Source organism: Triturus cristatus, chromosome 2_1, assembly GCF_964204655.1.
Source record: "Triturus cristatus chromosome 2_1, aTriCri1.1, whole genome shotgun sequence".
Lineage (NCBI taxonomy): Eukaryota > Metazoa > Chordata > Amphibia > Caudata > Salamandridae > Triturus > Triturus cristatus.
This window is the reverse complement of record NC_140581.1, coordinates 373,701,655-373,773,743: the sequence shown is the minus strand read 5'-3', so window position 1 is coordinate 373,773,743 and position 72,089 is coordinate 373,701,655.

Below are 72,089 nucleotides of genomic sequence, written 5' to 3'. Positions count from 1 at the left end.
CAAATATCCTTTTAAATACCATATTGAATCTGTTTGGATATTTAGTTTCTCTTAAATGCATTAATGAAATCACCAATAAACATTATAATTTTCGATTCTACATTTGGTGTGCTCTCTCTTAAATGGTTCAGCCTGAGTGACTTTGAGGGTCATATATCAGAAAGATTTAATCTTTTTATTATTATCTAGACAGGTAGAGCAAATCTTTTTTCTTGTTATAGGCTTGCTAAGGAAGCCATCAATGTCTTCATATTGGTCTACTAGTCCCTTGATGGCAATGGCTATATTTCCGGCAGTCATGAGTCATGATAGGTATTTGCTTCTGCTTCGTATGCTGCATTTTGTCGATAATGGTTCAGCGTTGACACAAGATCACCCTGATTTTGACCGTCTTTTTAAGATTCGGCCTGTCATTGATCACTTTGTTGATCGTTTTTCTGAGATCTATGCTCCAGGGAAAAAAATAGCAGTGGATGTGTCTTTGGTCTTGTTCAAGGGCCGCTTGGATATTAGGCAATACATTCCTAGTAAGAGGGCACACTATGGAATTAAGCTGTATATGCTGTGTGACAGTAAGACTGGATATGTCTCTAATTTCAGGGTGTACATCGGTAAGGAATCCAGGATTAATCCCCCTGGTTGTCCGTCCACTTTTGGAGTGACTGAGAAAATTGAGTGGTAACTTGGTAGAGGACTTTTTAACAAAGGACACCATTTATATGTAGAAAACTTCTACACTGTTGTGCGGTTGTTCAGGGAATTGGCCAAAGTGGACACTCTTGCTTGTAGCACAATTCGCTCTATCCATAAAGGTTTCCCAAAAGAACTTGGTTGTCAAAAGCTTGTGCGGGGACAGTGCAGTGTGTTGCATTGTGTTGCGAGGAACTTCTAGCTGTGAAGTTTTCAGACAGGAGAGATGTCTACATGCCACCTATCATCCATGATGAAAGCACTTCACCTGTGACTGTTTGGGGTCAGGTTGCTGAAGCACACAAACCTGTGTGCATTTTAGACTATAATAAGCACATGGGTGGTGTTGATAGAGTAGATCAGAGGTTGGAACATTACACTTCTCTTCGTAAGGCTTACATTTGGTATAAGAAGTTGGCTATCCATCTTTTCCACTTGGCAATCTTTAATGCTTTTGTTGTATTCAAGGATTCTTGTTCTGAATCAAGGCTGACTTTTGCAAAGTTTCAGGAGTCTGTAATAGGCAGCCTTGTTGTAGTGGAACATGCAAGTTTTCCTAGAGTTGGAGTGGTGGAGAATGTGGCTAGATTGAAAGATCACCACTTTCCTGATCGCATTCCTCCCACACCCTTAAAAGAATTTCCCAGTAGGAGATGTAGAGTCTGTTGGCGAAGAGGTACGTGGAAGGAGACTCGTATGTACTGCCCCGAGTGTCGTTCTAACCCTGCGCTGTTTGAGTCTGCTTGTTTTAGAATGTACCACACGCATAATAATTTTTGGGAGCATCCATGAGTGGTAAAGTAAACTGTCTGGTCTCTATTGTTTTATATTTTCTGTTCAGTTTCAAGGTTGGCATTTGTGCAATGTATTTAGTTTCAGATTTTGTGTACGTAGATTTGTATCTATTTGCAATTTGTTTGTGTTTTCTTGTTTGTATAAAAAAATCCTAAATATGATGGCGGTGCGTGTAGCTTGGCATTTGGCTGGTGGTGTGTGTGGACTGGCGCTTGGCTGGCGGTGTGCGTGGAATGGCACTTGACTAGCGGTTTGCGTGGACTGGCGCTTGGCTGGTGGTGTGAGTGGACTGGCGCTTGGCTGGCAGTGTGCGTGGACTGTTGCTTGGCTGGTGGTGTGCCTGGACTGGCGCTTGGCTGGCGGTGAGTGTGGACTAGCGCTTGGCTGGCGATGTGCCTGGACTGGCGCTTGGCTGGTGTAGTGCGTGGACTGGCGCTTGGCTGGTGGTGTTCGTGGACTGGCGCTTTGCTGGTGGTGTGCGTGGACTGGGGCTTGGGTGGCTGTGTGTTAGTAGTGACTTGCTGCTGGTCACTACACATACTGCTAGCCAAACGCCACTCCACACAATCTGTGAGCTGGTGGGGTTGCTGTGTCAGGAATGTGGGCGTGTGAAAGTGATGAGTCCGTGAATGGGGCTATCTGCTGGTGTGAGTGCTTTAATGTGCTGGGCCCGCGGCTGGCAGTGTGAATGGTTTTGAATGTGTTACACGTATGAAAGGTGTATGAATGGCCTGTAAAGAGGTTGGATTCCTTGTCGTGGCTTTACAGCTCATGAGCTGTGAATCAATGGTTCAGTTTCTTTTCCTTTCAATTATTATAGTGCATTTCATTTTTGTAAAATCTCTGGTTAATACAACTGTATATACTGAACCATCACTCATCCTCGTGCCAAATCCAACCAGTATGTAGTTGTGCTTGAGGAATAGGTGGTTGGGCAGAAATATTTGTCTTTTCTGTCTTTCTCAAACAGGGTGTACCTTGTCCCTTTTTGTGAATGTTGTAATGTGTTGGTTTCGTGCCTGGTGGTGTGAATGGTCCTGTGTGTATCACGTATGAAAGGTGTGTGAATGGCCTGTAAAGCGGTTGGGGCCTTGACGTGGCTTTACAGCTCACGAGCTGCGAGTCACTGGTTCAGTTTTTTGTCTTTTCAATTATTGACAGTGCATTTCATTTTTGTGAAATCTCTTGTTAATAAAATGTTATTTACTGAACCATCACTCGCCCTCGTGCCAAATCCAACCAGTATGTGTGTGTGCTTAACAAATAGATGGCTGTGCAGTAATCTTTGTCTTTGTTGTCTCTCTGCCAAGGTCTACATTTCATCTAAGAAAAACCTACCAACTGTAGATATTGTCGTAAACTAAACACCCATGGGAGTACATGGTGATGTCTCTCTTGTGGATCCCAACAAGTTATCTCACCCACAATGTCCTGCAAACCTCAAAATGTGACTGATACATTTTCCTTGCATCATTGTGCCCACATTTTCACGCTGTAGAAAGTAACAACAAATTTACAACCCTCGAGCATTTCTCCAAGTATCCCAATGGAAATGGTACCTCACTTGTGTGGGTGGGCCAAGCACCCGCGGTAGGGAAGGGCCCAAAACCTATTGAGGCGACATCAAAATTACCTATCACAAACCAAACTGGTTTTGCAAGGGGGGTCCCATGAGTTTTTGGCCCAGGGCTCGGCGACCATCTATGAAAACCTACCAAACCCACACATTTCTGGAAACTAGACACCCGGGGGAGTCCAGCGAGGTATGGCTTGCGTGGGTCCCCCAATATTCTCCTACCCAGAATCCCCTGCAAACCTCAAATTTTGCTGAAAGAAAACACTTTTTCTCAAATTTCTGTGTGGGAAAGTTCTAGAATCTGCGTCGATCCACAAATTTTCTCCCACCCAGCATTCCCCCATGTCTCCCCATAAAAACTGTACATCACTCGCATGGGTGGGTCAAAGACCCGTGACAGGCAAGGGCCCAAAACCTATTGAGGCGACATCAAAATTACCTATCACAAACCAACCTGGTTTTGCAAAGGGGGTCCCATGAGTTTTGGCTGGGGCTCGGCGGCCATCTAGAGAAACCTACCAAACCCACACATTTTTGGAAACTAGACGCCCGGGGGAGTCCAGCTAGGTATGGCTTCCGTGGATCCCCCAACATTCTCCTACCCAGAGTCCCCTGCAAACCTCAGATTTTGGTGAAAAAATCACTTTTTTCTCAAATTTCTGTGTGGGAAAGTTCTGGAATCTGCGTGGATCTACAAATCTCCTCCCACCCAGTGTTCACCCAGGTCCCCTGATAAAAACGGTACCTCACTCGCGTGGGTGGGTCAAGGACCCGCGACAGGCAAGGGCCCAAAACCTATTGAAGCAACATCAAAATGACCTATACCAAAACTACCTGGTTTGGGGGGGGGGGGGGCACCTGGGGTTTTGGCCCAGGGCTCGGCGGGCATCTTGGGAAAGTACCAAACCCAAACATTTCTTAAAACTAGACACCAGGGGGAGTCCAATGAGGTGTGGATCCTCCATCGTTTTCATACCCAGAATGCCATGCAAACCTCAAATTTAGCTGAAATAAACACATTTTCCACATATTTTTTGGTGGAATCACCGTGCTGGCACAAATGTCCTACCCCACAGCGTTCCCCTGGGTTTTCGGAGAAAAAGTGTTTTTTTTCAGCAGAATTTGAGGTCTGCAGGGGATTCTGTGTAGGAGAATGTTGGGGGACCCATGCAAGCCATACCGCGCTGGACTCCCCCGGTTATCTAGTTTCCAAAAATGTGTGGGTTTGGTAGGTTTCCCTAGATGGCTGCTGAGCCCTAGGCCAAAAACTCATGGGACCCCCCTTGCAAAACTAGTTTGGTTAGTGATAGGTAATTTTGAAGTCGCCTCAATAGGTTTTGGGCCCTTCCCTGCCGCGGGTGTTTGGCCCACCCACACAAGTGAGGTACCATTTCTATTGGGATACTTGGAGAAAGGCTGGGGGGTTGGAAATTTGTTGTTACTTTCTACAGCGTGAAAATGTGGGCACAATAACTCATGGGACCCTGCTTGCAAAACGAGGTTGGTTTTGGGCTCTTGCCTGTCGCAGGTCCTTGACCCACCCACGCAAGTGAGGTACCATTTTTCTCTGAAGACTTTGGGGAACGCAGGGTGGGCTGAATTTTGTGGATCCACGCAGATTCCAGAACTTTCCACCACAGCAATGTGAGGAAAATTTGTTTTTTTGACAGTTATTTAGGTTTGTTGGGTAACAGAACCTGGTGAGAGCCAGTCAAGTCACCCCATCCTGGATTTTCCTGGGTGTCTAATTTTCAAAAATGTATGGGTTTGCTAGGTTTCCCTAGGTGCCGGCAGAGCTAGGGTCAAAAAAACTACAGGTAGGCACTTTGCAAAAACAGGGTCATTTTTCACTGTGAAAATGTGGTGTGTCCACGTTGCGTTTTGCGCCATTTCCTGTCGCGGACAATATGCCTACCCACACAAGTGAGGTACAATTTTTCTCAGAAGACTTTGGGGAACGCGGGGTGGGTGGACTTTTGTGGATCCACGCAGATTACAGAACTTTCCACCACAGAAATGTGAGGAAAATGTGGTTTTTTGGACCATTTTTAGGTCTCGCCTTGCTATCGCGTAAGCGATTGCAAAGCGAGACTATAGATTACGGGTTTCAAAAGTGCTCCCAAAAAGCGGATTGCCTTGCTAGCATGCGCACAATCACGCGCGTCGTGCCACCATGCAATCCACCTTTTGGGAGCACTTCAAAGGGTCCGCTCCCCCGCCCCCAAGCGCGCGCGCGCCACGCTCCGCCGGGCTTGTCTTTTTTTTTTTTATAATCTTTAAGCGCGAGTAGCGCGTGCGGCCAATGCTTGTCCTCTGAGACTGCAGTGCTACAGCTGCACGTTGCTTCGTTATTTAAATCCAATCGGTTGGATATCTTCTTCATCCGAAGGCTGTCTGCGGTAAGGGGGGGGCGATGGAATCTACCGAGCATGCAGGGGAGCTTTGGGGCAGGTCAGGTCATGACCGACCGTGCTCGTCGGCTGCCGCAAGCACCTTGTTTATTTTTTTGCTTTACATCAGACCGCCGGACAACGCTGCCTGCAGGTCGTCTCCTAGTTTGGCGTCGGTCCGTGGTCGGAGAGAAGCCGCTGTTACTCACCACGTGCTGTAAGTCACAGTAAATGTTCTTTGTACGTGCTTTCCTGTTATTCTGTGCAGTGCCAGCTCAGCACTCCGTTCCATTTTTTATTTAGTTATTTCTCATGGTTTTGTATCGCGTTGTGGTCGGTGACTCGTTTTATTTATTTTTTTGCTTTACATCAGACCGCCTGACAACATCGTCTGCAATCTTCTCCTGGTTTGGCGTTGCGTCGTGGTGGTAGAAAAGCAGCTGTTAATCACCTCGTGCTGTAAGTAACAGTAAATGTTCTTTGTACGTGCTTTCCTGTTATTCTGTGCAGTGCCTGCTCAGCAATCAGTTGATGTTTCCCCTGCACAGTGCCTGCTCCGGAACTGAACTGAGTCCTCCTCTTTATAGTGCCCGCTCAATACTCTATTGATGCCTCTTCTGTATAGTGCCTGCTCAGTACTCCATTAAGGCCTCTTCTGTATAGTGCCTGCTCAGTACTCCATTGATATGTCATCTGTAGAGTGCCGGCTCAGTGCTCCATTAATTAACCATCTGTGTGATGCCTGCTCAGTACTCCATCGAGGCCCCCTCTGTAAAGTACATACTCGGTATGCCTTCTGCGTACAGTGCCTGCTCAGTACCCCATTGATGCCTCTTCTGTATCGTGCCTGTTCTGTACTGCACTGATAAATAACAACAACTGATAGCTCCTCTTTGCAAGGACTGCTCAGTACTCCATTAATGCCCCATCTGTATAATGCATGCTCAGTACTCCCATCAATTCCCAGCTGTACAGTACATACTCGGTATGCCTTCTCCTTACAGTGTCTGGTATGTACTCCATTCATGCCTCTTCTGCACAGTGCCTGTCCAGTACTCCAGTGATGGTAAACAACAGCAACTTATAGCTCCTCTTTGGAAGGCCTGCTCAGTACTTTATTTGAATATTCCATGTACAGTGATTGCTCGTCTTAGTGCATGCCCAGGTTTGCCCAGTACGGTTTCTGCTCTATGAAGACAGTGCCTGCAAGACTCGAAGACTGTCCATGCAGTGCTTTCTCGGTGCCTGCTTTGTTTTCGCTTTGCTGTGCCTGCTAGTTCCAGCGTTGTGCAATGTTTGCTCAACGAGGGCGGTGCCGGATTAAAAGCTCATGAATGCCTCTTGATTGCAAGGCCTGCTCAGTGCAACCCTTGCGAAGTGCCTGATCACAAGACATAGCTAAAATACAACACCATTAGCAAAGCTAATGGCTTTAACTTAAACAAAGGCGAGACCTATTGCATTTCCAATGCTTGTTTAGGTTTGGAAGGGATTGTGGGTAACAGAACTTGGTGAGAGCCAGTCCAGTCACCCCATCCTGGATTCCCCTGGGTGTCTGGTTTTCAAAAATGGATACCTTTTCTAAGTTTCCCTAGGTGCCGGCAGAGCTAGGGTTAAAAAACTACAGCTAGGCACTTTGCAAAAAAAGGGTCATTTTTCACTGTGAAAATGTGGTGTCCACATTGCGTTTTGGGCCGTTTCGTGTCGCGGGCACTAGGCCTACCCACACAAGTGAGGTACCATTTTTCTCGGAAGACTTTGGGGAACGCGGGGTGGGTGGAGTTCTGTGGATCCACGCAGATTCCAGAACTTTCCACCACAGAAATGTGAGGAAAATTAGTTTTTTTGACAAATTTTTAGGTTTGCAAGGAATTCTGGGTAACAGAACCTGGTGAGAGCCAGTCAAGTCACCCCATCCAGGATTCCCCTGGGTGTCTAGTTTTCAAAATGTATAGGTGTGCTAGGTTTCCCTAGGTGCCGGCAGAGCTAGGGTTAAAAAACGACAGCTAGGCACTTTGCAAAAAAAGGGTCATTTTTCATTTAGAAAATGTGGTGTGTCCACGTTGCGTTTTGTGCCGTTTCCTGTCGTGGGCACTAGGCCTACCCACACAAGTGAGGTACCATTTTTATCGGGAGACTTAGGGTAACACAGAATTGTAGAGCAACTGTTATTACCTATTGAGTTTCGATGCATTTCTGCCCTCCAAATGAAAGACAATGTGTAAAAAAGAAGTCATATTGAAAAATGACCTATAATTCTCATGCTAGTATGGGTACTCCCAATTTCAGAAATGTGCAAATATTTACTGTTTCTAAACTCTACATTGTGTTCCCATTTCCGAAATACATATGTGTCTTTCAAACCAATTTTTCCATGTATACATTTTCCCAGAATAATTGCTATATACCCGGTACATAATAAAAAACCATTGCAAGACGCTGCTCAGTTATTGGCTCTGGGTTCGTCGGGTTCTTGGTGAACCTACAAGTCCTATATATCCCCACAATCAGAAAGATCCAGCAGATGTAACGGTATATTGCTTTCAAACAGCTGTCATTAGAAGAAGTTACAGGTGAAAACGTGGACACAAATGGCTGTTTTTTTCAACTAATTTTCAATTTATCCTATATTTAACTGTTAGTTTCTAGAAAGAAATCTTGAAGGATCTACACAAATGACCCCTTGCTGAATTCAGAATTATATATATATAGATAGATAGATAGATAGATAGATAGATAGATAGATAGATAGATAGATAGATAGATAGATAGATAGATAGATAGATAGATAGATAGATAGATAGATAGATAGATAGATAGATAGATAGATAGATAGATAGATAGATAGATAGATAGATATACATCTTCAAGATATGTAGATATGAGTTAAGTATAGCAAAACTTTGCTTACCCATAGAAACTTATCTTCACAATATTTTTGTCATTGATATTCTTGAATCTATATTTTGGCCAAACAATGGGGCAGATTTACAAGAAAGTGACGCCTCTGTAGAGATGCATCACTTTCCCTGCGCCAACATGCCAAATCCTTGCATCACCATGGATGCGCCGTATTTACAATACGGCGCATCATGGCGCAAGGATTGACAGATGCATCAGAAATTCTGACGCATCTGTTGACAGAAAAGTCACGCATTGCTGCAGTCGTGTCGCAAGCACGACGCAACTCCAGCAATGCTCAGGACCGCCCTATGCCTAACATGCTGCGTCAATTCTTACGCCTGCTTCAAGCAGGCACAGGGTTTTGACGCAGCATGGACGTAAAAGTGACTCAGTGAAATCTTGTAGATTTCACTGCGTCCCTTTTACGGGGCTTCCTGCGACGGAACGCCCACCCTGCATACATTAAACTTGACACAGGTTTAATGTGGCGCAGGGCTTCACAACGTGACGCATCTCCCGAGATGCGTCACGTTGTAAATGGGCTGCAACTTTTACGCTGCCGCTGCGTCACAAAAGTGACGCAACGATGGTGCAAAAGTGACGCAAGGGGCTTGTAAATCTGCCCCAATATGTTTAACTCCATATTTTACCCAAACACCGGTTCCATGGGAGCAATATGAAAACAAATGAATTTGTCCTGGGGGGTGGTTTAACCCAGTAACCGTATAGCTTAAAATTTGTTTAACAGCAAGCTACAGGAACCGAGTCACCATGTCCTGTAATGGCAGTGTCAACATTTCTGATGTTGCAGCCAGCCAATTCGATTCCTTGTTACCTTACGACCACAAGGTCCCACTGTACCAAAGTTGTGACAGGAAAAAAGCCCTCTCAACTAATCAGATTGGTCTATTTTTTTAATTTATGGTACCACAAGAGTACTGCAGTACTCCTGCGGGACCAAACATCCAGATACCACCAACCTTTCAACCTTAATTTCACCAAAACAGCTGAACAGATTTACACCAAATCACAAAAAGTACACTTTCTGGGTAAAGAGCTAGCTTTCTGCCAAATTTGGTGTAATTCTGTTCAGCAGTTTTTCTAAAATACTTCTTAAAATTCCTACAGGAAATTGCATTGGGAAAACTCACTTTGGGTCCCCCTATTTCTTGGCCCTTGTTTGATAGATCACTCCGAAATGTTTCAGGAAGTAACTAAGGTGTATGCACTTTGTTATAACCCTGTGCAGAACAGGCATAGTGCCTCTACGCAAAGTTCCACGGAGTTGGAAAACAACTCCGTGGAACTTCGCTCCATGCCCTCCCAAAGTAATTAAAAAGGCACTTACCTGCCGTGGCTGCCTCCTCCTCGCCATGGCCGCTCTCCTGCTTCCTCCTCGCCATCCTTCTTTACTGATAACCCCTACGTTGTATGTCTTGCGTGTGCGCATTCGCTTGACGTACAATGTAGGGGTTATTCTGTGAAGAAGAGCGGCGAGGAGGAGGCAGGAGGGCGGTCAAGGTGAGAAGGCAGCCACGGCAGGTAAGTGCCTTTTTAATTACTTTTAATTACTTTGGGGGGGTGGAGGGGCCGGCTAACTATGCTCTGCCACGGGCTTACTCTGGGGCATATCAGCAAAGAGGCGATAAAAATTATCGCCACTTTTGCGTCTGTTTTCGGGCGAAAAGCGGCGATAATTTTATCGCCTAATCAGCAAGGTCACACTATTGCGTGAAACCTTGCATTAGCGCCTGAATTCTGAATGCCCAGCTTTGCATCTCTAATGAGATGCAAAGTGGGAGTTCCTGCCCTGACATGACTGGAGAAATGTTGCTAAGCGACATTTCTCCTATCATCAAGCCCCACGCTATGAAGCAAAGCGGCAAGAAAAGTAGCGATAACCCCTGTTATCGCTACTTTCCTTACGCCTGCTTCAGGACTGACTTAGCCATGATATCCTATGGAAGGTGGATATCATGGCTAAGTTTGCCTTGCCCTATCAACAAGGTAACGCCAAACTTCGTGAGATTATCGCTGGGTTTCCAGCGATAATCTCACGTTTGGCAGTTAGCGCTAGGATTTTTAGCGCTTTTGCGATAAGTGTTGCTAATAGCACGCTATCTCAGTGATAAAAATCCACGTTAACTGGCGATAATTATCCTAGCGCTAAGTGAGCTTAGCGATAATTATCGCCGGTCCTTGATGATATGCCCCTTTGTTTGGAAAGTTTCATGAAGATTCATCAAACGGTGCTAAAGTTGTCAGCAAAACAAAATAAAAGCCCTTCCTATGAAAACTCTGACCTAACTTAAACAACGCACTGGTCATATATATATATATATATAGTAAATGTATATTTACCTCCTCAAGTTTGTGGTCCTCTATATTTTGACTATGATATTCTGGTTCTTCAGTATTCCCTACTCGATATTCTGGGCTACAACTGGCAAACCTTGGTTTGGAAGTAGCTTATTTTTTACTTTTCCAAGCTTTGCATGGACTACTGGTCCCTTTGCATGGACTACTGGTCCCTTCAAGACAGCAATTTGTACACCATCTGGACTTTGATGAGGCCATTCACTTCATGGTTTTGCAGGCACATTAGCAGGAGCTGAACCTTTACTGATGGGGACACGCCTGGATTCCTGGCAACCCTTGCTTCTGTCTGTCTGCCTTGACTACAGGAAGAACTGAACAAGATGATGTAAGGACCTAACAACACCCAAGAACCACAAAAGCTGGCTGTGGAATTTCAGAGATTATTGCAATATTACGGATGAGCCTGTATAGACCATGCCCTTACACTTATGGAGCTTTTTCTGTCTGTTCCAATTCTGGTGTGACCATGAGCTCGGGAACCTATATTGTGTGGTATGGTCTGGTTGGCTAGTGTCAGTCATCATGATTTTTAGAACAGCGTGGTCCTTTTTTCTAACCCATGTGGGCCCCGGGATATCATTAGTTTACATTTCAGTAGGTGTCTACCACTAAGGTCCATGGGTGACTATCACCAGAAATTCTTACTGCAACCAGTAGTTTCTGGTCAACTGATTGAGTTGGGTAAAAATACACATCTGTTATTCAGCTGCAAGATGCCCACGGGTGAATGTGCGCTTTACAAATACAGTTGCATTCAAGTCAGACCTTTCATCTTGCCCTCCCATGATTCCACCAATTCCACACTGCATTCTCAGCATTAATCCAAATGGCAATGGAAGATCTTGCATCTCTGCACACAAAGTTAACGCTTCCAATCTGTCACCTGAAATGACATAGTCTCAGGAATTTCACATTGGCAAAATTATGCATGACGCCTGAGATGATGCCATTATGCCTCCTCTCGTAAACAATATCTCTGTTTGGGGGAAAATCCTATTGACGGAGCACAGGAGCAATGTAATAGAAGTGCAGCAACAATGTGATGGACCCTAACATGAGCGGCATTTATCAACACAGAATTCCTCAAAAAGGCATTTCTTTAACACATGCACCAATAGAATAACTCAAAAACTAGTTTTCAGTTACCTTTTTCATTTTGTTTGTTTGTTGGTAATGGCCTGGATCAATCTAGAGAAGGCAAAGGCATGCAGGCCCATGTGAGATTAAGGGATAATGGGAATTTTTAATGGTGGAACCTGTGGTAATAAAAGTTCCTAATTTTCCATGTGTTTTTGTAATTTGTGTCCATATTTATATTCCTTCTGTGGTTTAGTTTACTTTTTAGGGCCTAGTCTACTTTAGGTCTTGAATGATTATTTTATGAATTTTTCATACTCTCTGTCTGTGCTAGAGATATCTTTTTATTTAGGGGCTTGTGAATGGCTTTGAATTCATGCCAAATGTAGGTTATTTTTTGTCTGCATGTGCCTGTTGTTGGCTAGGGTTGTTGTGGCTCCAGGAATGCAGACCCATGTATCCGGACATTTTCCTTTTTTTCTTCCCTATGAGCTTACACACAATTGATTTTCTTAAACTTTTAAAATGATTTCCAGGATTAATTGTTGCCTTGTGCTGTTTGTGCTAGGCCATATATAAAATAACATTTTTATTTTAATATTTTTTCACTGTTTGCATTTTGCTGTGCATATATTTGTAGTGCAGTGTGAGTTTGTAATGACAGAACCCTTGTGGCTTCTGATGGACTCCGTAGAACTGCATTAGAGTGTATTGAAGTGAATGCAGGTTTAGAATGCTGAGTTTGCAGTTATAGCAGAAGAATCAAAACATGTTATACTAAGCTCTGTCTGTGGTATAGTCATTGGCGATTACCAGGGCTGCAGAGGACCCTACAATTGTTGACGAGATAAGGGATAAGTAACCCGAAGATCAACAGTGCTCTCCCAGAGAGTTTGCCGTGGTCCAGCAAACTGCTTGAGCGTACCACGTGTGCCTCCGTCCAAGTGCAGAATAGACGTTTGGCGTATGTGGAGTCAAAGAACAGACCCAGTTCTGTGCAAAGCATTTGAAGTTAATGAAAGCTTTATTGCGAAGTCTACACATCGTAGGCTGAGAACCTGCTTGGATGGCCACAAAGAGAGGTACTGCACTGCTACGAAACTCAAAGCCATACATTCATACAGCATAATAAAGCTATAGGCGGATGTAACCAGGTTTTGAAAGAGCAGCAAAGTGCTAGATTACACTGCGAACAGCAGCTCTACAAGGCAGAGATCAACCAGGTGTTGAACAGCACAAAGAGACGCCTAAAGGCAGTGATACAAAAAATGGTAATTTGCTTACCAGTACTATGTAAAGAGAGTCATCGTTGCCACAGTGCTGGAGGGGGTGACCTTAGAGTAAGCACCCAGGGTTGCGCTTGCAGAGGCGTCAATATCCGAAGCGGCACCCCATCAAAGCTGCTGAGTGGGTCTCAGAACAACTCCAAAGGTCTCCGAAGTTCAGAAAGCCGAGAGTGGCGATTGTAATCGTGGACATTTGTTTTTCCAATGGAGACAAAGAAAGGGGTCACGTGTCCTGTCAACATCAAAGATCATTTAGAGGCCACCACATGGCAAGCCCTCAGAGATGGTTTGCATAAACAGGATCCTCAAACAGTGTCAGAGAGAACTATACTCTCCACGTCAGTAAGTTCCACCAATATGATTAGAGTAAAGGTAAACCGAGCAAACAGCTCAAAAATCAAAGCATCAAATAAAGTCCAAGTATCAGTTCTGTATTTTATTCTTCTTTTAAGACGTGCTTCTCAAATATTAGTCTCTTGTTCCAATACAGTTTCTTCAAATAAATGCCTTCAAGCCAAGCCAACACGTGTTTCGTCCAAAAAGCTGTTAGCCATGGACTTCATCAGGGCAAAGCTGCAAACTCAAATTCGAAGTAGGCTCAAGAGGTTCCTCTATAATATAATGTACAGCGCGTGCCATCACAAGATGGCGCGCGCTGTACACGCCGATAATCGCGCTACGAAGTCCTGATTGTGGATCTCTGCTATGCAGCTTCAAGGATATGAGCTTATTACTTATGATATGACTTTTCAAGGATAGAAGTTGGGACTTTCGACTTGACTTTACAGACGGAAAGAGTGTGCATTACTTATCTAGGATTATGTACGTTACCAAAGGTACATCATCAGTCAAGAACGACAGAAAGTCAGTGAGACCGTTTACAAATTTGTTGAGAGACAGATACTCTCATCAAACACTGTAAATTCAATGAATTTAATGATGGGGAAGCTATACGTCTCAGAGTTATTATTTTATTATTTTTTTTTGAAACCGTTTATTACAATCTCAAATATATACAGGTATGGGCCTACAACCTTCCGGCCGGCCGCTAAAGTGACAGAAATAAATGACATATATACAATAAGGCACTTGGCGTTACAGAGATGCTAAAGCAGGAGGTATCAACAACGTGGGCCACATGACTCTGAGCCCACAATACGGTTTCGTTTTATACAACACAACAACATAAAACCACACCCGCAAGGCAACCCGAGAGCGAAAATGACAACATATGCTCCTCAAATGGGGGGACCCCAACCATACACTAAAATCGAAGGAGGGGAAGGGGAATAGGTCCAGGACTGGGAAAACACTGTGCCCAAGATTGAGGGAGGGGGTCATCTAGGGGGACGGAGCTGGTGAAGCGGGAGGCAACAACGGCGGCTCGCAAATACCCCCGCGGTAGGCGTTCCAGGGGCCCCACACCTTCAGCCACGCCCCAGGCTTACCCCGCGCCACATACACCACCTTCTCTCGGAACATGCACCAATCCATGTGTTCTTTCCAGGCCGACACTGCCGGGGGCCTCTGGGATCCCCACAGTTGAGCGATGTCACGTTTAGCAATCATATAACCCAGCGTCACCCATCGCGTCTGCGGAACCGAGTAGTCGGTCGGTTCCCACACATTCAGCAGGCATCTCCTCGCTTCAGGCACCAGCACGACATGCGTAACCGCTCGCAGGACCTCATGCACACCACGCCAGAATCGCTCCACCCTCGGACATTCCCACAGAATATGTAAAAAAGTCGCCAATGCACCGCACCCACGCTTACACAGTCCATCCTCGGCATAGCCCATACGCAGAAGCCCTGGCCCCGTCATGTACACCCGGTGAAGTATCTTAAGCTGGACGAAGCGAAGGCGAGCCGGGATGGCCACCTCCTTCGGGGAGGCCACCGCGGAAATCCAGTCCTCGTCGTCCAGCTCCAACCCATCGGCAACCCAAGCCTCGCGGAGCCCAGTCAGTAAGCCCGAGCGGTCATTAATCAACTTCTTGTAGATGAGGGAGATCGTGCTGTCCGGTACGTGGCCATCTAGCACTCTATCCTCCAGTGGGGAGGACTCCGGGATGGCGGCCACGTGTGGGAAGACAGAACCCAGTGCGTGACGGACCTGCAGGTATCGAAAGTATTCACTGCCCTGCAGCTGAAACTCCGCCTGCAGTGTCTCGAATGTTTTGAATCCTCCCCTCGTCCAGAGGTCCCCCACTGTACTAATGCCTATCGTGTCCCACCTATCGAAGCCCTTCGAGGTCCATAGGGAGCCCAACCTCTCAGACGCATACAACGGTGACGCCCGGGTCAAACGGTCCTTCCATCCCATAGCTGCATTGGCCGCGTGCCATACTCGCACCATGACACGCGTGGGTCCCGTCAGGCGGGAATCGGGCACGCTAGTGTAGAGCGCTCGATTGTAATCGCCACCGGGCAGGAGCATCTTGTCCATTTCGAATGCCGGGTTTAAGGCGGGCCCGTAAAGGCCGTGATTAATTGCAGCTAATTGGGAGGCCCAGTAATACCGCTTAATATCCGGGAGGGCAATCCCTCCGTCATACCACGGGAGCGTCAACTTTGCCAGGGCTATACGCGGCCTCCCGTCCCAGAACAGGCGGCGCTGCAAACTCTCCACCTCACGGAAGTAACGCGCCGGGACCAGGTCCATCGAGTTCTGGAGAGCGTACAGAAAGCGCGGTAATGACATCATCTTGAACAATGCCGCCCGGCCGAGCGGCGAAAGCGGCAAGCGCCGCCAGCGCGCGACGTCCTCCTTCAAGCGCTGGAGGGGGGGAAGCAAGTTTCGCTCGTAGCGGGCCACCGGGTCCAGCGTAATATAGACGCCCAGGTAACGAAACCCCTGCGAGGCAATCTGGATCGAGCAGCCCCGCGGGAGAACAGGAGCCTCCCCGGAAAGCACATAGACACAGGATTTAGCCCAGTTGATGACAAGACCTGAGTTACGGCCGAAGGAGCGCAGAACATCGACCAGGACAGTCAGTGATTTACGCGGGGAGGCTAAGTACAACAGGATGTCGTCGGCGTAGAGGGACACGCGGTCCTCATACTCAGGGGTCCAACGGAGACCACGGATAGAAGGGTGCCACCGCAGCCACTCCGCCAGGGGTTCCAAGGCCAGTGCGAACAGGAGCGGCGACAGGGGGCAACCCTGTCGCGTGCCCCGTCCCAGCACGAATGGGGCCGAGACTCGACCATTCACCACCACCTGCGCCAATGGGTCAGAGTACAACAATTTGACCCAGCTGATGAATCCCGGGCCAAATCCAAATTTCGCCAACATCGCCCAGATGTACGGCCACTCGAGCGTGTCAAACGCCATGGTGGCGTCCAAGGACGCCAAGATGGCCGGCTCCCGCACGAATGGAACACGCGCGAGCACCCCGTGCAAGCGCCGCAGGTTAAGGGCCGTGTTGCGATGGGGAATAAAGCCGGACTGGTCTTGGTGGACCAGATCGCCCACCACGCCGACCAGCCGGTTGGCAAGCACCTTGGCGAGGATTTTAGGCTCCGCATTCAAGAGCGAGATCGGCCGATAGGATGTAACCCGGTCTCGCGGTCTCCCCTCCTTGTGGATAACCACGATGGTAGCTAGACGCTGGTCCGGCGGGAGGGAGCCCCGCGAGTGGGCTGCAAGGAACATCGCGCGGAGGTGAGGTGCCAGTACATCCGGTCGCAGCTTATACAATTCGATAGGAAGGCCATTCGGGCCCATGGCCTTGCCCGAGGCGACCGAGCGTATGGCGAGGGCGATTTCATCCGAGGTGGGAGCGGCATCCAACGAATCCCTGTCCTCCACTGAAAGCGAGGGCAGCGCGATGTCCCGCAGCAGGGCATGGGAATCCTCCTCCGAGCAGGGAGAGACCGGAGAATATACCTCGCGGAAATAATCCGCGAAGCAAGAAACAATGCCTTCCGGCTCAGTAATTCGTACACCATCCATCCTCTCATTCAGCGGGACCACACGACTAGCTCTCTCCTTCTTATCCAACCACGCAATCAGTTTGCCAGCCTTATCACCCACATCGTACAGTCGCCCCTGTTGCTCTCTGCTAAGGCCCCTGGCCGCCTCCGTGACGAGGGCCCTATAGGCCGCCTGTTTAAGGTGTAGAACATGCAGCGCCGCGTCAGTCACCCCACTCCCCAGACCACCCTCCAATTCAGTAATTTCGGCCTCCACCCGGGTCACCTCCTCCTGTGCGCGTCTGCGGGCATGGGAGATAAAGGAGAGGGCCTCCCCTCTAAGAACTGTTTTGAAGGCTTCCCACAGGGAGATAGCCGACGGAACGGACCCCACATTCTCCTCAAAATACCGTTGCAATGATTTAATCAGGTCAGCACGAATAGTGGGGTCACGCAGGTACCAAGCATTGATTGGGGCTACCCTGCCCTCTCCCCTCGGAAAGACACCCAAGTGCAATAGGAGCGGGGAATGATCTGAAATACCCCGCGCCAGATGGCGCACCTCTCCCACCCTCCCAGCATAGGCCGCAGGGACAAGGACATAGTCAAGCCGCGAGAGGCTACCATGGGCACCCGAATGGAAGGTGTACTGCAGCTGGGTGGGATGCTTTAAACGCCAGCAGTCCACCAATCCCAGTGTGTCTAAAAGGCCCGCTAACCACGCCTGTGCCCGGGGGAGGTCCCTAGGGGGATGACGATCCATAGTCCCAGAAGCCACCGCATTGAAATCCCCCCCAACCACCAGAAGCCCCCCCGGGAGGTCAAGGAGGAGGCGTCCCAGATCTGCAAAGGTGGTGGACTGTAGCCCCGGTGGGACGTACACAGAGACAAAGACAACTACCTTGCCCTCCATCCTCCCCACCAAGACAGTGTAGCGTCCCCTCTCATCATGGCGCACCTCGTCTATTTCTAGCGGGAGCGAGGTCTTGACCATGATGCCCACCCCCCGTGAGCCTGATGTGAAGCCCGAGTGGGCCACCAATCGAAAGCCACGGCGATTCATGGCACAAAAGGAGTTACCAATAAGGTGTGTCTCCTGCAGAAAGACCACATCAGGCGAAATCCGTTTCAGATACTGCAGGACCACACCCCGCTTGATCCTATCACCCAGTCCGTTAACATTCCAGGATAACAAAGTCAAATCCCTACCCCCCATCACATAACGAAGCCATCATTTGTCCCCCCCAGAGCATCTCAAAAACAACAATACAATAACGGGTTTGCCTTGCGGTAGAAACGAACCACACCCCACCCCAACCCACCCAACCCAACAGAACTCCCCCCACCCTGCACCCCTGCATGAGCCCAAACAGCCCCCCCAAAGTGCAGTGTGCCTGTCGCCCCATAGATAAGAAAACTAACTAGTCCCCCAGAGGAGGAGGGAGATCCCCCAAGAGACCCCACACGACCTCCACAGAAGGGGAACTTACCCTAACAGTCAATAGTGACAACAACGCGGTCCAGAGCAAGGCCTACCATTAGTCCCTCAGTCCTGATCCGGCGGGCCCTCCCCACCAACCGCACCCCCCCCCACCCCCCCCGGCCCCGATCTCCGGGCAAAGTGTCTAGCCAGTCCCCGGCCACCTCGGGTCGATCAAAAAAGTGCGTGTGGCCATCCACCTCCACTCTCAGCTTAGCTGGAAAAAGCATCGCATATTTGAGATTCAGGTCCCTTAGGCGACGTTTAACACCAAGAAAGCTCAGTCTCTGCTTTTGGACTGCCGGAGTGAAGTCAGGATAGAAATTGATGTCCATATTGTCAAGTTTGACCGGTCCTTGTAGCCTGGAAGTCTGTAGGATAGCGTCTCTGTCCCGAAAATTGAAGATCCGGGCGATGAGAGGCCTCGGAGGGGCTCCAACCCTAGGCCTACCTCCGGGGACCCTGTGGGCACGCTCCACCGCAAAGAATTTACTCAGCCCCCGAGGCTGGAGATGGGTGAGAACCAGGTCCTCAACAAATAGATCCGCCGCCTCCGCCTCGCGTCCCTCCGGCACCCCGATAATGCGGACGTTGTTCCTCCGGGCCCGACCCTCGGAATCCTCCAGCCGACGATTCATCAGGGCGCTCGCCTGGCCAAGCCTGCGCACCTCCTGTTGGAGGGCCGCCACGTCCGTTGTGAGGCCCGTGGTAGAGTGGGCCAAAGAGTCGACCCGGTCGTTGGTTTTAGACAAATCAGCCCTCACGAGGCCCACGTCCACGAGGACCGAGTCAATCTTCTGCGCCAGAGTGTCGAAGCGCTGGTCCACCGAGGCCTTCATCTCGGCGATGGCGCCCATGACGTCTCGGAGGGTCAGGTCCGTGGGCAGAGCGGAAGCATCAGTCGGGCCCGTAGGGGTCCTACGCGGCGCCTCTGGGGATCCCTTCTGGAGGGTGTAGCGGTCCATACTGTTGGATTGCTGGGCCGCGCCACGGCGGGTTGATTTTATTTTAGCCCGATCGCCATCTTGTTTTGTGGACATGGTTTCGATCCCCAAGACGAGTCAGTCTCCTCAAGAAAAAGGGGGGGGCCGACAATCCAGTTCAAGGGGTCCCGGGGGGAGCAACCACCGCTCCGCAGGACGGACCGCAGCTGGCGGACCGGCAGGGCACCCCAGCGAGACCACACCACCGCACACCGCCCCGCAACCCAACCTCGCCTGGCAGCAAGGAGGGCGCAAAAGCGAAAGTGAAAGTGCGGGGCACGCGAGTCACCCAGCCTTGCCCGCCGCTGTTGTTCACTTTGTGTCCGGATCGCCCCACCACTCCAGTACGGGGGGCCGGTGTGGAGAAGGCCGCAAACCTCAATCGATGCTCCTGCCGGTGTCCGAGGTCCGATTTAAAAACGGAAAACGGGCGTCACCTCTGCTCGGGCTCACAAATACAGTCCCCTCATCTGGGACAGGATTCTGTCAGGATTTATGCAGGAGGTCGCGGAGGTCCTCGGGAGCCTCGCACCTACGCGGCCATCTTGGTTGCGCGCTTGGCTCCTCCCGACCGTCTCAGAGTTATTGATGGATGCTTGTCAGATTCGTTCAGATGACGAATACTGAGAAAAATTCTTAGTCTGGAGCGAGTTATCCTGGCCGCCAGATCTGAAGAGCATGCTGATTGACAAGCTGCTGAGGCCAGAGGTGCCCAAAGTGAGTCAGCCATGAATGTGAAAGTATGCCGAAGCACAAGGCTGAGGGACACAGAGCAAATTCTCCACAGAGAAAAAGGAAGTGTGCTTCAGGTGTAGATTTTTGTTTACACACAAAGGTATAGCCCGCCATTAGGCACATCTGCAAAGGTTCTGGAAAGGAGGACCATTTTGTGACGGTTTGCAAGGTGAAGGAAAAAGTATGTGCATCACGGCACAAAGACAAAAAATGGCAGCCTGAACATTCCAGAAGTGGTGTTCAATGCACGCCCATAAGGCCAAGCGACCACATCAGATGAGGCAAATTGACACCAAATGAAATCGATCATCATTTAAATCTTCGTCAAACAGTTCTTCTGTATTGATATCAAGTAAAGTGAGCATGATGGGTGTGCCATGTCGATGTTTACCTCAGAGAAACATGCACATGTTGGACTGGCCACCTGTGAAGAAAAATAACTGTCCAAAAGAAGTTGACATGGCAAAGCACCAAAGTCATTCAAACATTGTCCGAATATCACAGTAAAGGTCAATGGTTGCTCAATACCTTTTGTTATCGATAGTGGTGCGTCAATAAATATGCCTGAGGAGAAATATAATGAACTGTTTCCATTGTCCGACTTATGCCATTGCACCCATTCATGTATTTCAAGGTATGGGTCTAGCACCTGGTTACTCAGATTCAGAACAGTTGCTGATGTGGAACTGATCTGTGAACTATAACATAAATGCTCATCACAAGATAGTAAGTCAACTATGTCCATTGTTTCATGGGTTGGGAAAACTCAAGACTATAAAAGTCCAATTGCTCAAAGACATCGACAAATTTCCTTTCACTTACAGGAAGCTGTTGAAAAAGAGATGGAATCCTTACTCAAACATGATATCTTTGAGTGTTCCATTGGTCCAACTCCATGGGTTTCTCCCTTTGTGGTAGTACCCAAAAAGGACAGTGAAGGAGCTGTATGCATCTTCATGGATATGCATCAAGCAAAATCAAGACCTCCAAAATATTATGCAAGTCTGGAGAAGGTTATGAAGGGTACAATGACCCTTATCATTTTGAAATAGCACATATTCAGTATCTGAAATGATAAAAACAAAGATGAAATAAACAACATGAGGGTTGTTTATTTAAACACATCACCATACTGTGGATTCGCATTCTCTGAAAAAAGTGATATATTTTTCTACTGTTACTAACTGTAGGGTTTGTTAATCCAACAATTTCATGAGAAAACAGTCCGCAATGTGCGGAATATACTCGCTGATTAGTTAGTTGTGGTACAAAATAAGGGCACACGCATTCGTGGCGATTCTTCGTTGTTATGATAAAAAGCGGGAAGACGTTCACCTATGTCAACAGCATTAGTAAATGCTCGATCTTTACGAAATATAATAGCAGGTGCTTGGTTGGGGTATATGAACATACTAGCACATCCACTACACTTATATTTGGTAGTTGGGTTAAATCGTACATTTATGTTAGAAAAACGTAAATCGGAACGGACACAACTCCTGTGAATCACCTAATAGCATGAAAAAACATCTAGAAGAATTAAATAAAACCTTGAATGATTTTGAGGCTACATTGAAGCAAAGCAAATACAATAAACTTAAAAAAGACACCAGCCGGTTCAGTCATGAAAAAACGTATCCCTACATCAAAGATGATTACAAAACAAACCATCAAGACACAACCGATGAGGACTCTTCCGACACGGGTTCCAACAGTTTGGGATCAAGTAGAGGCAAGAGCCCTAGATTCCAGGGACCAAGAAACAATTATAGATACCCCAACCAACAAGGAGCCAGAGGATGGGGGCATTTCCAAGGTCCACAAATGTATCCACCACAGTTCTTTGGACCACCTCCTTTCCCACCCCCTCAAGGGACATACCCACCATGGAGCTATCCTCCTCAAGATTTCCTTTACTTTGATCAGCCTCATTTTTTAGGATCACGTCAAGGAAGAAACAGAGGAAGGAATCGGAGAGGGAACAATGTTCATTGAACACAGAGAGAAGAAGATCAAGCAAGAGTCTCAACCAGGAGCATGACAAGAACATCAACAAGCAAGAGATGAACCTGGTTGTGAACGTACTGATGAAGAATTAACACCAGCCCAGATCTCAGTTTTAGAAAAAGGTCTAGGTTTTGTGCCAACATCTAACATGGACAAATTTTTACTATGCAAAGAGATACAAGAGTTCATGAGGAGATTGAAATTGCAAATCTTCTTCAAACATAAAGAGACTTCCTCCTTACAAGAAGGGGATACAGGCCTAAAACCAAAATCAAGATTTACACCGTCGAATTGTACCCTTCCGATTGAATTGCTTTCTTTTGAGAAAGCAGTCATGAAGGATTTGGAAAACCTTGATACTACTACGAACAAAACCTTTCAGAACATAACAAAAGAAGAAAGACAAGCGATACGAGAATTAAGTAACAACCACAAATTGGTGATAAAACCCGCTGACAAAGGAGGGGCAATTGTCATACAATCAATGGAACAATATGACAAGGAATGCAGACGCCTCCTTCAAGATGAAAGGAACTATGAGGTTCTAAATCAAGATCCAAAAGAAAGGATTAAGATCAAGATAATGAATATGGTAGAAGAAGCCCTTGCCCATGGATGGATGACAAAAAAAGAGGGAGATTTTCTAATCCAACAATCTCCTATAACACCATACCTGTACACCATCCCTAAGATACACAAAAGACTAGAGAATCCCCCTGGTCGTCCCATTGTGTCAGGGATAGGATCTATCTTAGAACCGGTCTCAAAAGTTGCAGATGCATATCTAAGACCAATGGTACAAAAAACATCTACCTACCTGAAGGACACCAAGGATGTCCTGGTACTACGAGAAGACCTTAGCTTTGACCCTCAACAGCAACTCTTAATTAGCTGTGACGTTGAGAGCTTGTACACCAGTCTCCCCCACACTGAGACGCTCAACATCATTGAAGAAGTCCTTTTTGATACAGACTGGGTATACCAAACCCCTAGAAATGTCATCATGGAATGCTGCAACCTAGCACTTAGAGAGAATTTTTTCGAATACAATCAAACCCTATATCTCCAGAAGCACGGGACCAGCATGGGGAGCACCTTCGCTCCTAGCATAGCTGGTCTCTATGTACACCATCTCGAGACCACAAGGATTTTACATCAAAGAAACCCCTTCTACAAACAGATCAACACCTGGAAACGATATATAGATGAGATATTGATCATCTGGGATGGTGATGAAAGCACCGTCAATCGTTTCATCACTTGGCTCAATTTCCAAGATGACTTCTTGAAATTCACCAGTACTATTTCTAACAAAGAATTGGTCTTTCTTGACCTCAATATATCACCTAAAGATGGGAGACTCACGACTACAACACATTTTAAAACCACATCAAAAAATTGTCTTCTAGTGTACCAGAGTTTTCACCCTAGACATTTGCTTGACAACCTCCCCTACGGACAATTCCTACGACTCTGACGGAATTGCACGGAAGTCAATGACTTCAAAATACAATCTAAAGACCTAAAAATGAAACTCGAGAAAAGACAATACCCTAAACAAGTTATAGAAAAAGCCTACAAAAGAGCACGGAATAACTGTAGGGCTAGTCTTCTGGAATATACCAACCCAAAACCTGATGAAAAACGACCATTTTGTATTACAACATACAACACCAATTCCAATCAGGTCACTAAGATCATCAACAAACATTGGCGCATCTTAAACAGTGCAAGTCTAAATCTGCCAAAACCAGTTTTCTCCCATAGAAGAGGAAAGAGTATTTGCGACATGATCATACACACAAGACCCCGTAAAAATGAACACACATGCCAATCCACAGCAATGGCAAACATACATGGACATCATCCATGTGGGAAATGCAAAGTCTGCCCACTCACCAAAAAAAGTAAAGAAATTACTTTCCAAAATGGAACGAAATGGGAACAGAGAAGATTCACCTCATGTAACAGTAACAACGTAGTGTACCTTATCACCTGTCCATGTCTGCTTGAATACATAGGCATGACGACAAGACCAGTGAAAACAAGGATAGGTGAACACAAAAGCAACATCAAGTGCAGAAAAGGCACTACAAAAATGGCATCTCACTTTCTGGAACTAGGTCACAAACCAGAAGACATAACCTGGACAGTGATTGAACAAATACCTAATGAGAAATATCATCCTGAAAAGGAACAAAGATGGGTGTTTCGCCTTAAAACAAATATCAGAGGATTGAATGATGAAATTCCATGGGCCAATTATAAGAAACAGTTTATAAATCCAATTTGAAGTGTGTCATCCAAGTCTGAAGATTTATAACAAACCCTACAGTTAGTAACAGTAGAAAAATATATCACTTTTTTTCAGAGAATGCGAATCCACAGTATGGTGATGTGTTTAAATGAACAACCCTCATGTTGTTTATTTCATCTTTGTTTTTATCATTTCAGATACTGAATATGTGCTATTTCAAAATGATAAGGGTCATTGTACCCTTCATAACCTTCTCCAGACTTGCATAATTTTTTAGAGCTCTTGATTTTGAGTAATAGGCATACAATTTATTCAATTAAAATAATTTTTGAGTGTAGTAGGGACGTATTTAGGTCCTGATGAGTAAAGCAGTGGGGACTGCTTACGAAACATGTTGACCCAGTAGGGAGTATCAGATTAAGGTACACCCCCTACAAAACCCCCTATTTTTAACATTCTCATCCAGGGAATTGAATAAATTAGTTTTTTCCACTAGCCAGAGAATTTTTTATACTTTTTTGTAACTATTCACTAACCCTACCACTCTCACCATCACAATACACATAGCCTACACATAGCCTATTCCTTCACAAACAACAGTGCTCCCATATATTTACTGGTCGCAGCACGCCCCGCCCCTTATAGGGACGGGAAGACCCCTATGATGAAGCATGACACCATGGGATTCATAGTGTGTGAGGGGTATTTTAAAAGCACTTACCATGACACCTCATGGAGCACTTCTTTATTCACTGGAAAATTACAAATTAAAAATTAAAAATAATTCTCACTACTATAGGGTAGAATCACATTGCTTATAAAAAGCTTGACAGGAGGAAGGTTCTACCGATAATCCTCTTAACTCCCTCCTTTTGTTAATGTTTTCTGTATGCATCAAGCAAACAAGGCAATTAAAAGAGAACAACATGCAGGTCCAAACATTGCCAACATGGTAACACAATTGAATCGTGTGAGCAAATTCTTTCGCCTGGATCTGAATAAAGTATATCATTAGTTGGAGCTTGAAAAAAAATGCAGGTACATTGCAACCTTTTCTATACATGTTGGTCTGTTCCATTACAAAACACTAGTGTCGTCAGCTGCAGAGCTATTTCAAGATGTCATTCGATGTCATTCAAGATGCCATTCGATGTATCACACAGCCTGTCATGAATGTTTACAATTATTGTGATGGTAATATTGGCTTTCGTAGCTACACAGAAGGAGCACAGAAGGAGCACAACAAAGCTCTCACACAAATGTGTCAGTTGATCACTGATACGGTTTAACTTTGAATGCATAAATCTATCCCAAGAACGACCCCCTACACTACACAAACACCACTGCACTACCCTAAACTCTAAAACACTACCCCCAGCACGACTCCCTACACTACACAAACACCACTGTACTACCCTAAACCCTAAAACACTAACCCTAGCACGACCCCCTACACTACCCAAACACCACTGCACTACCCTAAACCCTACAGAAGTAACCACCACCCCATGCCCAATCCCCCTTTCCTCTCATTCCTCGTGGTTCCTCTCTCCTCGTGGTTCCTGCTTCATGTCATCTCTGAGGGGCGGTGCACGTCGTTGTGAGGAAACGGAACAGCTTCTGTTTCCTTACAACGACGTGGATCATCTACATTTTTTAGAACTCATGGTCATTTACCATACATACCTTTACAACAAAATTAGTTGTAAAGGCATGGGTGGTAAATGACCATGCATTCTAAAATAATATGTAGTAATGACTTTGCGATGTACAACGCATGCGTGGTAATGCATGCGTTGTACTGGTATCGCAAAGTAAAAAAGTCATTGTAACGGCTGTTTAGTGATTCAAGCTGGCCCCTGGTCTTAAGTGAGTCGTTTATTTGATAAATTAGGAGGAAGGAATGTGTTTTTACACCGAAAAGTGCATTCCAGGCTGTTGTATTGTGAAAGTGTCCACGTGGCCTGGTTTCACTTCCGGTGAGAGAGTGGAAGAGTCTGTTTGGATCTAAAGGGGTTCTGCTGTTGTACGGGGCTGGCACAACGCGTCATCAGAAAACACAGCTAATGGAAAGCGCTGTCCCCGAAGTGTGGAGCAGTGCCATGAGAGGTCAACAAGTGTGCGTCCCACCGCAGTCTGACCGTACCGCATGACCCATATGCCGCCTCCAGTGTACGGAAGGCAGAAGTGGCATCCATCGCAGGTCCTCTTGAAGACCATTGTAGCACTAATTCTACATTTTGGAACTAGGAGTGTTTAACCTTGTTGTTCCTGCCAGATACATAGAGAAGATCCTGTGTTATTCAGTGCCCTCGTTACCTTTTTTGTGGGTAGTGGTGCTTGTCACTTCGCTGCCCCACTGGTGCACACGACTGGGCTCCCCACCTCGTATGCCATCTGCAGGGCCTCTGCCCTCGGATCACTGGTTTCGGTTTCTGGAGTGGCAACATAAACAGTTGCTCCCAAAGGACTAGCCTGAACACTTAGGTGAATATCCCCTGCGCCAGCATTCCGCGGAAATTCTTTCCTAGCTCTCCCACGTCGACGACAATGTCATAATAGCACAGCTCCGCTCGGGACACCGTATGACATCATAGGAGCCATAAGAGGACCTCGTCGGCGTGCTGACGTCAGTTCCACCCATTTTTTCCGTGCCACCGAGGTAAACAGGTGGACCGACACATTTTCACATGTATACATAGTATACTAAATATATATATATATATATATATATATATATGTATATATATATATATATATATATATATATATATATATATATATATATATATATATATATATATATATATATATATATATATATATATATATATATATATTCAAATGCATAACCAATAAAGGCATAAAGAAATAGCAACAGATCAAGCATTTCTCACTATTAAAATATAAACATGATTAAGACATATTAAAAACATTCATGCCAAACAGTAAAAGCATCTTTTTGTTAGAAACAGGTAGACAACGGGGAGGCGGGTGGGACAGTGAGGAATCCACAGGCAGATACTGTATCCACCAGAAAAAGCGTTACCAAAGGTAAGTAACTTTCTCTTCTGATGGATACTTCTGCCTGTGGATTACTCACCTTTTGAATAGAATCCTCAAGCCGTACCTCACCCGGAGGAGGGTGTCCACCTGACTAGACCAATAAATCTTGCAAAACAGATCGAGCAACATGGCCATCCCTCCTAACCTACGAATCCAATAATAATCTAATAATTTTTTGTCGAAATGATATTGAAAATAATACTTTAAAAATGCTTTTATTAATAAATTTAGACAAACACTTTAAGGAAAACTTGTCTTTATAATTAATTTAAAGATATTTCATACTTTACAAATTAGGCCGAAGTCGTGACCACAGGGCGACTTTTAAAAATTTCTACCAGAATGCGCACAACCATCGTGTAGGGTGCGTGAAGGGTGCGCGACTTCTGTATGATGTTAAAAAAAAAAGATTGAATATAGTTTTCCTAACTAAAAATTATTCACAATTTTTTTAAATATATATATATATATATATTCACTGAAAAAACCATAGGTTTCACACACGTTATAGTTAGGAATTAGCATTTAAAAAACCTTGCAAATTCACTTAAAAAACCATAGGTTTCACACATGTTATAGTTAGGTGGATATTTCACTCGTAAAAAACCAATGAAATTCCCCCGTTATAGTTAGTTCAGATAACTATAACTCGCGCGCCCGCAATCCACTGCTCATGACATCACATATTACATCACTTATGACATGGTCAGTGGCATCACTCATGACATCACTGATGACATCATCCTTGTGATAGAGTGGCGGTCGCGCGAGTTATAGTTATCTGAACTAACTATAACGGGGGAATTTCATTGGTTTTTTACGAGTGAAATATCCACCTAACTATAACATGTGTGAAACCTATGGTTTTTTAAGTGAATTTGCAAGGTTTTTTAAATGCTAATTCCTAACTATAACGTGTGTGAAACCTATGGTTTTTTCAGTGAATTTGTACGGTTTTTTAAATGCTAATTTATTTATGTATTATTTTTTTTTTTATATATTTATTTTACAATAAACTACGTATTAAAAATGTATTTTTATTTTTTTTGGTTTTTCACGGTGCGTGCACGGTGCGCGCACCCCCGCGATTTAAAAAAAAAAAAAAATTACAATTTCTGCTTTCGGGGTCCTTCAGGGACCCCCTGACAAAGGCTAGGGGGTCAGGAACTCTCTACCCTGCCCCCTTTTCACGTTCGCCACCTTCCTTTTTCACTCTCGCACTGAAAACAAACAAAATGGCGGCCGACACTTCCTGATTTCGACCGATTCGAACGTTGACTAACATGTAACGACCAATCAGAATTACGCTCGCGCATGTTAGGGTGCTCGCACAGTGCGCGCACTGTGCGCGCTTATAGATATTTATATGCTTTTAAATGCTATTTTCTCAGGAACTACTGAACAGATTGACACCAGACCTGCAAAAGGCACTTCCCTGACCTGAGGACTACCTCTCTGCCAAATTTCAAGTAATTCTGTTCAGCCGTTCGGGCTGTACCTTCGACTAAAGGTCCTATGGAAAAATGCATGGGGAAAACGTGTTTTGGGACCCCCCTTTTTTCTCGGCCCCCGCTTGACGAATCACCCCGAGACTTTTAGGGTAGGAGCTGAACGGAGCGCCCCATTAGTTTTTAAAATTTCGCGAGGATTTGTCAACCGGCGCCAAAGTTATTCAAAATTGAATTTTCAGATTTCCTATGGAAACTCGGTCCTAACTATAACTATCTACTGGCGACCGCCAGTAGATAATATATATATATATATATATATATATATATATATATATATATATATATATATATATATATATATATATATATATATATAAAATAAAAAAAACATAGGATTGGGGTACATTAGACTTACAAATTTTCATTTAAAAAACCTTTGAAATTCACTTAAATCCTATGAAAATCATTAAAAATCATAGGTTAGAGATAAGTTATAGATAGGAATTAGCATTTAGAAAACCTTTGAAATTCACTTAAAAAACCATAGGTTTCAGGCACGTTATAGTTAGAAATTAGCATTTAAAAAACCATAGAAATTAACTGAAAAAACCATAGGTTTCAGGAACGTTATAGTTAGTTGAACATTTCACTCGTACAAAACCATAGAAATTCCGGCGTTATAGTTAGTTCAGCTAACTATAACTTGCGCCCCCTCAATGCACTGCTGATGACGTAACATAGTACATCATTCATGACATGGTCAGTGACATCACTGATGACATCACTGATGACATCTCAAATGACATCACTGATGACATCACTGATGACATCATCCACGTGAAAATCTGATGCACCTCCTCACAACTGACTATATCCTTTGATACACCCACTCCAAAATACAGACTACCATTTTCGAAAAAATAAACACATCAATACCAGTTACTAAATACGCACTGACTGATTCCTAGGTCTACACACACATCCACACATTCACCCATACAGTCACTCATACATACAGTCACTTATCAATACAACATTATCATATGCACTCATACACCTATACAGACACTCACACACTGCCACATATCCAGAGTTACTCACACACTTAGTCAGTCATGCAAAGAATCAATCATACTTCCATTTACTCACCTATACAGTTATACAGACACCACCTCACTTATTCATACAGATACTAACACATAATTACTCTCTTATAGAATCATTGTTACAAATACACACTCACCCATGCAGCCACTCTCACAATTACTGACTCTCACATATAGTTATTTATATACACCATCACTCACATATACTGCCTTTTACATATGTAGTTACTTGCACATGTACCATTGAGACATCCATTCACTCACCAACACACCCATACACACACTCACCCACCCATACAGCTGTTTCAACATGCACTCTTGAACCCATACACCCAGTGAATCAACCACTCACACATTTATGCGCAGATGTCACACACCTCCCACCCACCCACACACACACTCAGGCAGCCATACAAATACTCAGGCAAGCAATCAATAACCCATATAGACACTCATGCAGCTACTCACCAACCCATGCAGCCGCTTACACAACAACAGACAGACTGATACAGACTTTCACACAGGTTAGTCACTAACCCATGCATTCAGTAAGACACATTTAATCACTCACTTATACAGTCAGTCACGTACCTACTAAATCCTCCATACAGACACTTATACACCCACTCATTCCTCAATACAGCTTGGTATATATATAAAACAAATGTAAACTTTACAGAAACACACAGTCACTGGATGATGTCATCAGTGATGTCATCAGTGATGTCATTTGACATGTCAACAGCGATGTCATCAGTGATGTCACTGACCATGTCATGAATGATGTAATATGTGACGTCATCAGCAGTGCATTGCGGGGGCGTGAGTTATAGTTAGCTGAACTAACTATAACGCCGGAATTTCTATGGTTTTGTAGTAGTGAAATGTCCAACTAACTATAACGTTCCTGAAACCTATGGTTTTTTCAGTTAATATATATATATATATCTATCTATATATATACATATATAGATAAATATATATATATATTTTTTCTCCCTGCTTCTCCCGTGGAATTCTCGTGGAATGAAGACGAATGCAGACCCAAAAGCTCGGTGCTATTGTTTTTTATTTAATGAACGCCCAGCACCTCCGCCATTACGCGTTTCGGCCAGCCAGTGGCCTTGACCACATGATGCGCTATTGGAGTGCTTTCACCCATTTAAATTGACAGTGCAAGATCACATGACTGAATTGCATGAAAGTCATAGACATCGACTATGTATTTAGACGTGGCTCGTTACAGCATCCCCAGCACACAGTTACTGTATATTACACCGTTATTGTGCCACTATGTGTGCAAAGACGCGTTTTCAAGTATTCATGAACATATAAATATATAAATATACGGATAAAAACTTAAAATAGGTATGAATTCAACATGGATGCATTAAAACCAGTTAAATTGACAACCCCAAGGTGACCTACGCATATACAAACTTAATGCTTCTATATAAAAAATGGTCATTTTAAAAACTTGGTTGGTTCATTCGTTCAATCAATCAATCAATCAATCAAGCATTTTTAGCGCGCACTACATACCCGTGAGGGTCTCAAGGCGCTGGGGAAGGGGCGCTACTGATCGAACAAGCCAGGTCTTGAGTAGCCTCCTGAAGGTCAGCAGGTGTTGGGTCTGTCGTAGGCACAGTGGGAGGGTGTTCCAGGTCTTGGTGGCGAGGTGTGAGAAGGACCTCCCGCCGGTGGTTGTTCTTCGGATGCGTGGGACGGTGGCGAGTGCGAGGTTGGCGGAGCGGAGCTGGTGGTTGGGAATGTAGAAGGAAAGTTGTTTGTAGAGGTAGGCTGGGCCGGTCTTGTGGAGTGCCTTGTGTGCGTGGATGAGGAGCTTGAAGAATATCCTCTTGTTGACGGGCAGCCAGGGCAGGTTTCTCAGGTGGGGGGTGATGTAGCTGTGGCATGGTACGTCGAGGATCAGTCGTGCCAAGGCGTTTTGGATGCGTTGCAGTCGTTTGATGAGCTTGGTCGGGGCTCCCGCGTAGAGGGCGTTTCCATAGTCGAGTCTCCTGCTGACGAGGGCCTGGGTGACTGTTCTTCTTGTATCTGTCGGGATCCACCTGTAGATTTTGCGGAGCATGCGGAGGGTGTTGAAGCAGGAGGAGGAGATGGCATTGACTTGCTTGGTCATGGAGAGTGTTGAGTCGAGGATGATTCCCAGGTTGCATGTGTGGTCGGTGGGTGTCGGGGCTGCCCCCAGTGCCGTCGGCCACCAGGAGTCGTCCCAGGCTGAAGGGTTGGAGCCGAGGATGAGGACCTTCATTTTGTCCGTGTTCAGCTTCAGTCGGCTGGTCTTCATCCAGTCGGTGACGGCCTTCATTCCTTCGTGGAGGTTGGCTTTGGTGGTGATGGGGTCCTTGGTGAGGGAGAGGATCAGCTGAGTGTCGTTGGCATAGGAGATTATATTGAGGTCGTGCTGTCGGGCGACGTGTGCTAGCAGGGCCATGTAGATGTTGAACAGTGTCGGGCTGAGGGAGGAACCCTGGGGTACGCCGCAGATGATCTTGGAGGCTTCAGATCGGAATGGGTGAGGCGGATGCTCTGGGTTCTGCCGGAGAGGAAGGAGGTGGTCCATTTCAGGGTTTTGTCTCGGATTCCTACGGCGTGGAGGCGTGCGCATAGTGTGCGGTGGCAGACGGTGTCGAAGGCGGCGGAGAGGTCCAGGAGGATGAGAGCTGCGGTCTCACCATTGTCCAGCAGTGTCCTGATGTCGTCAGTGGCGGCGATGAGGGCGGTCTCAGTGCTGTGGTTGCTGCGGAACCCTGACTGGGAAGGGTCCAGGATTCTGTTTTCTTCAAGGTATCGGGTTAGCTGTCTGTTGACGATCTTCTCGATGACCTTGGCCGGGAACGGGAGCAGCGAGATGGGCCGGAAGTTCTTGAGGTCTCTTGGGTCTGCCTTGGGTTTTTTGAGTAGGGCGTTGATCTCGGCGTGTTTCCAGCTCTCTGGGAAGGTCGCGCCTCGAGGGAGAGACTGATGACGTTGCGCAGGTGGGGTGCGATGGTGTTGCTGGCTTTGTTGAAGATGTGGTGCGGGAATGGGTCTAACGGGGAGCCGGAGTGGATTGTGCTCATGGTCTTGATGGTGTCATCGATGCTCACGCTGGTCCAGGCTAGCAGGGGGTCGTGGTTGATGGTGTGCGGGGAGTCTGTTGTTTTGCTGTCGGTTGGGGCTGTCTGGGTGTTGAAGCTGTCGTGGAAGTCTGCTATCTTGCGGTGGAAGAAAGTGGCGAGGGAGTCGCACAGGGTTTGCGACGGCAGGATGTCGTTGGTGCTGGAGCTGGGGTTGGAGAGTTCCTTCACAATATTGAAGAGCTCCTTGCTATTGTGTGCGTTGTTGTCGAGGCGGTCTTCGTTCAAGCCTCAATATTGCTACCAGTTCACTTCGAACATGTCCAAGCATTTCTGAATCCTGCTCCAGTGGGCCATAATAACCATTAACAGTTAAGTAAAGTGCTAATGCAAACAGTGCAAATATTGCTGATCAAAATTAAATCACAGCTGTGATTTATAAAGTGCATAAGTGAAATAATGGTGAAAGCTAAAAACAATGTCGGCACAGCAAATTCACAGTAAGTATGCAGTATCTGTTGGATAAATACATTGATCCAGTAGAGCAGAACATATTAAAGGCATGTAAAAAAATCCTCACTGGTATTGAGGCCAATCGGTATTTTACTGTCCAATTCTAAAATGTACCTGGTCTCCAGACTTCTCAACAGCGCTTCCCGGCTACCACCCCTTCTCAATGGGAGGATAGAATCCACAACAAAATATTTCAAATCCTTTAAATCACTGCCGTGGAAATCCTTGAAGTGCCTGGAAACTGGGTAGGTCACGTCGCTGTTAGTAATTGCCCGTTTGTGCTGGAGAATTCGTTTGTGGACCTGCAACTTGGTACTTCCCACGTACTGCAGGCCACACAAACACTTCAGCACATACACTGCAAACTCTGTTTTGCAAGTCAGTACCTTAGTGATAGGCACTGTGTCAGGCCTGAAAGGTGTTGCATATGAGGACTTATTAATGTCGTACTTACAGGCCTTACACGAGGTATATTTAAAAAATCCAGTGCTGGCATTAAGCCATGTTTTAACACGCCTAATTTCTGGACTACTGCTCACTAATGTGTTGTGCATAGAACGAGCTTTCCTAAAAGTTATCTTCGGGGAGTTTGTCAGGTTGCTACCCAAGATAGGATCATTTTGAATCAATGGCCAATATTTATTAACGATCTTGCGTAGGGCTTTGTGTTGTTTGCTATAGGTTAAAATGAGGCGTGTCGGCTGTGGGGGCTGCTCGGTTCTTAATGTCCCTAACTATGTTTTATTGAGTAGGGCAACTGATCTGTCGATATTACGGGTTCTGTTTATGGCACTATTGAGTGTCACTTCTGAGTAACCCCTTGCTCTTAACCTATCCCTGCTTTCACTTTGGGCCTTGAAACAATCTGAATCCGCACTGCAGATCCTACGTATCTGCAGCATCTCCCCATAGGGGATGCTGTGGATAAGATGCTCGGGATGGTGACTTGATGCATGCAGCACGGAATTTCCAGTGGTGGGCTTCCTGTGCAATCTGGTTTCCAATTTGTTACATGATACAAATACTTCCACATCTAAAAAACAAATACATTCCTTGCTCATTTGTGCCGTGAATTCCAGATTCAGATTGTTAACATTGATCTGTTCAATAAAATGTCTGGCTCCACTTTCCTCGCCTTTCCAAATTAAGAACAGATCGTCGATATATCTATACCAACATACAACATGATTCTGAATTGTCACACCATAGGTCGCCATGATATATATATATATATGTTACAGTCAAAGTGTGAAATCCCGCATTCTATAGAATGCCTAGGTAATGTATAGAATGCCTGAAAATGCCTGAAAATCGAACGTCAAAGTATGAAATGATTGATATTTTATACATTGCCTAGGCATTGTATACTTTGCCGGATTGTGTGCCGGCAAAGTATATAATAGACCTAATCCCAGAGACAGCACAAGTTGCCAGCAAGCGAGGGGCAGAGACAGCACAAGTTGTCAGCAAGCGAGGGGCAGAGACAGCACAAGTAACCAGGCAAAGAGCAGGTGGCAGCCGTGCGGTGGTGTGGGGAGCGACCTGCCTGCAGGCAGGGTCAGAGGTCGTATATAGCATCCAGCTGAGGTTCCACAGACGCTCTGCCGTCATCCTTTCCTGTGGTTCTTGTATCACCATGTCGGAAGGGAGTGTAGTGCCAAGACAGGAATCACGCCATGCTGACATGCAACGACGGTTCTGCGATGAATTATCTCAAGTAAGAGCCAATGCTGCTAAAAACTGTGTTTTCCTATCCGAAACCAGTTACCAAAAGTTAGTGGATGATGTGAATAAAGGCTAAGACGACCATTAAGAAGGAACCACGGGACTATTGGCTGGTGAAACACTATGACGTAATGATGGTCGAGAATACGACTAAGTTGATCTCTCCTGTTAAAGAAGGTACGAGTGCTTTTCAGTTTTACGTCGCGGACTCCGAGTTATTTGACGTGCTCCATAAGGCCCATTTGGCTATTGGTCATGGAGGACGGGACAGGATGTTGAAAGAACTTTCACCCAAGTATAAGAACATTACCCGTCATGATATTGAGCTGTACATTCACCTTTGTGACCCTTGCCAGAAGAAGCAAAAAGGTGTTAAAAAAGGTGTTGTGGTCAAGCCAATGTTTTTTTCTGAATTCAACTCCCGTTGTCAGGTCGATCTCATCGATTTTCAGTCCCATCCTGACAGAGAGTACAAGTTTATAATGGTGTACCAAGATCATCTCACTAAGTTTGTAGTTCTCAGGGCTCTGAAATCAAAGAGAGCGGAAGAAGTAGCCTACAAGCTCGTCGACATATTTACGTTGCTTGGTGCTCCAACGATTCCACAGTCCGATAACGGCAGGAATTTGCAAACAATGTGGTAAGCAGCCTAAAGGAGTATTGGCCCACCTTGAAGATCGTCCATGGTAAGCCACGCCACTCACAAAGTCAGGGGAGCATCGAAAGAGCTAATCAGGACATTGAAAATATGCTGTGTGCTTAGATGCAAGATGAAACAAGCATTGGCATAGCCAATAGGTCTCGCCTTTGGGCAGTATAAGTGTTTAGCTACACAGCATATTTTCCTTGGTGTAGCAGATTTGACAAATCCCAAGATCATGAGCTAGAAAGAAGACGCCATGCACTGTCAGTACTCCATTCACAACAGTTTATCACAGAGACAAAGGCACAGACAGGAAGGGGCATAGGTAGTCGGAGGGAGAAGGCTGAGATAACATAGAGGGACAGATCCAGAGTGAAGAACAGGGAAAACGATGACAGAGGGCCATAGAATGAAAACGCCTTTGAAATAATAGAGCTCGTTTATAAGACTTTTGGTCCATATTAAAGAGTATCGGGTTTGTGAATTTACAACCTGTGTTTTATGTAGGTTGTGTGCAGGAGAAACAGCTTTCGCAAAGCGAATAAAAGCACCCCCCCCCCCACAACCAATGTCATTGTAGGTAAAAAGAAGCTGGGGAGCTGCTCTGAATTGTAGAGGGAGGAGTGGGGGAATGGGATGGGTTTCCAAAGTCAGTTCCAAGAATCCGAGTGGAGCGGTCCTGGTAGGAGAAAGACTCAATGGTTTGAAAAGAAAATATCCATAAAACTCTCACTTGATCTCAAGAGCAAAAGAGCATCCTTAATCTACAATACTGTGTGGAGCAAGCATTACACGTGTACTTTACCTGAAACTTAACGCTGGGTAAATAGCTGAAATAGTTGAATTTCTTAAAATACAAAATGCATAATTTCAATCTATTTTGCAATTACGGATGTGTCAGTGCCGCATCCCTACACTTTACGGTTGATTAACTGGACAGCCAGAGAAAACATTAAAACACAGAACATTGGAATGTTTAGAACCCCCAACCCCTCCATTACTTGATGAGCACATTTCGCAATCTCAAGAAGCTGTCTGTCATCCAACGAGAACCATTTGTGTACCTTTTCAAAAGATGTGACCTGAGACAAGAAATAGTAGGGAAGCCTCAAGTGAGGTGTTCTTCAAGCCTCGAACACACAGGGAAATACCATTTACACCTTTGAGCGGCAATTTGAAAATTGGAGATGCCTCTCCAGGCTGAGGAGATCTGATAACCAGTTTTTTGGGCAATTGTTTGTGGGGTTATGGAGGGCCATTTTGCGGTTTTTATATGAATCGAATTTTGCAATGAAAGGCTATCTATTTACCTTTTATTGATCAACGGGTACAGGTAAATGAAACACCAAAATGAACAGAGGCAAAAAAACAAAGCACGAGTCGTGAAAAAAGATGAAGCGCGAGTGGCCGCAAACCTTTTCTTTCTCAACCACGTACAAGCAAACAAAACACTAACACAATGCAGAAGCAAACAAAACAAGACACAGGCTGTGAAAAAAAGATGAAGAGCGGGTGGCTGCAAACCTTTTTGTTTATCAATGGGTACAAGTAAACAAAACACGAACAGAGGCACACAAAACAAAACACGAGCCGTGAAAAATAAAAAAACGCGGGCAGGTGGGAACCTTTTTTTTTTCTTTTTTTTTTTTATCACCCTGATAGACCGTGATATAAATGTAGTCCAAAACATGAAGCATGGCCTCCGGAGGAGTGTTTCACCAGGGGAGGGCTCAGGGAAGCTTCAGTAAGTGTGAGAGAGGGAGGCATATCGCAGAGAGTGCGCGCCAACTATTCTAAAATGGAGAGACGACTAGGAGGAACCCGGATTGCAAAGCGAAAGCTTTAATAAAGTATTAAACTGGCGGCAGCAAAAGCGGGTCAGCCACAACTTCGAAAGCACACACAACATGCTACCACCTCAAAAAAAACAAGCGCTCGCCAGGCAGCCGCAGCACCCGCGCTTTATTTTTAACATCAAAAGTAAAGCGCGGGTGCCGCGATTATACCAAGAGTAAAGTAATAGAAAAAACATCTATTTCTTTACTTTTGGTATAATCGCGGCACCCGCGCTCTACTTTTAATGTTAAAAGTAAAGCGCGGGAGCAGTGATTATAACGTCATCGCGATCACGATCGCTGTGAAAGCGAAAGTGATCGCGATGACGCTCTCCTGAGTGCTGCTGGCTGGCCTAGCGCATGGCAGCTGCGCGCATGCCCGCTCACATGCACGCAAGCGCTAGGCCAGCAAGCAGCACTTAAAAAAGCGCATATACAAAATGTCTCTCCGAGCCAGCGCAAGCGCTGGGCTCAGCAAGACCTAAAAACTAGCTGCTGGAGTGAGGGATTGCGGTTCGTCCAACTTATGAAGAACAGAGCTTTTCATTCTGGGATTAAGAGGTCACCATACGAAGCTCTGTTCGGCTGCAAAGCTAGAGTAGGTCTCTCGATGTCGTCCCTGCCTGACGACGTTTTACAAGACGTAGAGACTGAGGAAGAGCTCGAAAAAATAATAGAGAGCGTACAAACAACACAACAGCAGGAAGAAAGACGAGATGAATCAATGCAAGAGGCACAGCCCCCTGCAGAAGACATAGCTGAGAATGCAATCCATGATGGAGGAAACCAAAACAGTGATGAAGCCATGGTTATTGAAGAGCCTCCCATTTCCGTGGTTACCGAAAATCCTTCTTCTTCTGCTATCTGTTGCGTCTGCTTAAAAGAAACCGGCGGAGCTCATACATGTCGAAAGTGTGGCCGAAACGTTCATGCCATCTGTGGACATTCTCCTAATGACGATGACGGTGACGAAGTAGAAGGTTATGGGGTTAGCATTTTGTGCAATGTTTGAGAAAGCTATCCAAAGTAAAATGGAATCGAAATCGAACCTTGAGATTCAGGCCAAAAAAATGAAAAGGGATTCTGACAAAAAAATTCCTCCTGTGCCTTTGGGTGCAACTGTGCGAGTTCCGATTCCCGACGTCGACAAAGGGCGGGGTGACTCACGCAATCTCTTGGCAGTTGTTATGAACATGACGGAAGTTGGCTTTTACCGACTTGGAACTGCACAAGGAATCTTGATCTGCAGCTACTTCTCAGTCCACAGGAAGCGGCCAAGGATTCGTCAGGTGTATGTGCAAGACGAAATGCCAAAATATGAGGTGCCTTTGTGTGAAAAAGAAAATTAAGTGCAATTCAAAATGTCCCTCTAGCCTTCCCTGCTGCAACAAGTTGGTCATGCCAGTTCTGCTTTGTGTTTCACCGGTAACAATATTCTGTTTGCATTCTTCTTTAAGTCGTGAAATGTATGTACAAGATCAAAGTGCCAAAATAGAAGGTGTTTTTGTGCTGCAACAAGTAGGTCATGCCAGTTCTGCTTTGTGTTTTACCTGTAAGAATATTCTGTTCGCATTCTGTAGGTCATGCCAGTTCTGCTTTGTGTTTCACCGGTAACAATATTCTGTTCTCATTCTTCTTTAAGTCGTGAAATATATGTACGAGATCAAAGTGCCAAAATATAAGGTGTTTTTGTGCTGCAACAAGTAGGTCATGCCAGTTCTGCTTTGTGTTTTACCGGTAACAATATTCTGTTTGCATTCTTCTTTAAGTCCTGAAATGTATGTACAAGATCAAAGTGCCAAAATATAAGGTGTTTTTGTGTGAAGAATAAAAGTGAGTACAATTCCACGTGTTGCTACATAACTATTATGTGCAATGCCTTGCCTCAAATGTACTACTGTATCTCCTAAGTACTACATGTAATTTTATGTGGCAAAATATGTAATGATACTTCCACATCGAAAACCCAATGAAATGTTTAGCAAAAAAAAATATATATATATATATATATATATATATATATTATCTACTGGCGGTCGCCAGTAGATAGTTATAGTTAGGACCGTGTTTCCATAGGAAATCCGCAACATTCTATTTGGAATAACTTTGGCGCCGGTTGACGAATCCTCGCAAAATTTTCAAAATAGGTGGGGCGCTCCGCTCCGCTCCTACCCTGAAAGTCTCGGGGGGATTCGACAAGCGGGGGCTGAGAAAAAAGGGGGGTCCCAAAAAGCGTTTTCCCCATGCAATTTTCCATAGGGACCTTTAGTCCAAGGTACAGCCCGAACGGCTGAACAGAATTACTTGAAATTTGGCAGAGAGGTAGTCCTCAGGTCAGGGAAGTGCCTTTTGCAGGTCTGGTGTCAATCTGTTCAGTAGTTCCTGAGAAAATCAAAAGTAAAATCATATATATATGTGGGCGGAGCCTAACCACACATCTCATCCTGAGATCTGATTGGCTGTCAGCACTTCATCCAAGAAGTGTTGGCAGCCATCTTGGGACTAATATACATGATAGCACCTCATTAAAAAACATTGCAGTTAATAGAAGGTTTTAAGACTTTAGTTACATTATAAATCATTTGTTGATGGTACCATACTCATTTTAGGAATTGTGGTATGTTCTAAGGTGATTTCACCATGTGAAAAAGCCTTCTGCTGGGATATCATGATTGAGAGAAAAATATTTTCTCATGCTTTTCCCACAGAGTTTTGGAAGGTGATCTATAAGCTAAACTGAGAGCTTATTTTCTGTAAATTCACATTATCTTTCTCAGTCATGTGAGAATGAAGTCTGACATTCTCAGTAAAACATGTACATCCAACAAGGGCAGAGACTGTCAGTTGATTCCTTTGTGTTCTACTGCAGCTTCCCAGAGTGTTCCAAAGAACAACTAGAGCGCTAACAGTCCTACTTATGATAAACATATGGCACACCTGAAGCCATCTTGCTTGGATTAAAGTGGTAACTCTTAAAACATTTAATTTAAAAAGGAACAAAATGAGGGGGTTCATTTTTCCATAAAAAGTATGATTAGTGCTGCAGAAAGAAAAATTAGGGCACATTTTGAGTGACTTCTCAAATCCTCTTCTATTTCATTAAAAAATTCTGACATGCAGACTGAAACATGCACTTTCAATACCAGCAGCAGTTTTCCCTTGTGAGCAGTAGCTTTACTACAGTGATCTAATGAGCAAAAAGAGTGCTAACATTCTGAATTTATGGCAAATGTGTGACACTTCTGAATGCCTTCTTGATGGAATCAAAGTAAAAAACTGAAAGTATTTCCTACTGAGGAGACTGCAGTAAATGAGGAAATTAGGAAACTTCATAACAAATAAGTCTCCCAAGATGGCCACCAGAGACAAAAGAGCCCAAATGTAGCCCAAATATCACCCAGATGTAGCCCAAGTATAGCCCAATGACAGAATGTCCCAGAGTGTTCTTAAAAACAACTAGGGCGCTTACTGTCTTCATTATGACAAAAGTATGGCACACCTGAAGCCATCTTGATTGGAATAAACTGGTAACACTTAAAACATTTAATTTAAAAAGGAACACAATGAGGGGGTTCATTTTGCCATAGAAATTATGATTAATGCTGAAGAAAGAAAATGAGGGCACATTTTGAGTGACTTCTCAAATCCTCTTCTATTTCATTAAAAAATTCTGACATGCAGACTGAAACATGCACTTTTAATACCAGGAGCAGACTTCCATGGTGAACAGTAGTTTTACTACAGTGATCTAATGAGCAACTAGAGTGCTAACATTCAGAATATATGGCAAATGTGTGACATATCTGAATACCTTCATGATGGAATCAAAGTAAAAAACTGAAAGTATTTCCTACTGAGCAGACTGCAGTACATGAGGAAATTAGTAAACTTCATAACAAATAAATCTCCCAAGATGGCCACCGGAGACAAAAGAGCCCAAATGTAGCCCAAAAGTAGCCCAACATCACCCAGATGTAGCCCAAATATAGCCCAATGACAGAAGTGTGCAAAACACTTATTATTTTGTGTTTTTGCAGTGTTATATAGTGCAGACTTGTCAGGTATTGGAGTGCTTTACATGAGCATTGGTTACATCACACAAGAACAAATTCATTTTCGTTGTAGACATTGGGAGACTAAGTGATTTGACCAGAATCACAGAATGTTGAGCTGAAGCAGAAACTCCAACCTGGTTCCCCAGTTGCAAAGTCTGCAGTTCTGGAAGTAACACCACATCCTCTCCCCTAAGTGCAACATTTAATCAAGTGGTCAACTGGATAAAAAAACATAAAGATAACAAAGAATTTAAAAGTGCTTTGTCGCTATTTGAAAACTCAGAAAATATGTCCTTATTTTAGTCTTTTAGAGCACTAACCATAATTTTGATGCCAATAAGACCCTCTCATATATGTAATTTCTAAAGGAAATGCTCTAGGTATTACAGTTTTGATTACATCAAGATGACGTCAGGCGTTCCACACTTTTGTAATAAATATAGAATGTTAGCAATCTAGTTGTTCATTAGGATACTGTTGAGAGGCAGAGGCCAGGGGCACGGACTCTGAAAATTGAAGGCAGGTAGAAGGGTGCAAAGGCAACAATTTAACAACTCTGAGCAGGCAGGAAGGGCCGTGGCAGCACAACAGACTATGGAGGGCAGTGGAAAGGGGGGCAGGGGCAACAAACCAACAATACAGGACTTGCAAGAGAGGCTGTGGCAATGTAATAGACCATTGTGGGCAGAAGGAAGAGGCAATGGTAGTACAACCATACATGCCAACAGACCCGATTCAGCCAGGAAACGTCCAATGTTTTTAAGCTCAAATGGGCTTTATTTGATCTGTCTCCTGTCTACAATCTCCTCTTTTTCAATGTAACTCAAAGGGGAAAATCAATACCCCAGTTTTTTTTCAAAATCTCCCTCTTACCAAGTTCAAAATGTTCGCAAGTATGGTACATTGGATCATGGAAGGAAATGGGGTAGGGACATGGACTTGGATAACAGAGGACAGGAGGGACATGGAGAGGTGCACCAAACTGACCCTGCAGAGCAGGCATCAGGGTTTGCAGCAGCACAATACACCACACAGGCCATGCGGGACGCGAGTGCAGCACAACAATCCATAGAAAGCAAGAGGGAGGGGACAGGACCATGCACATGGACAACAGAGAACAGAGGGGCAAGAGGCAATGGTAGCTAGCTGACCATAATGGACAGACAGGAGAGAAAGCTGCAGCGTAACAGACCATAAAGGGCAGGAGGGACGGATCAGGGGCATTACAATGGAACAGACAAGCCAGGAGGGAGGGAGTAGACGATTGCACATGTAAACAGAGGGCTGGGGGCAAGGGGGCAGGGCAGGAGCAGCAAGATAGCCATGGAGGTCAGGCAGGATGGGCACCAGAAGCAAGACACACCATGAAGAGCAACACTGAGACTGTGATGGCATACACTCAGACCATGGAGGGAAGGTGGGAGGGGGTCAGGGGCAGCTAACTGACCACACAGGGAAGGTGGGAGGGGCCATGGCAGCACAGAAGAACATGCATGGCAAGTGGGAGGGTTAGTGGCAGCACTATGGCTATGATGGGCAAGAAGGAGGGTGCAGGGGCATGCACAAAGGACGATGGAGGATAGAAGGGAGGGTCAGGACCTGTGCACAGACAAGAAAGTTCAGGGGAAGGGGCCTCACAACAGACCGCACGGGGCAAGCAGGAGGTGCAGTTGCAGCACAACAGACCAGGGAGGACAGAAGGGTGTGGCAGTACAATGGACCATGTAGGACAGGAGGAAGAGGATAGGGGCATGGCATGTGGACAGGCAGGGTGGAGGTGGCAGGCACAGGTTACAGTCATCTGACAATGCTAGGCAGGTGGGAGGGGAGTGGCAGCTCAACAGAACACTCAGAGTAGATAGGAGTGGCAGTTCCATGGAACATGGTGGGCAAAAAGGATGGAGCAGGGGCATGCACAAAGACATCGGAGGGCAGGGGGAAGGAGAATAGGGGCAGCAAGCTAAGCACAGAGTTTAAGCAGGAGGTCAATGATGGGGCATAGAATTGGGCAATGGAGGGCAGGAGGAGTGGACTGGTACATCATACTAAATTGAGGGCAGTGGCAGCACATCAGACCATGCATGGCAGGAGGGAGGAGGCTAGTCCATGGATTCACACAACAGAGGATAGGGAGGAGGGGGATGGGGCAGCAAGCTAACTGTTCAGAGAAGGCGGGTATTAGGAACTTTATTGTTTTTAAAACGTGTGTCTGTGCGAACTACTTAAAATATGAACAAGTATGCAGCATAATCTCACTTTTATTCAGGAAGAAGAGGACGTTTGTGACTGTGACCCCGGGCTCACTTGGCAGAAACACCCCCTGACCCTCCACCCCCTATCGCAAAATGTAATGCCCGTGAAAAGGGTAGGTGAACACAGTGTTATATAGAACATAGTCCTGAGAGCACGATTGAAAATGAAAACTAGATATAGTGTATGGTATAAACTATGCACCAAAAAGTGTGATATAAGATGAACCGGGCGTGAAATATAATATGCAATACATTGTGCGCAATTACAGATTAATTGGAGAGCGCGAGATAGCACAGGCACTAGCGCGTGCTATGCGTTATGCGTCTTGGAGTGTAATATGCACAGGGCAGTGTTGTGTAACCTAACTAGTCTCTAAAGTTGTAATATAAAATATGTGCTGGTGCTAACGTTGCATATGCACTGTGACAAAGATATGGATCCCAGATTGTAATATGTATGGCATAGCACTGTGCGTTATAACATAGGTATCGAGGAAGGCACGTTAGATGGGGCAATATAACCCGTGCGAAGACAAGTGTGGCATGACATATTCACGGGGTGGTGTTACAGTGCACATGGGCTAGAGAGTGTCATAGCATATGCACTAGCTAGTGGAATACAACACAGAGGTGCGTGGCACTCAGCAGGCAATGGTGGGTGTAACACAGCATTGGGCTCTGCCAGGAGCGCGCTGTGACTCTCAAGTGATGTTCGTCCCCTTTCCAGAGAGTAAAATAAAAAGTATTACACATCCGGCAGTGGATGTGTGTTTTATTAACCGTGAGGGGGGTTTCTTGCATAGTTTTGGTCGAATTTTTGTCGAATCCCCTTTGAATGGCTTGGTGTGCATGTGTATTAAATGTGCCCGTCAATAGCTACCCATGTTTGTATAAATAAACGACAAGGGTGTCTACCGGGATTAGGCACGGTAGGGCATCAGACATGTCAGAGCTTCACTAGTGGTGTAAATACATTCCATGTTGATTCATTGTATGCATAGTCGCCTTTTAATGAATATCACGCAAATCATCATGGTGATAGGTACGTACGGTTTGTCCAGCATGTCCTAGGTGTGTCTATAAATATATATTTTTTAAAAATAATAAAAAACAGTGGCCGGCCCTGGGGATTGGGGTCAAAAAAATATAATTAGGAGACAGGCCCTGAGGGATGGGGTCATCAGGGCCAATAAATTAGAATAAGAAGGGGAACCACACAGCCCCCCTTCTTAAAAAATTAAAATAAATAAAAGACTGGCATCGTGCCGGAGGCCACGCCCCCTCCTTGCAGCACTCTGCAAACGCGCCCCTTGGCGAATTGTAAGTTGGGGAATTAATTCCTCTTCAATACTGAGGGTCCCTGAGGGCCAACTAGCCCAACAGGCATCTCCAGTATGCTCCAGGGAGCGGCGCTGCAGACAGGTGTTCTGAGGCCAAGCCCCTTTTTACACCTCTCTGCAACGCAGCTCTGTGGCGCTTACTGGAGGTACCTAGTGGTCTAGTTTGACCCTAGGGACCCTTAGGATTCAAGGGGACTTAATCTCTCAACTTAGAACAGCCACAGGGCGCGTTTACACAGTGGTGAAGGGAGGGGACGGGGCCTGAGGTGACGTGTGCAAACACGCACTATGGCACGTTTTAAATTGGGGATATAATTTCCCTTCAATACTGAGGGCCCCTGGGGGCTAACTAGCCCACCAAGTGCTTCCAGTAAGCGCCACTGAGCTGCATTGCAGAGAGGTGGTCCAGGCCGTGCCACTTTTTACACCTCTCTGCAACGCAGCTCTGTGCCACTTACTGGAGGTACCTAGTGGGCTAGTTGGACCCTAGGGACCCTCAGGATTCAAATGAACTTAATCTCCCAACTAAAAACGGACACAGGGCGTGTTTACACAGTGGTGAAGGGAGGGGACGGGGCCTGAGTTAACGTGTGCAAAAACGCCCTGTGGCCTGTTTTAAGAGGTAGTTTTAATCCCCCTGCCCTATTATATACTAGGGGCTTACAGAGGAGGTCATGCTAATCACAGGGGGACCCCAACGCATAATGTTCCCTAGTGTATGTAGGTGTTTTCACTGTATTCTAAGAGTCTTTTAACATAGCACTGGCTCTAGGACTGGTTAGTCAGACTCAGTTACCACCAATATCCGTCTGAAAAAGTTGAGGGTACAGGATGATTTTGCAACAAGGCTTCTTTCTGCTCTTCTTTTTGTTCTTTCTGCACGTTATCCTTCTTCCTGCACTTTTCTTCGTCTTTGAGGACTTCTGTTGCTTCTTTCTGCATTTCTTTTTTTTCTTTCTGTGCATTTTTTCTTCTTTCTTCACATGTCCTATCTCTGTAGGCATAGTTAGAAATTAGCATTTAAAAAACCTTTGAGATTCACAGAAAAAACCATAGGTTTCAGGGGTGTTATAGTTAGCTGGACTTTTCACTTGTACAAAACCATTGAAATTCCCCCGTTATAGTTAGTTCAGCTAACTATAACTCGCGCGCCCGCAATGCACTGCTGATGACGTCACATATTACATCACTCATGACATGGTCAGTGACATCACTCATGACATCACTGATGACATCTCAAATGACATCACTGATGACATCACTGATGACATCATCCAAGAAGATGTCATGAGTGACGTGATATATGGAGTAATTAGCAGTGCATGGCTGGGGCCCAAGTTATCGTAACCTTAGTGCACAAGTTATAGTTTCTTAAGATAACTCTAACTGCAAAATTTCAGTGATTTTGTGTGTGTAAATTCTCAACCTAACTATAATGTCCCTTTAACCTTTGTTTTCTTTGTGAATTTCTTTGGTTTTTTAAATTGTATTTCCTAACTAAAACATCCATGTAATATTTGTTTTTTTCAGTGAATTTCTTCAGGTTTTTTAACGCAGAGTGGGGTTGGCCCCCCAAGTGCAGCCAACCCTACACCTCGCACAGCCAAAGGGGAATGGCCAGGCCCTGTGGCCAACCCCCCAAAGGCAGCCAAGCTGGGAAGAGGGCATGCAGATCTCCTCCCTGGGCTGATTTTGGCCCCAGCAGAACCCCATCCTCTAGGGCCTGCCACATTGTTTAGGGGAGGGGAGTTAATGACTCCCCTCGCCTGGCTGTGTTACGGCTCTAGGGACCCAATCTTCAGGAGGAGGAGATGGCATTGACTTGCTTGGTCAGACAGACTGATACTCCTGAGGCGGAAAGCCGGGAGCACGATTCTTGTGTGTGTTTTTTTAACATTTGAGTGTCACTTTATCTCTGTAATTTTAAGTACTCACCCTCTGCTCCCTTCAAAGCTGTAGCTTGTATACCTCAAACGCCCAGACTACGCCGCGCAGCGGATTTAGCGCTGCCGCGGTTGCTAGTACCGGTACACTCTTGGCGCCATTTCCGGCGCTTGCCGTGACCACGCCCCTTTTCGAGGCCACGCCTCCTCTGAGCCCTTAAAGGCGTTGATTACGAACGCCGGGGCAGACAGACTGATACTCCTGAGGCGGAAAGCCGGGAGCACGATTCTTGTGTGTCTTTTTTTAACATTTGAGTGTCACTTTATCTCTGTAATTTTAAGTACTCACCCTCTGCTCCCTTCAAAGCTGTAGCTTGTATACCTCAAACGCCCAGACTACGCCGCGCAGCGGATTTAGCGCTGCCGCGGCTGCCGCGGCTGCTAATACCGGGACACTCTTGGCGCCATTTCCGGCGCTTGCCGTGACCACGCCCCTTTTCGAGGCCACGCCTCCTCTGAGCCCTTAAAGGCGTTGATTACGAACGCCGGGGCAGACAGACTGATACTCCTGAGGCGGAAAGCCGGGAGCACGATTCTTGTGTGTGTTTTTTTAACATTTGAGTGTCACTTTATCTCTGTAATTTTGAGTGCTCACCCTCTGCTCCCTTCAAAGCTGTAGCTTGTATACCTCAAACGCCCAGACTACGCCGCGCAGCGGATTTAGCGCTGCCCCGGTTGCTAGTACCGGGACACTCTTGGCGCCATTTCCGGCGCTTGCCGTGACCACGCCCCTTTTCGAGGCCACGCCCCCCTCCTTCCCTGCCCCTTCCCATAGATCCATAAATCATGTGCAGATTTCGGACGCGCAGCGGACGAGCGCAGCGGGAGCGCCGTTTGCGCGCCGAAGGCGCGCCTGGGGCAAGCCCGTCTGCGCCCGTCTGCGCCCGTATGCGCCAAGGTAGCGCCTAGTGCCAGCTATGCTGCATGTCTCGCTCCTACTGACCTCAGTATACCCCCCTCTGGCCCTCCTTACTCCAGAGAGATGCTCTTACAACTTGGTAAGTTTCATGCTGACAAAGGAACCTTCACTCTGCTTAATACGGCTCTGCCTCGAGCTGACTTCCTGGCCAACAATCTGTTGAAATGTGGACTTCTGAATGTAAGGTCCCTGCCCAAGCACAATATTGAAATCCAACTTCTTATTGAATCTCACGAACTTGACGTCCTTTTTATGACAGAAACTTGGACGCGCCCCGATTGCATGGTCGACCCGGGCTTCACATGTCCTCCTGGGTTCAAATTCCTACATACCCCTAGACCTAATGGCAGAGGAGGGGGGGTTGGTGTGATTTTCACTGCAGCCTGCAATATTAAGTCCTGTGCCTTAGACTCGATTGAAGGAATTGAACTTCTAGGACTATCTATTCAGACTCAGTCCGGAAACATTGTTACCGGGATAGTCTGCTATCGTCCACCAGGTGCGTTTAGCCTTCAACATCAACAGGCGCTCCTGACCATCTTAACTAATATTGCTCTTTCGCATCACAAACTGTTCATTCTGGGTGACTTCAATCTGTGGCAGAACGGCGTCCTCGACTCCGGTCTACGCAACCTTCTCAACTCCTGCGAGAGCCTTGGACTCTCCCAGTTGGTCACAGGACCAACCCACAGGGGTGGACACCTTTTAGACCTATTGTTCGCAGGCCCCCAGTTAGTAACAATGGGAGAAACTCTACCAATGGATTGGACTGACCATTCACTCATTAAGTTCTTTTTAGACCTTAAGAGTGACTATTCCAAAGCTCTTGGGCTGCCCAATAAAACCAAGTGCAGAGATTGGAAAGCCCTTACTCGTCTGCACTCTATAGGGGAAGTGTTTCATTTAGATCAATTCTTTGACGAGAATAAACAGGTTGATGATAACTATTCCTCTCTATGTTCAAGGATTACCACCATCCTTGATGTTCATGCCCCTCTAAAAACTCGCAAATGCAGGAGTGTCAACTCTACGCCTTGGTTTAATGACAGCCTAAAAGATCTGAAGCAAAGCTGTAAACAGGCTGAGAGAAGGTGGAGACGCAATTACACTGAAACCACCAAAGAACTTTGGAAAAATAAAGTGCGGGGATATAAGTACTCAATTAAAAAATATAAAGCTGACTACTACTCCTCCATGATCTGCAATTCCCCTAACAGCTCTAGAAACATCTTTAATATATTGAATAGTGTCACCAACCCGGAATGTGTCAAAAACACCATTATCCCGTCTCAAGATCTCTGTGACAATCTTGCTGCGTTTTTAAAAAATAAAATTGAGCTCATCATTAAGGACCTAGATGCCTCCCCTGACCCCACCCTTCACCCTGATCCTATTCCGAGACCCCCCGTGAACCAGCCAGCAGTGCCACCACTGGCCTCAAATGACCTCCTACTTGAGTTCCCTTCTATCTCGTATGAGGCCTTCGTTAAACTAGCCAGCAAGATCTCCTCTGGGTCTCCACTAGACCCTGTATCTCACAAAGTTTGGAAAGAATTTGAGCTGGAACTCCTTCCCTCTCTGCACGTTATTTGCAACCAATCTCTTGCAACCGGAACAGTTCCTGCTCAGTGGAAGCAGGCATTAGTCTCCCCCTTGTTAAAAAAGCCCTCTCTTGACCCAGACTGTTCTAAGAATTACCGTCCCATATCTCTGCTGCCCTTCCCAGCCAAAATTGTCGAAAGCTGGGTTAGTAACATCCTCTCTATCCATCTGGAACGTCATCATCTTCTTGACGCGGATCAATTTGGTTTCAGGCCCACCCACGGAACTGAGACCGCCTTGATCACCGCGATGGATGAGCTTCAGAGGCGTGCAGACAGAAGGCAGGCAGCGTTTCTTATCCTGCTTGACATGTCTGCCGCCTTTGACACCGTGAATCATGATATTCTGTTGAAACGACTGTTTGAGGCAGGAATAAGAGGTTCAGCAGTACAGTGGTTCCACTCGTTCCTTCAGGATAGACAGCAAGCGGTATCCATCCCCCCTTTTCAGTCGGTGTTTACTTTGGTCCCACATGGGGTCCCCCAGGGCTCTGCAATCAGCCCAATTCTTTTTAATCTGTACCTAAGACCTCTGATCTCGCTTATCAAAAGCTACAACATCAAAATTATCAACTATGCTGACGATACACAGTTGATACTCTCCTTGGAGGGTGAAGACTCTATCCCTATTGAGACCATTCACAAATGTCTACGTGACACCTCTCACTGGCTAAAAAACAACTCCCTCCAATTCAACGCAGGGAAAACGGAGGTACTCTTTAGCACTAGTACTAAGATTCCTCGGCCCTTCCCAGACAACTTTTGGCCACCTGAATCCGGGACCATAGTGCGTCCAGTAGCCACAATCCGCAACCTTGGGGTCATGCTGAATCAGGATCTCAGTATGGAGACGCACATCCAAAAGACCTCTCTGCTTGTTGCTTCGCTATCCTCCGCTCCCTAAGGAAGATATTGCCTCTCCTCCCTACTCATGCACGGGCCCAAGTGGTACGCTGTACCATCCTTAGTCGTCTAGACTATTGCAACGCCTTGTTGCTGGAATCCCTTGGGTTCTTGTTAGACAGACTCCAAAGAGTCCAATCAGCAGCGGCAAAATTGACACTGGGGCTTCCTAGAAGAGCAAGTGGAGCCTCCTCATTGAGCAAACTCCACTGGCTTCCGGTGAGGCAGAGGGTCCAATTTAAAGCCCTCTGTATAGTGTTTAGGGCATTACATGCAATAGGCCCTGACTCCCTCCAATCTAAATTTGCTTGGTATACCCCAGCCAGGCAGCTTCGCTCTTCTGAAGCCAAGCTGGCAATGGTTCCAAAATTCAAAAAAATCAGATCCGGAGGCAGATCCTTCAATGTGGCAGCTGCCAAGCTTTGGAACTCGCTCCCAGCGGAAATTAGACATATTTCTGAATTTCTACCCTTTAGGAAAAGAATCAAAACCTGGCTTTTCCCCAAGACTTCTGTCCACTAATCTTGTCCCCTGTTGCTTTCTGGCCTTTCCCCACCCCATTAGTTTCAGTCAGCGCCAGGATGCCTGCCATGGTGACAGCGCGCTTAACAAATAACTAAAATAAATAAATAAAATAAATAAATTGAGTCGAGGATGATTCCCAGGTTGCATGTGTGGTCGGTGGGTGTTGGGGCTGCCCCCAGTGCCGTCGGCCACCAGGAGTCGTCCCAGGCTGAAGGGTTGGAGCCGAGGATGAGGACCTCCATTTTGTCCGTGTTCAGCTTCAGTCGGCTGGTCTTCATCCAGTCGGTGACGGCCTTCATTCCTTCGTGGAGGATGGCTTTGGTGGTGATGGGGTCCTTGGTGAGGGAGAGGATCAGCTGAGTGTCGTTGGCATAGGAGACTATGTTGAGGTCGTGCTGTCGGGCGACGTGTGCTAGCAGGGCCATGTAGATGTTGAACAGTGTCGGGCTGAGGGAGGAACCCTGGGGTAAGCCGCAGATGATCTTGGAGGCTTCAGATCGGAATGGGTGAGGCGGATGCTCTGGGTTCTGCCGGAGAGGAAGGAGGTGGTCCATTTCAGGGTTTTGTCTCGGATTCCTACGGCGTGGAGGCGTGCGCGTAGTGTGCGGTGCCAGACGGTGTCGAAGGCGGCAGAGAGGTCCAGGAGGATGAGAGCTGCGGTCTCACCATTGTCCAGCAGTGTCCTGATGTCGTCAGTGGCGGCAATGAGGGCGGTCTCAGTGCTGTGGTTGCTGCGGAACCCTGACTGGGAAGGGTCCAGGATTCTGTTTTCTTCAAGGTATCGGGTTAGCTGTCTGTTGACGATCTTCTCGATGACCTTGGCCGGGAACGGGAGCAGCGAGATGGGCCGGAAGTTCTTGAGGTCTCTTGGGTCTGCCTTGGGTTTTTTGAGTAGGGCGTTGATCTCGGCGTGTTTCCAGCTCTCTGGGAAGGTCGCGGTCTCGAGGGAGAGATTGATGACGTTGCGCAGGTGGGGTGCGATGGTGTTGCTGGCTTTGTTGAAGATGTGGTGCGGGAATGGGTCTAACGGGGAGCCGGAGTGGATTGTGCTCATGGTCTTGATGGTGTCATCGATGCTCACGCTGGTCCAGGCTAGCAGGGGGTCGTGGTTGATGGTGTGCGGGGAGTCTGTTGTTTTGCTGTCGGTTGGGGCTGTCTGGGTGTTGAAGCTGTCGTGGATGTCTGCTATCTTGCGGTGGAAGAAAGTGGCGAGGGAGTCGCACAGGGTTTGCGACAGCGGGATGTCGTTGGTGCTGGAGCTGGGGTTGGAGAGTTCCTTCACAATATTGAAGAGCTCCTTGCTATTGTGTGCGTTGTTGTCGAGGCGGTCTTCGTTCAAGCCTCAATATTGCTACCAGTTCACTTCGAACATGTCCAAGCATTTCTGAATCCTGCTCCAGTGGGCCATAATAACCATTAACAGTTAAGTAAAGTGCTAATGCAAACAGTGCAAATATTGCTGATCAAAATTAAATCACAGCCGTGATTTATAAAGTGCATAAGTGAAATAATGGTGAAAGCTAAAAACTATGTCGGCACAGCAAATTCACAGTAAGTATACAGTATCTGTTGGATAAATACATTGATCCAGTAGAGCAGAACATATTAAAGGCATGTAAAAAAATCCTCACTGGTATTGAGGCCAATCGGTATTTTACTGTCCAATTCTAAAATGTACCTGGTTTCCAGACTTCTCAACAGCGTTTCCCGGCTACCACCCCTTCTCAATGGGAGGATAGAATCCACAACAAAATATTTCAAATCCTTTAAATCACTGCCGTGGAAATCCTTGAAGTGCCTGGAAACTGGGTAGGTCACGTCGCTGTTAGTAATTGCCCGTTTGTGCTGGAGAATTCGTTTGTGGACCTGCAACTTGGTACTTCCCACGTACTGCAGGCCACACGAACACTCCAGCACATACACTGCAAACTCTGTTTTGCAAGTCAGTACCTTAGTGATAGGCACTGTGTCAGGCCTGAAAGGTGTTGCATATGAGGACTTATTAATGTCGTACTTACAGGCCTTACACGAGGTATATTTAAAAAATCCAGTGCTGGCATTAAGCCATGTTTTAACACGCCTAATTTCTGGACTACTGCTCACTAATGTGTTGTGTACATAGAACGAGCTTTCCTAAAAGTTATCTTCGGGGAGTTTGTCAGGTTGCTACCCAAGATAGGATCATTTTGAATCAATGGCCAATATTTATTAACGATCTTGCGTAGGGCTTTGTGTTGTTTGCTATAGGTTAAAATGAGGCGTGTCGGCTGTGGGGGCTGCTCAGTTCTTAATGTCCCTAACTCTGTTTTATTGAGTAGGGCAACTGATCTGTCGATATTACGGGTTCTGTTTATGGCACTATTGAGTGTCACTTCTGAGTAACCCCTTGCTCTTAACCTATCCCTGCTTTCACTTTGGGCCTTGAAACAATCTGAATCCGTACTGCAGATCCTATGTATCTGCAGCATCTCCCCATAGGGGATGCTGTGGATAAGATGCTGGGGATGGTGACTTGATGCATGCAGCACGGAATTTCCAGTGGTGGGCTTCCTGTGCAATCTGGTTTCCAATTTGTTACATGATACAAATACTTCCACATCTAAAAAACAAATACATTCCTTGCTCATTTGTGCCGTGAATTCCAGATTCAGATTGTTAACATTGATCTGTTCAATAAAATGTCTGGCTCCACTTTCCTCGCCTTTCCAAATTAAGAACAGATCGTCGATATATCTATACCAACATACAACATGATTCTGAATTGTCACACCATAGGTCGCCATGATATATATATATATATGTTACAGTCAAAGTGTGAAATCCCGCATTCTATAGAATGCCTAGGTAATGTATAGAATGCCTGAAAATGCCTGAAAATCGAACGTCAAAGTATGAAATGATTGATATTTTATACATTGCCTAGGCATTGTATACTTTGCCGGATTGTGTGCCGGCAAAGTATATAATAGACCTAATCCCAGAGACAGCACAAGTTGCCAGCAAGCGAGGGGCAGAGACAGCACAAGTTGTCAGCAAGCGAGGGGCAGAGACAGCACAAGTAACCAGGCAAAGAGCAGGTGGCAGCCGTGCGGTGGTGTGGGGAGCGACCTGCCTGCAGGCAGGGTCAGAGGTCGTATATAGCATCCGGCTGAGGTTCCACAGTTGCTCTGCCGTCATCCTTTCCTGTGGTTCTTGTATCACCATGTCGGAAGGGAGTGTAGTGCCAAGACAGGAATCACGCCATGCTGACATGCAACGACGGTTCTGCGATTAATTATCTCAAGTAAGAGCCAATGCTGCTAAAAACTGTGTTTTCCTATCCGAAACCAGTTACCAAAAGTTAGTGGATGATGTGAAAAAGGCTAAGACGACCATTAAGAAGGAACCACGGGACTATTGGCTGGTGAAACACGATGACGTAATGATGGTCGAGAATACGACTAAGTTGATCTATCCTGTTAAAGAAGGTACGAGTGCTATTCAGTTTTATGTCGCGGACTCCGAGTTATTTGACGTGCTCCATAAGGCCCATTTGGCTATTGGTCATGGAGGACGGGACAGGATGTTGAAAGAAATTTCACCCAAGTATAAGAAAATTACCCGTCATGATATTGAGCTGTACATTCACCTTTGTGACCCTTGCCAGAAGAAGCAAAAAAGTGTTAAAAAAGGTGTTGTGGTCAAGCCAATGTTTTTTTCTGAATTCAACTCCCGTTGTCAGGTCGATCTCATCGATTTTCAGTCCCATCCTGACAGAGAGTACAAGTTTATAATGGTGTACCAAGATCATCTCACTAAGTTTGTAGTTCTCAGGGCTCTGAAATCAAAGAGAGCGGAAGAAGTAGCCTACAAGCTCGTCGACATATTTACGTTGCTTGGTGCTCCAACGATTCTACAGTCCGATAACGGCAGGAATTTGCAAACAATGTGGTAAGCAGCCTAAAGGAGTATTGGCCCACCTTGAAGATCGTCCATGGTAAGCCGCGCCACTCACAAAGTCAGGGGAGCATCGAAAGAGCTAATCAGGACATTGAAAATATGCTGTGTGCTTAGATGCAAGATGAAACAAGCATTGGCATAGCCAATAGGTCTCGCCTTTGGGCAGTATAAGTGTTTAGCTACACAGCATATTTTCCTTGGTGTAGCAGATTTGACAAATCCCAAGATCATGAGCTAGAAAGAAGACGCCATGCACTGTCAGTACTCCATTCACAACAGTTTACCACAGAGACAAAGGCACAGACAGGAAGGGGCATAGATAGTCGGAGGGAGAAGGCTGAGATAACATAGAGGGACAGATCCAGAGAGAAGAACAGGGAAAACGATGACAGAGGGCCATAGAATGAAAACGCCTTTGAAATAATAGAGCTCGTTAATAAGACTTTTGGTCCATATTAAAGAGTATCGGGTTTGTGAATTTACAACCTGTGTTTTATGTAGGTTGTGTGCAGGAGAAACAGCTTTCGCAAAGCGAATAAAAGCACCCCCCCCCACACAACCAATGTCATTGTAGGTAAAAAGAAGCTGGGGAGCTGCTCTGAATTGTAGAGGGAGGAGTGGGGGAATGGGATGGGTTTCCAAAGTCAGTTCCAAGAATCCGAGTGGAGCGGTCCTGGTAGGAGAAAGACTCAATGGTTTGAAAAGAAAATATCCATAAAACTCTCACTTGATCTCAAGAGCAAAAGAGCATCCCTAATCTACAATACTGTGTGGAGCAAGCATTACACGTGTACTTTACCTGAAACTTAACGCTGGGTAAATAGCTGAAATAGTTGAATTTCTTAAAATACAAAATGCATAATTTCAATCTATTTTGCAATTACGGATGTGTCAGTGCCGCACCCCTACACTTTACGGTTGATTAACTGGACAGCCAGAGAAAACATTAAAACACAGAACATTGGAATGTTTAGAACCCCCAACCCCTCCATTACTTGATGAGCACATTTTGCAATCTCAAGAAGCTGTCTGTCATCCAACGAGAACCATTTGTGTACCTTTTCAAAAGATGTGACCTGAGACAAGAAATAGTAGAGAAGCCTCAAGTGAGGTGTTCTTCAAGCTTCGAACACACAGGGAAATACCATTTACACCTTTGAGCGGCAATTTGAAAATTGGAGATGCCTCTTCAGGCTGAGGAGATCTGATAACCAGTTTTTTGGGCAAAATGTTTGTGGGGTTATGGAGGGCCATTTTGCGGTTTTTATATGAATCGAATTTAGCAATGAAAGGCTATCTATTTACCTTTTATTGATCAACGGGTACATGTAAATGAAACCGCAAAATGAACAGAGGCAAAAAAACAAAGCACGAGTCGTGAAAAAAGATGAAGCGCGAGTGGCCGCAAACCTTTTCTTTCTCAACCCCGTACAAGCAAACAAAACACTAACACAACGCAGAAGCAAACAAAACAAGACACAGGCTGTGAAAAAAACATGAAGAGCGGGTGGCTGCAAACCTTTTTGTTTATCAATGGGTACAAGTAAACAAAACACGAACAGAGACACACAAAACAAAACACGAGCCGTGAAATATAAAAAAACGCGGGCAGCTGGGAACCTTTTTTTTTTTTCTTTTTTTTTTTTTTATCACCCTGATAGACCGTAATATAAATGTAGTCCAAAACATGAAGCACGGCCTCCGGAGGAGTGTTTCACCAGGGGAGGGGTCAGGGAAGCTTCAGTAAGTGTGAGAGAGGGAGGCATATCGCAGAGAGTGCGCGCCAACTATTCTAAAATGGAGAGACGACTAGGAGGAACCCGGATTGCAAAGCGAAAGCTTTAATAAAGTATTAAACTGGCGGCAGCAAAAGCGGGTCAGCCACAACTTCGAAAGCACACACAACATTCTACCGCCTCAAAAAAAACAAGCGCTCGCCAGGCAGCCGCAGCACCCGCGCTTTATTTTTAACATTAAAAGTAAAGCGCGGGTGCCGCGATTATACCAAGAGTAAAGTAATAGAAAAAACATCTATTTCTTTACTTTTGGTATAATTGCGGCACCCACGCTCTACTTTTAATGTTAAAAGTAAAGCGCGGGAGCAGTGGTTATAACGTCATCGCGATCACGATCGCTGTGAAAGCGAAAGTGATCGCGATGACGCTCTCCTGAGTGCTGCTGGCTGGCCTAGCGCATGGCGACTGCGCGCGTGCCCGCTCACATGCACGCAAGCGCTAGGCCAGCAAGCAGCACTTAAAAAAGCGCATATACAAAATGTCTCTCCGAGCCAGCGCAAGCGCTGGGCTCAGCGAGACCTAAAAACTAGCTGCTGGAGTGAGGGATTGCGGTTCTTCCAACTTATGAAGAACAGAGCTTTTCATTCTGGGATTAAGAGGTCACCATACGAAGCTCTGTTCGGCTGCAAAGCTAGAGTAGGTCTCTCGACGTCGTCCCTGCCTGACGACGTTTTACAAGACGTAGACACTGAGGAAGAGCTCGAAAAAATAATAGAGAGAGTACAAACAACACAACAGCAGGAAGAAAGACGAGCTGAATCAATGCAAGAGGCACAGCCCCCTGCAGAAGACATAGCTGAGAATGCAATCCATGATGGAGGAAACCAAAACAGTGATGAAGCCATGGTTATCGAAGAGCCTTCCATTTCCGTGGTTACCGAAAATCCTTCATCTTCTGCTATCTGTTGCGTCTGTTTAAAAGAAACCGGCGGTGCTCATACATGTCGAAAGTGTGGCCGAAACGTTCATGCCATCTGTGGACATTCTCCTAAAGACGATGACGGTGACGAAGTAGAAGGTTATGGGGTTAGCATTTTGTGCAATGTTTGCTTCAATATTGAGAAAGCTATCCAAAGTAAAATGGAATCGAAATCGAACCTTGAGATTCAGGCCAAAAAAATGAAAAGGGATTCTGACAAAAAAATTCCTCCTGTGCCTTTGGGTGCAACTGTGCGAGTTCCGATTCCCGACGTCGACAAAGGGCGGGGTGACTCACGCAATCTCTTGGCAGTTGTTATGAACATGACGGAAGATGGCTTTTACCGACTTGGAACTGCACTAGGAATCTTGATCTGCAGCTACTTCTCAGTCCACAGGAAGCGGCCAAGGATTCGTCAGGTGTATGTGCAAGACGAAATGCCAAAATATGAGGTGCCTTTGTGTGAAAAAGAAAATTAAGTGCAATTCAAAATGTCCCTCTAGCCTTCCCTGCTGCAACAAGTTGGTCATGCCAGTTCTGCTTTGTGTTTCACCGGTAACAATATTCTGTTTGCATTCTTCTTTAAGTCATGAAATGTATGTACAAGATCAAAGTGCCAAAATAGAAGGTGTTTTTGTGCTGCAACAAGTAGGTCATGCCAGTTCTGCTTTGTGTTTTACCGGTAAGAATATTCTGTTCGCATTCTGTAGGTCATGCCAGTTCTGCTTTGTGTTTCACCTGTAACAATATTCTGTTCTCATTCTTCTTTAAGTCGTGAAATGTATGTACGAGATCAAAGTGCCAAAATATAAGGTGTTTTTGTGCTGCAACAAGTAGGTCATGCCAGTTCTGCTTTGTGTTTTACCGGTAACAATATTCTGTTCGCATTCTTCTTTAAGTCCTGAAATGTATGTACAAGATCAAAGTGCCAAAATATAAGGTGTTTTTGTGTGAAGAATAAAAGTGAGTACAATTCCACGTGTTACTCCGGCCTTTCTTAGTGTAACAAGTACTTCAATCTCAGTTCTGCTTTCATTGTTTTCCGGTAAGAATATCCTGTGCTTTATTTCGTAGTTTCGTTCTTTCAGCTTCAAATGCGTATTAATTAATAAGGGCTTCTCATCTTGTGCCCTTTTAACACTTTGCGTAAATAGTACTGGTCATTCTGTATAATGCCTAGGACTCTCATCTTGTGCCCTTTTAACACTTTGCGTAAATGGTACTGGTCATTCTGTATAATGCCTAGGAATTGTATAGAATGCCTAGGAAAAGTATGTAACATTTTCACCAAAAACGTATGTTCCCTAGTTTGCCTCTAAACCATCAGGCATTCTATAGATTACCTAGGCATTCTATACAATACCGGGGTTTCACACTTTGCCGAATGCCTAGGAATCTCATCTTGTGGCCTTTTAACACTTTGCGCAAATGGTACTGGTCATTCTGTATAATGCCTAGGAATTGTATAGAATGCCTAGGAAAAGTATGTAACATTTTCACAAAAAACGTATATTTCATAGTTTGCCGAAAAACATCAGGCATTCTATACATTACCTAGGCATTCTATACAATAGCGGGATTTCACACTTTGACTGTAACATATACATACCTGTGAGGATGAATTCGGGAACCCGCATCATGACAAAGAATGGGAGTGAGCTATTGAATTTCCAAAGAAAGTCTCCTAGAATTCCTGCTTCAAGAATATACAGTACTTCATAGTACATTGAGCCTATCTGACATTGACACAGCTTCACCGGCACGTCCCAGAGTCACAATTTGCCTGCCCTCGTTGTCATGCTCCTAAGCTGGAGCTCTTGCACATGTTCTGGGATTGTCCAACTTTGCAGCATTATTTGCACACATATCATGCTACACTGCGAGACGTTACAGGACTCCCGGACATCGATTCCTGGGAAGCCTGTTCGCTAGGTGTATTTAGGTGTAGGAAGCAGCTCAAGGTGTAGACACGCTTCGTGGCCCTTGACCTTCTTTCTGCCAAGCGAGCTATCACCATCTATTGGTGCACACCAGCGGACCCCCCTGAGGCCTGGACAGGAGCAGTTTGCAAATGGGGCGCCGAAGAGGAAGACACGGTCCGAAACGAGGAGGTACGTCGGGTGCACCAATGCCCCATCTCCCGAGAGTGGGACATGCTGCTCATGCGCTTCTGTCAAACTACTACCAATGATGCCACACCCCCACAGTCACAAAACCCGCAAGACGCACCCAGATGAACGCCCTCCCAAGGGGGGAGACCTGCTCCACCCATGAGATTCCCCTTTCCTCACCCTGTAAGTGCCTCGGCTGCTGTTAAGATCACTGAGACACCAGAGTGCGCTTCCCTACGCCCATGCCTGTACCGACCGTCTTCTGAAATGCCATTGCAATATACGCCTGGCATCAAAGCTTCTCACAGCAGCAGCTTCCAGCTACTAGGGACCCCATTGTTTGCTTCCTGATGCTTGCTACATAACTATTATGTGCAATGCCTTGCCTCAAATGTACTACTGTATCTCCTAAGTACTACATGTAATTTTATGTTGCAAAATATGTAATGATACTTCCACATCGAAAACCCAATGAAATGTTTAGCAAAAAAAAAAATATATATATATATATATATATATATCTGTGTGTGTGTATGTTTATATACATGTGTTTCAGTGGTGTAACACAGGCCCCGGCATCCCCGGCGGTACGGGGGGCCCCCAAGTTCCAGGGGGCCCCCTCAGCACAGCACTCAGGCTGCAGAGCTCCTGATTGAGCCCAGAGGAGGCCCCTCCACATGCCTTGCAGGGGGGCCCCCTTGAGTTTCGTTATGGCAGTGATGTGTGTGTGTGTGTATGTATAAAGCAAACACAAGGAGATGATGGACAGAGCACTGACACTTTTCAGACACTCACCCCAAGTCACAGATCTGGGTTGAATCCATAATCATTCTTTAGCTCACTTCACCACCTCAGTTCAGACCCAGCTATATGCAAATGAGTCTTGACCGTGTGCCTCATGGGAACATTCCAGCCCGAACTGCCAAGCCACGACTTACCTGAACTGGAAACAAGCATCCTGGGGGACCCGTGAGCAAGGAGCAGTTGCTCCGAAATGCGTCGGGTTTTTTTCGCTGTATGGAGTAATAAACAGCAATCGCACCTAAGGAATTGGGCTCGGCATTGGTTTTTCGATACGTAAACTAAAGGAATGAATACATATATGTATATTCTCAAGAAACTATAACTCATGCTCTCACCATGCACAGTCGTCCCATCAATAATTTTACAGCAAATGTCGCTCTGATATTACTAATAATGTCATAGAAGATGTCATGAGTGACGTGATATATGGAGTAATTAGAAGTGCATGGCTGGGGCCCAAGTTATCGTAACCTTAGTGCACAAGTTATAGTTTCTTAAGATAACTCTAACTGCAAAATGTCAGTGATTTTGTGTGTGTAAATTCTCAACCTAACTATAATGTCCCTTTAACCTTTGTTTTCTTTGTGAATTTCTTTGGTTTTTTAAATTGTATTTCCTAACTAAAACGTCCCTTTAACATTTGTTTTTTTCAGTGAATTTCTTCAGGTTTTTTAACGCAGAGTGGGGTTGGCCCCCCAAGTGCAGCCAACCCTACACCTCGCACAGCCAAAGGGGAATGGCCAGGCCCTGTGGCCAACCCCCCAAAGGCAGCCAAGCTGGGAAGAGGGCATGCAGATCTCCTCCCTGGGCTGATTTTGGCCCCAGCAGAACCCCATCCTCTAGGGCCTGCCACATTGTTTAGGGGAGGGGAGTTCATGACTCCCCTCGCCTGGCTGTGTTACGGCTCTAGGGACCCAATCTTCTGGGGCCCGGCCTTATTGTAAATGGGGACAGGTATGCAGAGACCCCATCTCCTAGTTCCTGTCCATATTTATAAAGGGGAGGGGGGCATGTGGCCTCCCTCCCTGGGCTATATTTTGGCACCAGGGACCCCATCTCCCAGGGTACAGGTTTATTGTAAATGGGGAGGGAAGCACAATTTCTGGCCCTGGGGACCCCATTTCCCAGGGCCCAGCCATTGTCTAAAGGGGGAGGGGGGCACAAGGCCCCTAATGGCCCGGTAACCCAATTCCCCAGGGCCTGGTCAATAAATGGTGGGTGCCCTGGAGCCCACCCAGAGTACACACTTCCTCTTTGTTGGGGGCCAGGGGGGGCCCCAATGCACCCACAGGCCCAGCCAAGCAGACAGGGGAGTCCACTGGAGCCAAAGAAGACCAAGGAGATGCTTGAAGCCGGAGCCTGAAGATCTCTGGAGAAGAGAGCCAACAAGCCTTGGCAACGGCAAGTCGATGCGGTGCACAGGATTACTGCTCCAGCGATTCCAACAAGGGATACTGGCCTCCAACTTTCTAAGAAGACAGTTCAGGCCTCGAGGGAGTTGTAGAACTACCACCTGTGTTGCTGAACCTTTCGGGGTCCGTTGGAGCTCAGGAACAGCACACTGGTTAGCTTTGTTGCAGTGCCTACAGATGCAGGGAAGTGACTCTTTCACTCAAAGGTAGATTCCTTCAGGTGTCTTGGATGTCCACAGGCCTGGTGAAGAATCTGTATGGAACACAGGCACAGACGTTGGAGCAGGCTTGCAGGACGACAAGACCAGGAGCAGCAGGAGTCTTTCCAATTGCAGTCTCGGTTCCCAAAAGCAAAGTCCAGCGATGTACATAGTGCCCAGACGGTCAAAGTTTAAGTGGTATTGGATCTGAATCTTATCCCACAACGAATCTAGGGACCCACCTACAGGTAAGCCCTTAAGTATCCTAAGGAAATGGTTGGAACGATGATTCAGAGGTCCCTCCCAGAGGAGGGGCTGGACAGTGGGGAGGATGCTCCCATATCCTTTGTCCAGTTTCGCACCAAAGCGGAAGCCAATGGCTCCCTGAACTGGTTTGAACTGGAGTATGCAAGGTGGGCACCAAATGTGCCCTTCAAGCAGTCTCCTGGCAAGCGCCCCCACCCTGTTCCAATACACTAAGTCCTGTATGGGAGGGAGTCACACCTCCCTGTGACAGGAAACCTATTGTCCTACCTTCCCCTGCTTGAGCTTAGCTCAGCAGCAAGAGGGCAGAATCATGTCTCTGGTCAGCAGGTGACATAGTTTGCTGTACGGGTCTAGAAGGCTTGTACCGGGAGCACTGAGGTCCTCCCGAAGGAGCTTTACAGTGCATGAAATCATACCTCCCACACCGTTTACAGTGTGGGAGTATGATTCCAGAACGTTTGATACCAAACACTGCATGCTTAGTTACAGTCAGTTTAGAGATGGTCATTGCATAATGACACATGGCCACTTCATGTATCGTAATGGCTGATGCACTTATTACCTGGGAGAATGGAGTCAGAAGGTTGTAGGGGTGTCCTGCTCATGCAGGCGCACCCTCCCACTTAGACCCGAGCACCCTCCATTCCGGATTGAAAGGCCTACCTTAGGTTTTAAGTGCAGTGACCTCAGATGTAAGGAAACTTAAGTGGTGTTAGCACCAGCTTACACAGGCTGTAATGACAGGCCTGTAGTCAATAAATGATCAATTTGTATAGCGCACTACTCACCCGTGAGGGTCTCAAGGTGCTGAGGGGGGAAAGGGTAATGGCTACTGCTTGAACAGCCAGGTCTTAAAATGTCTCCTGAAGGTCAGCAGGTCCTGGGTCTGACGTAGGTGGGTGGGAAGGGTGTTCCTCGTCTTGGCGGCAAGGTAAGAGAAGGATCTACCGCTGGTGGTGGTTCTATGTATGCGTGGGATGGTGGTGAGGGTGAGGTCGGCAGAGCGAAGCTGGTGATTCGGAGTGTAGAAGGTGAGACGCTTGTTGAGGTATGCTGGTCCGGCGTGGTGGAGTGCTTTGTGAGCGTGGGTGAGGAGCTTGAAGGTGATTGTCTTGTTGATTGGGAGCCAGTGCAGGTCCTTCAGGTGGGCAGTGATGTGGGAGTGGCGGGGGATGCCGAGGACGATGCATGCGGAGGCGTTCTGTATATGTTGAAGTCTTTTCTGGAGTTTGGCCGTGGTTCCAGCGTAGAATGTGTCGCCGTAGTCCAATCTGCTGCTGACGAGGGCGTGGGTGATCGTCTTTCTGGTTCCGGTGGGGATCCATCTGTAGATCTAGCGAAGCATGTGGAGGGTGTTGAAGCAGGAGGAGGAGACGGGGTTGACTTGTTGGGTCATAGAGAGTGATGAGTCCAGGATGAACCCCAGGTTGTGTGCGTGTTCTGTGGGCGTCGGTGCAGCTCCCAGCATGGCCGGCCACCAGGAGTCATCCCAGGCGGAGGGGGAGGAGCCGAGGATGAGGTTTCAGGCGACTGTTCTCCATCCAGTTGATGACGGCCTTCAGTCCTTCGTGGAGGTTCGATTTGGCGGTGGTGGGGTCCTTGGTGAGTGAGAGGATCAGCTGGGTGTCGTCGGCATAGGAGACGATGTTGAGGTTGTGCGAGTGGATGATGTTGGCGAGTGGAGCCATGTAGACATTGAAGAGGGTAGGGCTGAGGGATGATCCTTGGGGCACGCCGCAGATCGTCTTGGTGGCTTCAGAGCAGAATGAGGGAGGCGGACCCTCTGGGTTTTGTCGGTTAGGAAGGAGGTGATCCAGTCCAGGGCCTTGTCGCTGATTCCTGCGTCATGGAGACGTGTGCGAAGGGTGTGGTGGCAGACGGTGTCGAAGGAGGCTGAGAGGTCCAGGAGGATGAGGGCCGCGGTTTCACCATTGCCCAGCATGGTACTGATGTCATCGGTGGTAGCGATGAGGGCAGTTTTGGTGCTATACTTGCTGCGGAATCCTGATTGGGACAGGTCCAGGATGTTGTTCTCCTCGAGGGAGTGGGACAGTTGCCTGTTTTCTTTTCGATGACTTTCGCTGGAAACGGGAGCAGGGAGATGGGCCGGAAGTTCTTGAGGTCCTTTGGGTACGCTGTGGGTTTCTTGTGTAGTGCATTGATCTCGGTGTGCTTCCAGCTTTCCGGGAAGGTGGCGGTCTCGAAGGAGCTGTTAATGATCTTCCGGAGTTGGGGTGCGATGATGTGGTTGGCTTTGTTGAAGATGTGGTGAAGGCAGGGGTCCGACGGTGAGCCGGAGTGGATGGTGTTCATGGTCTTGATGGTAACGTCGTCGTTGACGTGGGTCCAAGAAACCAGGAGGTTGGTAAAGCTGGGAGGTGGTGAATCTGCGGTGTTAGCGGCTGTTGGTAGGGTCTGGGTGTTGAAGCTGTCGTGAATGTCTGCGATCTTGCAGTGAAAGAAAATGGTGAGCCGCAGAGGTCTTGAGAGGGTGGAATGTCGTTGGCGCTGGAGCTGGGGTTAGAGAGTTCCTTCACAATGCTGAAGACCTTTTTGTTGTGTGCATTGTTGTTGATGCGTTCCTGGAAGGATGTCCTTTTGGTGGCTCGAATGAGTTGGTGGTGCTTGTGGCTGGCGTCCTTGAGGGCAGCGTGGTTGTCTGGTGTTCGTGGCGCCATTTCTTCTCGAGTTTTCGGCAATTCGGTTTGGACTCCTGGAGGTCGGTGGTGAACCAGCTGGTCTTTCTGTCTGTACATCTGTTTGAGGGTTTTTTGATTCGAGCGAGAGTGTTGGCGCAGTCGTCGATCCATTGCCTGAGGTTGCGGGTGGCTGTGTCGGTATCGGCGGTGTCGGTTGGTGGGTTGCGGCGAGGGTGGTGATGAGCTGGTCTTCTGTGATCCTGTTCCAGCTGCGGTGAGGGATTCGTTGTGGGTGGTGGTACGAGGTGGGTCCAGTGGAGTTCGGCGGTGTGGCTGAAGGTGGTGGGTTTCTTGAAGGTGAAGTGGACGCAGTGGTGGTCGGTCCAGTGGAGTTTGGCGGTGTGGCTGAAGGTGATGTGTTTGCTGGCGGAGAGGATAGGGTCTAGCGTGTGGGTGGGGACCGTGACGAGCTGTTTGTAGTCACAATTTGTGTGGTCTCTCATGGGTGGCATAATACATGCTTCAGCCCATGGAAGACCCCTGGTGTACCTATGCCCTGGGGATTTCAACCCCAGCTTCCATGCCGGCAGGAGCCGCCTCCGCGACCACTGCCCTATTGTTCGTGCCCAGAGGTGCATAAAGGAGCCCACAGACTCCCGCAGCATGGGAGGTGCGGCGGCGTGCCCGGGCTGCGCCCAAGCAAAACCAGGGCCAAGGGTTGGCCCGTCTGCACCTGCCAAAGCCCGGAGGAAGCTGGGCCACACCCCTGTCATTTGCATTACTGTTTCTCACGTTCGTATAATTATTGGACTTCTCCCCAAGGACCAAAGGACAAAAGGTACTGTTTGATTATCCCCAGGTTTATATAGCACCACTTTGCTGTACCATTTCTTGGGGCCTTTTTTGCGCAAGAAAAAATCCTGTAGGTTGCGTATAAGCTGCACAATGGGGAAGCGTAAGGCCAATGAGGTGGGATTGGAAGCTGTTAAACAAAAGTTGGCAAAGAAGAGTAAAAAGACCATGATTACCATTAGCCATTTGTAAACTTTATTTCGATCAGAAGGTCATAAAAGTTGCATAAAATACATTTAAGAAACACATTTAGACGCAGGTAAAAACATTAAAAAATGGTTTTAAAATAGACCGGGACAAAATATACATAGCAGCATAAGATTATTCAAAACTAAGACGCTTAATCCACATTGCATGTAAAAAACGTGAAACAGCAAACACTACAACAGTGCTTGTATCACTGGCTAAGATGCGATAGGCTTCAGTACATCTTGTAAATCCTAAACTCCTACATAGAGGGATGAGCCAATATTTCCTGGGAGCTCTATATGCAACGCAGAGAAACAATACGTGGATTAATGTCTCAGTCGACCTTCCACAGGCTGGGCAAATTGTTTCTATTCGTTTGGACCAGTTTTTAGTAAAGTCCCTAAGTGGTAAGGTGCCCAACCTAAATTGAATGTCAAGTTTCCTTGCCAGAGGTGGGTGCAATTCATTCAGGGATGGCTCAAAGATATACTGGTCTTTATTTAATAAAAACTGTCTTGAAAGACTACCAAGAGTTTCATTTCGTTGTAATACACTTAGCCTATACTGCCTATATGCCTGGACCAGTTTTGCACGAGGAAGCATCAAAGAAAATGCCCCGGGATTAGTCCAAAGTTCAGGCAAACCAATCCTGAAGCACATTTCCTTGATGTAAACAAGCCAGGGAAACTTCTTAGAAGTGCTAAGTGCAATTATTGAGCTAAGGTCACGACAATAAGATCCTAGCTCATCTGTGACCCAAAGTCTTCGCCAATATGTTAAGGGACGTAGGCCTGCTTCTTCATCTATTGGTCGTATTGCCAGATCAAGACGTAATGGTATTAAAGGAGTGCTTTGCGGTAGGCCCAATAAAAGTCTAATGAACTTATTCTCTATTAGAGACAGACTTTTCAGCTGGGAATGGCCCCACAACTCTGCCCCATATAGAGCTGCATTTCTTGCTTGCACTTTGTAAATTTCTGCAGCAGGGCCAGGAGCCCTATATGTGGTATATTTAGAAATTCTTAGTATCGCACCAGATAATTGGGCAAGCCGCATAGCTGCTTTGTCTAGTTGGGGAGCCCAGGAGAAAGACTCTGAGAGTGTAATTCCTAGGTATTCAAATAATGAGACCTTTTCTAGAGTTGTTCCATTGAGTGTGGGATTAGGTCGAGTTGTATTAGCTGGATTAAAAACCATGTATTTAGTTTTCGAAATATTTATTTTGAGCCCGTGGTCGATACAAAATGCTAAAAAACTATCTAAAACACGTTGGACGCCCATCGGGGACTTAGATAGCAGAAGGGTGTCATCTGCAAAAAGCATGACTGGGACCTTTCTACCATTGAGTCTGGGGGAGTCACCACGGTCCGTCTTGTTGATATGGGTTACCAGAGCATTAACATAAAGACAGAACAGGGTAGGGGCTAGTACGCATCCCTGCCTGACTCCTCTGTTGACTGGAAAGCGCGCAGTTAGTTGGCCTGCCTTACCATATCTGACCTGCGCATAGTTGCCAGTGTGCAGTCTAATGATCATGGCTAATAGGTCCAAGGGGACTCCCATCTCATGTAATACAGCCCAGAGCTTAGCCCTTGGAACCATATCAAATGCTGCTTTCAGGTCGACAAATATCAGATAGAGGCTGCCACCCTCCACTGATACTGTCTTCCAGAATAATAATTGCAGCCTTAGAAGTTGATCAACAGGTGACACCCTTTTCCTAAATCCTGCCTGTAAGTCACTCAAGATGTTCATGTCTTCCATCCAAAAATGCAGACGATTGAGTAGTATTCTAGCAAACAACTTTTGTGCTACATCTATTAGGCTAATTGGCCTATAATTTACAGGAAGCAATGGTGATCCTTTTTTAAATATGATTACCACCGAGGGTCCAAAAGATGTTGGGAGGTGGGGTGCTTGAGCGCATTGATAGTCTCTTACCTGAGTGTGAAGGTCTCCTTGTATCCACAAAATACCCAGCCCCACAGCACATGGTACTCACACCCTCAAAAGCCCTACATATAGCATTTTTAATGGCTGCAATCCATCAACTGTCAACAGGGGGAAAGATAGGAAACTCAGAACACTCATTCCAAGACCTAGCACAAATGGGGTAGAAATCACAAAATAGTGGGGGGAGCTCCTGAATATGACCTCTCTATTTTCCAGTGTAGTAACAGTTATGCTCCACTTCTAGATATGGCAGATGGTCTCACTGAAATAGGAAGCGAGGCCCTAAAGGGGGGACCAAAGGACAAAAGACGTCTCAAAAGAAAAGCAAATCTATCAACTAGCCCTTCTGCTCACATAAGGGGAAAAACTGACCTTCCTAGTAAAATTGTAGATGCACACACAAATCATATGTGTAGCGAATGGCCCGAACCAAGCTCACTGATAGCCCAAATTCTGAATCTGACTGGTGAAATTAAGGAACTCAAGACAGTTGTCGGTCTCCTCTCTGAGTCCCTCAGTAGGGTACATATTGACGTCCAATCACTAAGAGATAACCTAGGTGTAGGAGAGTAGGGTCTGCTTTCTATGTTCACCCCCACTTTTTGCTTTTGCTTTACTGGTTTTCGACTTAGATGTGGCTGTGGGCCTGCTAATCAGACCCACAGCCCTGCTGTTCTCTCTCTAAATTGATACTATGTACTTTAGGTGCATAACCCATTTGGATAGGATCACCTTATTGGCCCCTGTACAGTGTACCTTAGGTACCCAGGGCATAGGTGTACCCTAGGCCTACCAGGGGCTGCAGCATGTATTATGCCACCCCTGGCCTGGCCTTCCATTATGACACAACTGGCTGATCACTCAGCTGGGGCAAGGTCGTGTAATCACTCCTTGCTTATGTGTAGTATTCCTATACCTAACTTACATATAGACACATGTGTACCTATCAGCCACTCCTATGGCAGGCCTTAACAATCCTGGAGGCAGAGTGCTTGGTAACATGTGAGATGGTGCTCTAGCATGAGCTGAGCCTGTCTGCAGCTTTCGTAACCATGTCCTTATAGCTGTTCTATGATATAGCCTACCATATACTCTTAAAGTGCCTTATAATCTTAAACGGTTATGGTAACTATGGTTTGGCTTTATCAAAACATGTTGTGTAAGGTGTCTAACACTTTGGAATAATACCCCCATCCCATTTCTGGGGATGAGGATATTATCCCTCCCTTCTAGAGGGAGAAGACATGTTGTACCCTACTTACCCGGTTAAAGTTAACCAGAGCCCCAGCATCACAAAATGGATGCTGCTGCCACAGACACGAGTCTGACCTCCTGCTGCTGGGAGTGATCCCGGCAAGGGAGGCTTGGACAATAGGTTTCCTGCCTTGGGAGGTGCGAGCACCACCCCAGACAGGCCTTAGTGTATTGGGGCAGGGAGGGATGAAAAGAATGAGACATGCCTGGGGCACACAAGGTGTCCCGTGCATAGTCCAGTTCAAACAGGTGCTGGGGCACTCCAGCCCCTTTCCTGGAGCGAAACTGGACAAAGGGAAGGGGGTGTAACCACCCCCCTCCCAGGTCACACCCATAATGCGTGACCTATCAGGCAACCCAGTCCCCCAGATTAGTATAAGAGTGGTAGCTGGGCCCCAGGAGATTAGATTATCCTGAACCTGCAACTTGAACAGAAACTCTGGACCTTCGACATTCGACGAAAGAAGAAGACTAAAGAATCTCCCTTGTGGCCAAGGAGTGGCTACTCTGTGCAAACAGGCACCATCAAGAGACTACCCTTTGCTTTGCTGAAGTTCTACGAGGGACCGACTGCAGAGCCCGACCAGACCCTTGACTTCCAGACTTCTCCGACCCTGATCCACATACGAGCTGAGATCCGTGGAGGCGACGAGAGACGAGGGACCGGCTACCTGGGAAAAGTGGCGAGTATCTTCCAGCGCAGCTTCTGAGGCACCCTAGAAGTTGTGCACCAGGGATTGAGAAGCCCCAACCCCAAGCACCATCTGCACCGAAGATCAGCCCCCCACACTCCACGAGTCCTGCGTGGGGCCCTTCTGCATTTTCTTGCTTGCCGCGTCTGTCCGGTTGCTTGCCCGTTGGCTAGCGGCCTTTGTGACGACACACCTTGAAATCTTCACTGCTGGTTTGGCTCCTCCAGACTGGCTCCCGCTTCTTTGCAAAAGAGAAGCACCCCAGACCTTCCTGGTCTGCACCAGAAGCAAGTCCTCCGTTCTTCGTGGGTTCCGCTTGCCAAGGCTTGGTGAGTCCTAGTTCGACTTCGACGCCGCCGACAGCAAGAGGCTTCGTGGGACAGCTCGCCTCCTGGTCCTGGTCGTCCTCGACGTCTCCTGGTACCCGTGGCTGCAGCGACAAACTTCACCTTTCACCTGCAATCTTCACGACATCGCCTGGTTCCTTCCTGGTTCCACGTGGTCACTGGCTAGTGACCTTGACTCTGTCCCTTCTGCTTGCAGGTATCCTCTCTTCTTGATCCCAGCCTTGGGATCCACCGGACACTCTTTACTGACTGCCTGTCAGCAACCTTCCTTCAGGCATCCATAGAAGTCCACGACGAAACCCGACGCAAGTTCACACCTATGCACCCGCAGCCCGTGGGCTAGGTAACTTGGGTACTTCGGTGCTCACAAGGGTAGTGACTATCCTAGGGTCTAGTTTCCGAGTCTCGACTCTAGCTGCTTCAGAAGTGTCCTTAAACTGTTAATTTCTAACTACTAGTAATTCTATCGACTTTTACGCATTACGCGTGAGTGTTTCCACTCTGCACCTGAATCCCGTGGGCCTCCCACTTCCTAAATGTTGCTAGTGTAGTGTAGCCCCAGCGATTCCCTAGGCCTAGGCCTATCCTATTTCCGTGACAGTGGTCCTTATACCACTTCTTTAGTATATGGTTTGCGTGGCCCCTAGGGCCTAACTGTATTACTTACCTGTGTGACTTAATGTATGCTTGAATAAGACTGTATTGTACTTACCTCTAATCTCATAAAGAGTGCTGAGGGTTTGACTAGAATAAATACACTTTATTTTATATATATATCTGTTGTGGTGTCCTTTCATTTGGTATTCAAGGGATTATATATGGTATCACAGCTGGCTTCACATGCCATTCAGAGTTTAGCCTAAGACTGCTCTTGTCCATGCTACCACTAGGATAGCTGGTCTATAAGGTTGACTTTACAACCAATCACCATAAGGGTTGTTTGGACTGATATAAGGTGTACACTAGAACTAGTGACATCATACATCAGGCCAACTTCTCACATTGGTGGCAGCGGTGGGATCTGAGCTTGCTGTTGTAATACCATTGTAATCTTGAGATACTAAATTGAAAGATCACACAGATATTGTTTAGGTACATATAACAGATTATAATACTTAAGTCCTACTGGACTTAGTGGTTGTAGGTTGAAGGGAGTAACACACCCTGACTACAACTACCAGAGAGGTTTAGTGGAAACAACTAGTGTAGGTAGGTGCACACATCACACCCTCACTAGATCATGTCTCTGGGAGGAGATCAAGTAGATGCTCTCTCAGGA